General features: G+C 31.7%; 2 protein-coding genes and 2 long non-coding RNA genes across 5 annotated transcripts; 2 read left to right on the forward strand and 2 right to left on the reverse strand.

The window, feature by feature from the left end:
• Positions 1–2465: 2465 nt before the first annotated feature.
• Positions 2466–5464, reverse strand: LOC148206859 (protein YABBY 4-like). 2 transcript variants are annotated; one of them, XM_088104850.1, is made up of 7 exons: positions 5133–5464; positions 4791–4946; positions 4461–4587; positions 3545–3593; positions 3322–3397; positions 2875–2949; positions 2466–2769 (listed from the first exon to the last, which is right to left on the reverse strand). In XM_088104850.1, exons 1-7 carry the CDS (start codon positions 5226–5228, stop codon positions 2701–2703), a joined length of 648 nt encoding a protein of 215 aa, XP_087960976.1. In that variant the 5' UTR covers positions 5229–5464; the 3' UTR covers positions 2466–2700. The 2 variants fall into 2 exon arrangements, with proteins under 2 accessions (XP_087960976.1, XP_087960975.1); XM_088104849.1 differs by lacking the exon at positions 5133–5464 and having other exon boundaries at positions 4791–5126.
• Positions 5465–24265: 18801 nt separating this feature from the next.
• On the forward strand, positions 24266–27146 carry LOC148206860 (uncharacterized). Its single transcript, XR_015786534.1, has 3 exons — positions 24266–24700; positions 24800–24887; positions 26619–27146. It is a non-coding gene; the product is annotated as an uncharacterized LOC148206860 (long non-coding RNA).
• Positions 27147–31040: 3894 nt separating this feature from the next.
• On the forward strand, positions 31041–33743 carry LOC148206861 (uncharacterized). The gene is made up of 3 exons (XR_015786535.1): positions 31041–31481; positions 31581–31668; positions 33400–33743. It is a non-coding gene; the product is annotated as an uncharacterized LOC148206861 (long non-coding RNA).
• Positions 33744–41782: 8039 nt separating this feature from the next.
• Positions 41783–47869, reverse strand: LOC124822214 (NAC domain-containing protein 7-like). The gene is made up of 4 exons (XM_047294195.2): positions 47143–47869; positions 44955–45137; positions 44550–44821; positions 41783–42772 (listed from the first exon to the last, which is right to left on the reverse strand). Exons 2-4 carry the CDS (start codon positions 45112–45114, stop codon positions 42128–42130), a joined length of 1077 nt encoding a protein of 358 aa, XP_047150151.1. The 5' UTR covers positions 45115–45137; positions 47143–47869; the 3' UTR covers positions 41783–42127.
• Between the last annotated feature and the right edge of the window lie 9684 nt (positions 47870–57553).

Consider the following 57553-nt stretch of genomic DNA (forward strand, 5'->3'; position numbering starts at 1 on the left):
ATTGCTCACTCGTTCTCTAATTTCAATATATGAGTTCTTTTTATCGTCTTAATGAATAATATTTATATTTTTAATATTCATTTCAAAATTAAAGCTCAATATATTCCAATACCAAAAAACTAATTGCTAATATTTATTAAAAAATAATATATATTTACAATATTAACTTACAAATTTAATTTATATAACACAATATTTTTTTATTAAATATTGTTTCACCATTAAACAGCTTAGTATTATTTATCTAAAATCACAAATTTTCATTACAGCATATTAAAAAAAATATACCATACAAAAATAATTGTAACACACATTTTATTATCAATCACATTACAGCATAATTTAATATATTATTATCTATATTAAATAAATAATTTAACTAATTTATTTAACTCATTACAATATCTTTTATTTTATAAAGGTTTTCATTGTAACGTCCTATACAACTACAATCATACTAATAGTAATCATAATAAAATTATATATATATATATATATATATATATATATATATATATATATATATATGTAATATAATTAATAATAAAGGGAATTTCTCTTTATTATCATTTTATAACCTTATTTTAATTTAGAAAATATCTTATAATTATCACAAAAATTATGCACAATAGACAACGATGAACTTCTTGAAAATAAGAAATAACTTCATATAATTATGATCAACAATATAATAATCATAAACAATTTTTAGTTTCTTTCAAAATGAAACTGAAATACGTTTTCACTTAAGTCTAAAATATTTTATAAGAATTTTCAAAATAAAATAAATAAAATGTAAATTTAATTTTTAATTTTAAAAAATATAAGCTTTTATAACTTTTTTTAATGATTTTTCTTGTAATAGTACTTGTCAACACCTTTTTACAGCTATCATTCTCGTTAGTACAATGTCTTAAATTATTATTATATTTAATATTATTATGACTTTACTATCTTTAGAATGATTTTAGAATAAGAAATTTATAAACTAATATATTTTACAAATAAAAATTAAAAATATTTTCAAAGAGTAAAAAATATATGAAATTAAAAGTCATTTTGAAAATTTATATTTAAAAACCATTCTGAATGGAACCTTGGCCAGCTGGGCATGAGGCTACATTGGCCACTGACTCACAGGAACATATTATGAGCAGATTGGACCAAAATATGCTCTGATCAATCAACATCAAACAATTTTAATTATCTAGCCGTGAACCTGTAAAAGTCCAAAAAAACAATTATCTTACAAGGTATGTGCTATGCTGGAATGATTTAAATAATATTATTTTTCTAATATAAATGGTAATTAATCGAATGAAATTTCATTGGGACCAATAAATGTTCCAGGAGATGGTCTTTTTGTAAACATAATGCATTATGCATTCTTGAAATATCTTTTTAGTACTTCGCGTACTCTTTTAATAGATAATTTCGCTTTTGCTGATTAAAATAAATCCGATGATATTACAAAAATTGTTCTTCATTATCTTTTTCACGCATGTTGTTTGTTTTAAAAATTTGGTTGTGAATTTAATCTTACGAACACAACAAACCTACTATCAAATTTTAGAAGACTAATTTTGTTGTTTTATTAAACATATGTCTTATGTTGGATTTAACTACGTTAGAATTAATTTTTTAAACGATGCTAAACTTTTTTGCTTATCTCAGTAATAGCAAAGCAGTGGTCCTTTGGAAAAGAAATATTACAGGAAATACCCCAAAACAGGTTGTGTCATAGACCTTTTGGTCGTTAAAATCCTGAGATGAAGACTATTTCAATAGAAAGAATTTTCGAGAGGGAAACATACAATGACAACAAAAACATAACCCAAATGTACGTTACGTTTGACCGCGTGCAACTTGTGTCTTCAATTAACTTTTCTTCCACGTGCTGCTTCTGTGTCTCCGTAATAATCTACTTACAGGTTAATCTAATCGTTATTTTCAAGTTAACGATCCAAGTGACACACTTCATCCGAAATGTTCTATATACGATCAACATAAAAAGACAAACGGCATAGCTTATATCTTCCATCCAAATTTTAACTAGATTTAGAACATATCTAAGAATCTAAAGATAACACGACGTACTATACTCGTACATACATACATACACTCAATTAACTCAGTTTCATCTCTTTCTCTCTCTATAAAATCTTTTCCTTTATTTTTAGGAATAATAGTAGGATTACAGAGTTACACTCATTTGACCTGCTTGCTTTTGTAATAGGAAAGTGAAAAATAGTATGTCAAATAAGTATAAAAATGTATCAAAGTATTTTTTTTTTCCTTTTTTGAGTGACTTTAGAATTTATGAATTAACAAGTTGACTTACAGGAAAAAAAATACGAAAGTGTACCCGTGAGAAAAGAAACAAGGGAGTATAGTTTGTCGGTAGAAAGCTTGGCTAATTAATTATTGATTAGAGATAAGCAATCAAATGCAGTAGTACTGGGAAATTGAAGAACATGAAAGTTAATAATTAAGGTCTAATGATAAGAGAACTACATGCATGGATAATCCCAAGAGCTAGTCAAAGTGTAATAGTAGTTCTTAGTTATATCAACATAATCACTCTTGAGCCAGAAATAGATGCATATTTAAGTTAAGGAATCAGAGTTCCTGAGTTGAAAGGTTGGTGAACTCGGAAAACTTTTGTTCTTGCATTTCTTGAAAAGAAAACAGACTGCTGAATTAGTAGGGTGAGACACCAACATTAGCTGAAGCATAAAACCCATCTTTCATGAGAACCTCTTCTCCTTCCTGGACAAAAGAGAAAAACACACCCACACACTCAGAAATCAAAGTCAGGGTTATGTATTATTTTGTCTGCAACATTTTGCTAGAAGAGGGTGCATGATAATTTACCTGCTGGCACACATTTGTCTTCTTCACAGTCTGATCAGGCATGAGACCAAAGTGGATGTGTGGGAAGTGGGCCCACTGACACACAAAGCACGTCATACATCAGAAGAAGTTCAAAGTGAGCCAGAAAACCTTTTCATTAATTTATTTCATTGTAGAACTAGGAGGAGGAAATACTAGCCAGTACTTGAAAAAAGTATTTGAAAACATGTGTTCTGGTGTAAGGAAATGTATTCTTTTCTTGTGAAAAATGTTAACAAATCTATGAATAATTAATGGTATATATTAGATATTTAGATAAATAATAAAACTTTGCTTATAAAAAACTATGCAACATTTGGAAAGAAAACATATATGCGACTAACTGTTTAATTTATGGAAACCCTAGTACGTAACCCCATTGTTGTATTTGTTTATTTATTTATTCAAGAGGAGGAAAAAGGATGATACATTCTTGGCAGCTGCACTGAAGGCTTCCCTGTGAGTTATATCGGGATTGACAGACTTGATGCGTTGGATCTCGTCCCTGCAGAAATATACATGGACCATTCAAATTTGCTTCAACTTTAAAAGCCTTTCATAAGAACAAAGTACAATTTTAATCAATAAATATGAAGTTGTTAAAAATTTAAATAAAATAATAAAATATGAATGCTTTAAAATGAATACTCACTTGATAAAGCGGTTGTACGCGGAGGGGACTCTCTGTCTCTTCTCAGGAGCTGGACAATGGCACACAGTCATATATCAAAATCATTTCCTTTGACTTTGCAGATGCAACATTTATTTTATCTAGCTATTTAAATTCCCTATTTTCCGTGGCAAGGGGCATCACTGCCTCTGTCTGTATACACATCCATGCTTCCGATTCTGATGATACTCAGTGTTAAGGGTTTTAAGCAACTATAATTCCGGGGGAGAACAAGCTGCCCCTACATGTTTTTCTCTTTCTACCAACTATTTTCCTTCCTGCCACATATGAACGCCAAAGTAACCTATGTTTTTCTTCATCTCTGTCGGTGCTTATAACAAAAAACTAATCGAAGGCAAACTAAAATATTATTGATAAAAGTGAAAGTGAAACAACACCGCCTCACAGACTGTGCCCTAGAATCAGAAATACTAGTAGGTAATACTTGCAGTTCTTTTACATTAATTACTCTTCCCAGATATTAAAAGTCTCTTCTAGGCTTAATTAGGGTCATGATGTCTATATAGACCTTGTCATTATTTAGTTATTAGGATCTTTGATAAGTTTTTAGGGAATGTGCGGTTGGAAACAAGGAAGGGTTTTAGGTACTGTCGCGATGAAACCTTTAAAAGACCTTTTTTTTTCTACCAAAGGAACTGGTCCTGTCAATATTGACCATAAAAGCAACGACATGATTTATTTTCCTTTGAAAAACAACAGTGTATTTTACTACGCGAATGCTGCTTTCATCTAAAAGATAACTTCATTATTGGGGTGAATACAAGATCATGGGTGAACACGAAAGGGAACCTTAATTTTGAACGAGAGAAATCCGAGTTATTTTTCAGTCATATAAATGTAAAAAAATAAATAAATAGAAGAGTATATTTTATCTCACGTCTGTTTATGATCGGTGGCCGTGGAAGCTCATCAGCTGCAGTCCTGGCAGGCAGAGAGAACTCATTTGAAGCACTTAAATTTGCTTGGTTCATAAGAAAATTTGGAGATGGGTTTGGTATCTCCTCCTGCAGAAATGGAACATGTCATCCACCAAGCAATAAATAAATTATACTGAGAATGAACCCAACACCTCTTTAACTCCTAGTTCATATAAATAAGAAGAGGGTAACAGTGTACTAGCACCGATAGAGTAATTTATTAAAAAGACGAGGAGTAAATTGAGAATAAAAGAGAAGTATGGTGATGTATAGAAACACATAATTAGTACCAGAAGGTTATGGGATGGGGAGAAGAAAGAGTGACCCAAATGAAATTGAGTAGGAGATGGCACAAGCAGGCCGCGCATGTTCACTGGCAGGAGGTTAGTGCAATGGCCGCATCGGACAGTAACTGTCTTGAACAAGCTTGTGCAGGGAACACTTACCTGAAACATGGAAGGGGAGAAACATGAATGGAAAAAGTGATAGATAATTTGGTGAGAGAGAAAGAAAAAAATTAAAGAGGAGTAGCGTGTTGGGGATGAGGTAGGCATTAGGTGAAGAAAAACCCTAGTGTCGGAAAAGTGGGGGAAAGAGGTTTGGGGGTAAGAAAATGTAAAATGTGTTCATACAGCGAGGACGGTGTCACAAATATTGCAGTGAACATAACAAAGCTGTTCGGAAGGAGGGAGGTGGTCCAGTGATATTGTGGTGGAAGAGGATGACATTTTGGGTAGCCCCCTTTTTTCGTTCTCTTATATTCGGTTGATGATTGGTCTCTTGATTGATTGATTGATAGATGGACAGCTTAACCACCACACCTTGGATATGCTTTTTTTGATTATGAGTTGTGAAAGAAAGGTGCAGAGAGACAGAGAAAGAGTGAGAGGGAAAGAGGCTGATCTATTTGGTCTGGTCTGGTTGATAGATATATACTACGAGAGGGAAAGACACAGAATTCACCCCTTCTCTTTCTCTGTTTATTGCTCTTGTTTATAGAGCACACAAGAGCTTCCCATGGATGCTATCCATGCATGCATGCATGTATCATGTATGCATTCATGAGGTATTCACACATTCATCATCATCATCATGATGATCTGTGTACAGGGAAGAGGGCTTAGTTTGTTTGTACATGAACATGGTGAAGTTATTATATAATTAACATGGGAACATATGTGGTTGGCATTTCGATGTGTATGTGTGTGAGAGAGAGAGAGAGAGAGAGAGAGAGAGAGAGAGAAGCGGCAGATGTGGGGGAGAGGAGCCAGAAAGGGACGTGTGCATGGAGTGATATAGCTTTCACACACTCACCTGTTGTTTTCAATAGTTAAAGAGGGTCTTGTCTTGTGGTGCGTTCTCAAAAAAACACTTTCATTTTAAAATCAATTTTCCTAAATTTCCGAACAAAGGAGAATGAAACCCCACTACTCCACCACCCAGTGAACCCTAACACTTATTTCTCACTTTCTCTTCCTCTTCCGCTTCCTTAGGGCTCCTCACTCAAAGCGTGATTCAAGCTACAGCCAGTGAAACTAGAGAAACTCCATAATAATAATAATAATAATAATAATAATAACATCATTATTGTTATTACTATTATTTATGAAAAAGAGATAAACAAGTTTACTTTTGGTGATTTGACAACTCCCTCTCGCTGGCCTTACACAGACTGATACGCATTTAAGTCAGTAAAAAAAACATCTCAGCGAGCAGACTTTCCTCTTGCTACTTACCACCTTTGTCCTTTCCTATATTTCTATTTCTTTTGACTTATGTTAGCTAATTGAGTTAGAATCTTGTCATGTAAGTGATTTCAATTTCACATCAAAGCCCCCAAACCAACTCTGCCTTGCATCTTTATAAAAAATAAAACAAAACAATAAAGTAAAATGTGAGTGAAATAGATAGTGTAATGGAATGAAATATATAGGGAAAAAAATTGTGTAAATTGTATATGTATGCATAATTTTGGTGCTATATATATATAAGATCTAGCTATTTGAAAATTTGGTGAAATTGATGGTTGTTAACTCCTAACTTGATCCATTGATCTGAGAAAGATCCGATCAGAAGCGTCGCCATCCATGCTCATGTAAGCCCTGTGGGATTCCCTCATCCCAAAAAAGACAACCGTGTCATCATCCATTGTATATGGCAAGGGTCAAGTGCTTTCTATGTGCAAGATTATTAAATGTGTTCCTAACAGGGAAGTTGAGAACTTTATTCGCCCCTTACAATCAGATATCATTAAGATGATTCCATATATTCAAATCCACCAGAACAGTTAGTCTTTTTTATAAAAAATAAAATAAAAAACAATATTCTACCCAGTTTTGTTCATTACAGAATGTAATTTATTCCAAACTTTTATCTCTTTTATATTTCTTTCATGATTATCTTAAAAGTAGAAGATATCTTTGTAAACAACTTTTCAAACAGGAAGCAATATCAAACATATCGAGAGGGAAACAACAATTCTTTTTTCAAAAATCAAAGGAGGATATATGAAAGTTGTCTCGCTTTAATAGCAGAAGAAGTATTTTCTTAATATAAAACAACGTTAAAGCCATACATGCACACTGGTTTAACTTTTTGGTTACTTATTGAATCATAAAACTGCGTCTTTTCCTTATCTCCTCCGACTGGAAACTGCAGAAGAACCAAATGAAAACGGAAGACACGTCGATATCAACAGTGTGTGCAGCAAAAAATGAGTAAAATCTTGGAAGGAGGTATTGTTTGGAAGAAAAAAAGATGATAATTGAAATGGCAGTGGGCTTAATGTTGAAGAAGTGTGTTATTGGTATATAGCTCCACTTGTTTATTCCTTTTACTATTATTTGGAATCTGACTGTTAGTACTCGCGGTGATAACTGATAACTGGTGGCAATAGGTAGTCAAGTTGAAATTGTACTTGCATGTTTTGTCAACATTTGGGCTGTTCCCAACTTTCCATTGAGTTAGAAGTCATTCTTGTTGCCTCTTCATCATACGACATTACTAAAGCAGCCAAGGGATGGGAGAGCAAAACCTCGAAACATTTTTCTATAAAAATGCAATAACTATAGTAAAAACCCACCCTTTCTTTGGAAATTTTTCCCACATTACTAAATATATCTCAATTCTTACTTTTCACTTCAGTTTCTGTTTTTCAAATAACATTAATATCAATAATGGTTAACGTAACTTTATTTATTAAATTATATTTAAATTAAACTTTAATTGATAATATTAATTATTAATACGAATAATGGTTAAATCTTTGAAAACAAAAAAAAATTATTAACATTGAAATTATCTATTAACTATTTAATTACTGTTTCCTTATTTATTTCAAAAGTTTATTTAAAAAAGTTTTGAAAATAATTTTAATTTTATTTCAATTTCTACTTTTAAAAAAGAAGGAAAATCAAGTTAGAATTATAAACCAAATTTTCGTCACATGTAAATTGGACATAATAAAGGTCATAATTCAAAGATATGACTAGAGGTCATATCTTTGACTATTCAAAGACTGAATCCGAACCATACATGTTTCTTTTAAATAAAAAGGATCATATATATATATATATATATATATATATATATATTTTATAAACAGTACTATCCGGGAAAAATCCCATCCTTTGAATAATTGAGGTACATTGTAATTTCAATTCATATAAATATTAAGGTATACTATATATGTTTAGGTAATCATTGTGTTTGTGAAAAAGAACCTAAAAAAAGTGAAATGAAGGACCAATATATATATATATATATATATATATATAAATATATATTCATAAGTTGTGTTATACGGACAACAAAAAAAATTGAAACAATTGTTTTCTTTACATTCAGAAAATGTATGTTGCATTAATGGTTGAAAGAAATGTCAACAACCGAGCTTTTTTAATATTAAAGGAAATTTACGAGTGATATAGAAATAATAAAATAAGGAATGTGAAATTGTTGAGGTAGAAGGGTGGAATGAGAAGAGGAGAAGGAAGTGAGTTGAATAGGAAGTGGAAATGCAGAAGAAGAAAAGAGATTGAGGATTTAATTGAATGTTAGAGAGGGGGAGAGAAAGATGAAGGGAGGGTAGGAGGTAGGTGGCGAAAAGTTGGTATAAAGTTGGAATTATTTGTACCAAATGCAGAATTAAGTAGAGGGAGAAAAGTGTAGTGAGGAGGCTAGTGGAGTAGAGTAAGATTAGGGGCTTGTGAGCAATATTAAACCTGAATAGAAAGAGTACAGAGTTCAGAAGTTTAGAGGCAGTGGGCACATTTGGCAGTAAAAATGAGCAGAAAGCTACTTAATTAATCTCTTGCAAGGTCTAGTCTCTTCACCTTTCACTCCTAACTAAGCATGCATGACACATGACACATGACACATGACACCAACTGTACTTAAAACAAACCTTTATACTCTTTTGTTTATCCATCTTTTTTAAACTCAATGAAACGTCACCACCATCACCCTTTTATATTTTCATCTTCATTTTTCACTCTTCCAGATCAATCAATCAATATAAATCTCATCTTATTCCAGTTTTTTTTAGTTTCGGAAAGCACAACCCTACTGCTATCTCACCATCTAAATTATCTATGCTCTTAATTCATCTCTTCTAAACTGCTCTGAATGTACCGTACGCGCATGTACCGGAGAAAATCTTCTATGCTCCTCAACAAAATTTACCTCTTTCAACATCCTTCATTCAACCTCCACAAAAATTAAATCAAAAGTAATCAAGACAAGGGTATAAAGAGTCAATGAAGAAGATCAGAAAAAAAAATATATAAATAAAAGAGATTAATGTAGCTGAAGGAAACAATTCATACAAATTTATATAAAAAATGGGAGAAAAAAATTGAATATTACAGATTTATCATATTTAAATACGTATTTTAGATTAAAATTAATCTATTATTTTTATTTGTTATCATAAAAACACACAAAATCAAAAACATGTAATACAGTGTTAAATAAGCTTCAGTATAATTTTTACTAACTTAAATAAATAGTGAAGTAAAAAACAATGTCAATTTTGTTAATAATAACTTAAATAAATATACATATTATAAATAAATAAAATTTGGATCCATTAAAATTATATTAATATTATTTTTTAGTTAATATCGACTTAATATGTGTTAGTCTCACATTAACATAAATTTTTCACTTATTAAAAATAAATTAGTTAGGTATGACTTAAAGTTTGCTAAGCTAATTTTATTAACATTTAATATTAAGGAGATTTATTAGAATCCACTAAGCCCATTTTAATATGACATTCACTTGACATTAATACAAACGTATTTAATAAAAAAAAAAACTAAATTATCCGTAGCTAAATCATTTAAAAATTATTTCACATCTTTTATTTTATTTTAAAAAATAATAATATTTTGCAACACGTTAAAATTAATTAACTCCACCCTAATATTTGAAAGCTAATTTATTTTTCTGTGGATTCTTTTCCTTTATAAAAGATAAATAAAATTTGTCATTTAAATAAACACGCAATTTTTTTTATTAAAATAGAGAAAGTTGTTCTGTAATTTATATTTGGTTATTTTTATTATTTTCTCTTAAATTAAAGAGTTAAAAGCACATTTTCCAATTTATTATTATTGTTTTTTTTTTCACATATACATGTGTACCCTATACCAAGAAAGGCTTAAATACCAAATCCTAAGTTTAGATAAAAAGCATAAATAATGAAAGGTGTGGATACGAGAAGAAGTGGAACTAAAAGAGGTAAGAAAAGATTAAAATGAAAGCAAAAGGAAAACAGAAGTGAAAACAAATTAAGTTTATTTTGTTAAAAAGAAAACTAGGTACAAATAAATGCATAAATGATAGTGTTTAGTTCAAGGGATGTATAATCACACGTACCTAACTATCTTTAAATAATAAAAAAAAAGGTTAAATTACCTATTATTTAAAGTAATATACCATTATGATTCTGTCTAAAAGTTCATTTCACAAATTCATCAACATTAAATAGTTAGTTTAGTTATAACATTAATTCACTTTTCATTTATATATACGTATATATATATATATATATATATATATATATATGTATGTATGTATGTATCGATTAATTAAATTACTCCAAGAGAGACACAACTTTTTTCCAATATAATTGTTGCTCTTTGAAAAAGTAAAATTACATGTCCAAAATTTTGTATCTATTTCAGTTACCATTTATTAAATTAAGAAAAATAACTTATAATTATTGGTGAAATAAGAGAGACAAGATAATAATAATATAGAGGACATAGCATAGATTGAACAAATATAATTAAAAAAAAAAAAGATGTTTGAGAATGTGCATGGATGGATGTGATGGATGTGTTGATGAGTGTAAAGAAGGAGGAAGGAAGAAAAGGCAGTGTCTGAAAAAGCCTGGTAAGAGGTGTTTGTTGGTGTGTTTTGTGGGGATTTGAGGATCTTTCAAATCTCTTGTTCTCAATCTATTGTGTAGAAACCGATAAAGTAGAAAATTCAATGTGCATGCCATGCTATTCCTATTATTTTATTTTATTTTATTTCATTTCCCCTTTTATTTCTCGCAATTACTAGTGCCCTCTGCCTCCATCCTTCCCTCAGACACAAGTACATTACAGTTTAAACAGAGGACGCTGCTCACAGTACCTTCTTTTTTTTCTATAAAAGTAATAAATACTCGTTTTCGTTTCTCAATATTAAAAGCTATTTCTTTTTAAATATGCCTATTTTCTTTTCAATCATTTTCCAGAGTCCAAGTTTCTGAGTCTGTTTGACTTGTCAAATATTAATTCACTTAAAAAATTTAAACTGGGTACCAATCAAATTACTAAAAATACGACTTATCCGTTGGTAAAAAATTAACACTTTAACTCAAAAAAAAAAATGGCTCAACACAATTAAAAGAAAAATGGAGTTGGAAAAATATATACCACTGGGTTGATTTTATTATCTTTTTCGAATCTCGTTAAATTAATAATTTGATGGTAGATAATAATTGTTTTGTGATGAATGATGGAGGTTAGCAATCTAACCTTAATTTTAAAGGAAGTTATTTAAGTGTGAAAATTATCTTATAGTCTAAATTATTTCTTAATTGCTTGTTAAAATTGTTCAAAAAGTCTAAAGTCAACTCTTTTAAGTATTAATAGTGTAACCCATTCAAATAATCTATTTTCTTATCTTAACACCGTGTTTATAAATTTTGGAGTGAATTTTTGTTAACATCGACTTAAATACAATCTAATTGTGAGTAATTACATTTTATCTTCAAGTTAATCAAGATTAATGTTAATTGTTTTTATTCATGATCCACTTGTTCACTTTTTTTTACAGTCTTATCCTAATGATGGATCATTCACAAATCCAAATGAACATTGGCTATATGATATGTAATTGATGGAACCGTCACACATTACAAAAATTTTATTTTTTGGTTTTAAATTGTGTTTTGAGTTTAAGATGATTTTTAATTGTGTTTTCTTATTAGTGTTTAAGTTTTAAGATGAATATTTAGTATTTAACACTTTAACTCAAATAAAAAAGATGGCTCGACACAATTAAAACAAAAATGGAGTTGGGAAAATATGTCCAATTTGGTGATTTTGTTCTCCTTTTTGAGTCTTGTTAAATCAATAATGTAATTTAATAGGGATAATAATTATTTTGAGAAATGGGATTTAGGTCAACAATTTATAAACATTAAGTGAGTTATTTAAGATTTGAAAGTCAATTGAATATTGAATACATGTAGTTCAAGTATTAATGGTGTAATCAATTCAAATCACTTACTTTCTTATTTCATATTTATAAATTTTTGAGTTGATTTTTAATAAATATGAGCTTAAATACAATTTGATTGTGGGTAATTATATTTTATCTCTAACTTTGTTAGTATTAAAGTTAATTGTTCTTATTCATGACTGAGTGGTTTACTTTTTTTTGACTGTCCAATCCTGACGATGACTCACTCACAAATCTAAATGAAAGTTGATTGTCTGATATATGGCTGACGGAACGGTCGTACCATACAATAATTTTTATTTTATGATTTTAAATTGTGTTTTGAGTTTAAAATAGTTTTTAGATGTGTTTTTTATTTGGTGTTTAAGTTTTAAGATGAATATTTTGGATTAACTTAAAAATTATTTAGATTTTATTTCAATGTTAGATAAAATTATCATTTCGTATTTATACAGTATGTATATTAATATAATGTTTAGAGCTGTCATTTACATGTATTATTTTATAAATATTAAAATAATTTATGGTCATTATATCTATTAATATGATAATTTGTTTTTGTTATGGCTACTTCATTAATTTAAAATTTGGTTCCACCTTTTAATTTTACACAACAATTAAATAAAATTATTGGTTTTATTTATTTTTATGTAGTAAACGACATGTAATTTAAGCTTACTGTATATAGATTAAAAAAAATTACAAAGTTAAGATATGGATATATTTAATTGGAAGTACCTTATTTGATATAAATTATTACAATATAGTTTATTGTTAAAAGGGTAGCATTCATCTCGAAAAGAATAAATCTACTTATTTTAAATAGAGTGATATGAAAAAATTAACTACATTAAAATTTGTAAAACATATTGATTTTATAATTTAAAAATGGCCAACCATATCAATAAATTTAGAACTAACGAAGTACACACAACTTAGCATAGAGTTGAATAAAGGTAATTTTAGTAAAATTAATTTTAAATAACTAAGTATAGTAATATTTGAAATTATTTTAAATATGTAGTTTTATGAAACAGTAAAAGAAATTAACTTAAAAGTAGTAGAACCTAAGTAAGAAGAGACCCATTTTTTATGTGTTAGAGGATACCTAACAAATCGTCATAGTCAATATATGATTATATTATATCAAATATTGACATATTAATGTTAAGAGGTGGATTTTAAACTTAATTCAATTCTACAAAATGGACTTATAAGGTGAGATTTGCATTCATCTATATATTATAAATTAGGTTTATTTCTAGTCAATACACCCCCTCACACCGAGGTATAGATATCATCTCGAGCGTGAGACTAGACACTAATGGATGGTTCGATAACAATCCGATAACGGGTGAAACAAGATACCCAACAAATAACAAATATTGATAAGATAGACTCTAACCATAGTTCTGATACCATGTTAAGAAGTGAACTTTAAGCCTAACTCAATCTTACAAAATCGTCTTATAAGATGAAGTTTGAACCCACTTATATATTATAAATTAACCTTATCTTTAGTCGAAGTGGGACTTCCAACAATTAACGTTGATTATAATCTATTTAATTAGTTTATAATCATCTATTCAGTTATTTGTCAAAATATTATTTATTTAGTTTAAATATTATTATTATTTTATTACTAACGAAAAAGAGAGACACTATTTATTTTAAGGAAACCAAATATTAATAATAGTGGTTAAAAAAATAGTGAGTGATTATACTATAGTTATTTTTAATATATGATACATTTTTTAAAAATATAATTAAGAATAAATTAAAAATATTAAATGTGTATCTCCTTTAATTATTATCACATTTTTTTTTATTTTTGAAGTTTAAAATATAATTAAAGATAAAATAAAATATAGAACATATATATATATATATATTATTGTTATGATTACAACATAATTGTGAATTGCCTAGATAAAGAAAAAACAAGTTTTCATATAATCATTTTTCTATATATTTTGCCCACTTCATACAAACATGGAGTTGAAAGAAAAAGAAAAAGAAAATAAAATTCGAAGACACCAACATTAGCCGCAAATATTTGGGTGTAATACAAGAACTTTCAAACCTACTTATACTACACGTCCACAAATTGAGACTTAAGTGGATAGTAAGTAGCACAGGTATCTTCAAGTATGTGACTATTATTCTATTTCTTTCTCTTTGTTCTTCTTCTTGTACCTTTGTTCATTCCTCCTCCATCTCAGCTATTGTTCTTCTTTTTTCAGCTTCTTCTATATTATTCCTCTTTCTTTACATTTTAAACTTTCACTTTTTTGGCTTTTGATCTTCCATTTTGTTTGGTTCTTACTCTCTTATTTTTAAACTCACATTATCACACATCCACCTTTTTAATATAATTTCACATTATTTTTAATAGATGTGAGATTTTTTAGTAAACATGAAATTTGTATATTGAAATCCAAAATCATAATTATATAAAGGCCTTTCTTCTCTCACTCCCAAGTTTTCTTATTGTACTCCCACCTTTTTCAGGTTTCCCATATCATCCTTTTTACTGTTTAACTGAATCTTTGATTTTTACAAGGGTAAAAACCCTAATTCCTTGTTTTTTTCCCTCTCTTTTAGATGCACCTCTCACTTTCTCCTCCAGCTTTTGCGTCGCACACCACAACTTCATCTCTTCTTTGTTCTTTTTCTTCTTGCATTCATCTCTTGACTTCTGTCGTTTTCTTCGTTTTAAACAAAGTTTAATCTTTAAGTTCATTGATTGTACGAGGTAATATTTTGATTTTTGCGTTTTAAACATTATTATTTTTGGATGATTGGGGTGTAGTGGGTTATTCTTCAACTGGATTTGAAATGATGAAACGAAATTCGGAGAAGACAGACTATGAAATCCAGAATGTCTAGAATATGAAATTCACGAGGCCTAAATATATGAAAGCTATATTTTGAAATCTGTCAAAACTGAATTCTATAATACGTGGGAGATGGATTCTGAAATTCTATAATATGTGTTTTAGATTTTGAAATCCGATTTTATCATATTCTGAAATTTGATTTTACAAATTCTGAAATTCAAAAAGTGTCAAATTCTCAAATTATTGAAATTATGAATTGCTTTCTAATGTTTGTGTTGTTTCTAAGTTATAATTTATTTGGAGATGGAAGATTAGTTTTTAGACTTCATCCATTCACATTCAGACGAAGTAAATTAAAGCTTAAACATGAAAGATTCGTCCATCTTTTTTTCTTGAATTGAAGTTGCTGATGTTGATTATACTATGAATTTTATAACTTAAAAGGTATTGTTTTTCACTTTGAGTTTATTGTCGTTATTATGAGATTTGATACAACTACTAGTTAATCTGGAAGGAAAACATGTGTATTACAAGAATGAGAAAAGGATGAAAAATATAGAAATTATAAATTTGACATTCAACCTAGTATAACTCAGACAATGATTTGTTTAAGATTTTAGTTGGTCACCTTTATACTAGTAGATTAAAATCAAATGAACAATGATTGTCTGTTGACATGACTAAGAGTGAAGTTAAGTCTGCAAACATTTTGCTTACCTTAAAACAAAATAATGAAGATAATGTCACAACAATAAAATAATTTTATATGCCAAATGTACTTATAAACGATCTTTAAGAGGATGCAAAACTGAATTAACAATTAATGACGTTGTTAGAACGTGATAAATACATTAATTTGAGTAGATGTGTTGAGGATTCTGATAAGGTAAGTGACCTATTTTGGATACATCCTTATGCAATTAAATTGTTGAATGCATTTAATATTGTTTTGTTGATGGATAACACCTACAAAACCAATAGATTTAGGTTGCCTCTACTTGAGTGTCACATAAACAAAGTTGACTTTCTTTGTCAACTTTGTGTTCTTATCTAGTGAACGATAAAATAACTTCGTTTGGGATGTTGAAAGGCTAAAAAGGTTTTTTATGACATTTGATGGTCTCCCTAACGTAATTGGTAGTGATAGAGACATTACTTTGATGAATGCAATAAGCATAGTGTTCCCTAAATCTTATAATCATCTTTGTTGTTTCCACATTCAAAAATATATTAGAGCCAAGTGGAAAATGTTGATTAATTCTATGGAGGCATGAGAGGTTGTCTTGGATGCATGGGAAAAAGTTATGGATTGTGGAGACCATTCTCCTTTTGCTTGTTATGCTAGGCGGCTTCACAATGTTTATTTTGTTAGGCGTTTATTCTTTGAATATGTTAATGACTCATGGTTAATTCCTTATAAAGAAAAGTTTGTAAAGGTGTGGACAAACAAAGTCATTAATTTTGGACAGATAATGACAAATAGGTATGGTTAACCAATTTTAATTTATTTGTTACTTTTACATTCAATATGTTATTATTGATTTCATGTATTGTAGGGTTGAGTTAGACCATTGGAGTTTGAAAAAAGTCTTGGAAAACAGTATGAGAGACTTGTATTTGTGTTGGGAAGCAATACACAATGTTATTATGTTGCAATACAATGAAATTAAGGAAGAAAGACTAGTGGGTTTTGTGTCAAGATTTACTTTGCTACGCATTGCTGATGAGTTTGATCGAGTTAAAAACATTACGTTTGATAGGGAATGATGTGGTTGTGTGTTAAGGCAAACATATGGTTTACCATGTGTATTTGAATTAGCCAAATATGACCCTAGGATGATACCACTTTGTGAAATACATATCATGTGGAGTAGATTGAGGTTTTATGATCTTTCATCAACTGAATCAGAAGGAGAATTAAGCATTCAACAAGAAATAGATCTCTTGATTAATCGATGTAAAAAAATTTGGCATTATAGGGAAAGTCATAATCAAACAAGAGTTACGAGAAATTATTTGTCTTGATTTAACATCAATGGTTGCTCTATTGCACAAAGTTAAACAAAGTGAGCACAAAAGACTTGAGCTGTTAGTTTTGAAAGAGATGCTAAGCGTGACCCTTCGTATTTTGAGCTCGTCAACGCCTTTTATTCTAAACATGAATGTTGTTAGGGAAAGAAAGATATTGAATGTAATGCAAAAGCAAAGACAAATGGTACATAGGGATCAACGCAAAAAAGAAAAAGAAAAGAAGGAATGCTTATAATAGATCAATTTCATGTTATTTGTCACCCTTCATTTTTTATGTGGTTGATGTTATCGTTGACGGACATTCTGGATATGCATTGTTGCTTTATTGGGTATGGGTGAAGAGTTTTGGTCCCTTATTTGGTATAATTTATTTAAATATTTGAGTTAATGTTGTGATGATTATGGGAGATTATTTGGAAGTCTTTGCTAGTAGATTCACACCATAAGTATTTTCTATTACGTCTTAAACCTTAGTTACCATTACTTTGACATTTTATTTTATAACGATTTCCTGCATTATACATATGGAGAAATGGATGAGTATACTTGACATGAAATATGTAATTGTCAATCGATACAATGTCATATTAGTGTGTTTGTCATTGGTTCAAATTATGATAATCTTTCCACTACATTTAGCATCATCTTTTAATATAAGGCAACATCAACTTATGAGTATATGATATGTTCACAGTTCACATTTTCTACAAGTATGGTTAATAACTTTTCAAAATGGTTATTACAATTGCATCTTGAAATCCGGTAAAAACAAATCAAATTTCAAAATCTGATGTTATTGTATCGTGAGAACTGTTGAAATCCGATGCTACCGCATTCTGAAATCCGGTGCAACCACATTCTGAAATCCAATGAAGACTAAACTAAATTTCGAAATAAGGTGTTATCGGGTCTTAAAATCCATTGAAGCCTAAACTAGACTTCAAAATTCGGTGTTACCACAATCTGAAATCGGGTAAAGTCTAAACTGAATTTTGAAGTCCGATGTTACTGCATCATGAAATTCAGGGGTGCCTTATTGGATTTGGAAATTTGGTGACTCCAAAAACGTGAAATCCGGTCAATCCTCAACTTTTCCATCTCTCCCTATAAACCCAAAACCCTTTACGAATAAGTCCAAAACACAATGAATCAAAATAAACTAATTAAAACGAACTTAGCTTATAAAGAAGGTTAAATAAAGTGTGACAGTGGAGATATGTGACCAAAAAACGAACGATAAACCATAAGGGTGAAGGATGTGGTAGAAGTTCATGATGGAGAATAAGATAAAGTGATTAAATGAGGATGATTAGGACATGAGGACAAGAATGCAAGAAAGTTGGGGGAGGGAGGAGTGGGGTAAGTGATAACTTTTTGACAAGTATACCAAATCGTTCCAAGTAATATAGAGTAAGTTCAGAGTATCGTTCTCCCAAAGGACTTGTGCAACACATGACAATTCTTCCTTTTATAACTCAATTAGACATCAAAATGCACAAAACAACACAAGAAACTCTTTTTGGTATTTTATCAAACAGTTGGTGTGCAAGGAATTATATTTAAAAGAAACTTTGTTGGAATTGGGTTTCATGAATCATATGAAGATAAAACTCTGTACAATATATCATTATTTCATTCAAACACTCACATCAAGGCATACTAGTCCTAATCCCTTAACAATTAGTTCTAAATTTATATATCAAAATGTTAATCCCTTAGTCAATTTAACATACAATTTGCATTAAGTTCGATGCTAAAAATGACCAAGTTATTGAGTCTATCCCTAGATCCCAAATCACTTAGGTGCTCTATCTATGTTCATGTTCAAAGTTACTTTCCAGTAATCAAAGACATTCAAATAACATTATATTATCATACAATGTTAGTAAATTCAAGAAAGAGCATATGAACGAACAACGATATATTGAATAGGAAAATTACATCAGAGTGAGTTCATTACATCCAATTCTAACGAAAGAAAAATTTAACTACTCCTAGACATCTATAACGTACACATTTGAAGCAATCCCTTGCAACAATGGTGTCTTGATGCGTTAAAGTAGTCTCTGGAAGTTCCTGAGATGTTTTTGTTTCTTTCCTTTGTCCGGAACTTCTCTCCCTTTCTCTTTCTGTCTCTCTCCCACCTTAAAAGCCAATTGGAAAAATAACTAATTCGCTAAGCGCACAACTCTTTATGCGTTAAGCGAATATTCAACTGCAGCATATCTTTATTTGTCCTTTATTCGTTCAACGAGTTGTGCTGGTGCGCTGAGCGAATAAAACTCTGTTTAGCGGAGCGATTTAATGCTGGCTTAGTGAGAAACATCTGATAACACTCCACTTTTATGTATAAATTCCTGTACAATTTACTAAACACTTTCCTACTTCTAATTACAACTTTTCAATGAGGAAAACACATTATTTCATGAATAAATACAAATTTTGAGTTAATTAATAAGTCTGAAAACATGTATTTTTCATACTTATCAGTAAGGAGTAAGTAAGGAAGAGAATGAAAGAAAGTGTCGAGAAAAAAAGGTGTGCGACAGCTTGAAGAGAGAAAAAGGGTGAGAGATCAAATAAGGTTTTGTCTTAGTCAAAGATTGAGTCAAACAATCAAACCCTAACCTTTTGTTCACTTAAATGGATTTGAGGGAGAGTAATTAAGTGGATTTGAGAGGATTTGAAGATTAATTTTTTTGTTTTTTATTTGAGTGAATTTGGAGGTAAGTGAGAGTGAATTTGAAAGCAACGTTTGTGAGAATTAGTGTAGGATTTGATTGATGTGACAAATTAAAAAAATTTACTTACAAATTCACTCTCACCTACCTCCAAATCCACTCAAATAAACAACAACAAGTTTATTTTCAAATGCTCTCAAATCCATTCAATCACTCTCTCCAAATTTGAAAAAAGTTGAGGGTGGAGAAAAAAAAATGAGTTGAAGAAAACCCCTACTTTGAATTAGCACGTAGGACTAAACACATTGACAAGAAGTATCAAGTAAAAAAAAATCAGGTTTTATAATTGTTTTCCAATACTTTCATAAATTTCTTTTTTTGCACCCTATAATTTTTCATATTTTAGATTTGTACATTTTATATTCCAAAATATATAATTATTTTGTATTCCAAATATATAGTTCAGAATATTTTTTTTATTTTATATCTTATAATTGTATATTTTATATTCTAAAATATATATTTTTTATTATATGTTTTAGAATCTACAATATAAAATATATTTTTATTTGATATTTTGATATATGCAATTCAAAATATATTTGTATTCTTATTATAAATTAAGAATAATTTTTTATTTTGTATTTTAGAATGCACGATTCGAAATAAAAAAAATTATATTTTAGATTGTTCATTATGGAATACAAAACTTTATAGGGCTGCAAATTGAAATTTTGGTGTCTAATCATTTTGTAGCTAATAAATTTTATTGATTTTTTGAAATAAATTATAAGTATTCATAATTTTATGATTCAACTTACAAGTTATACACTTTCTAAAATAAAATATAACACTCTAACTACTTATTGAATATTTCACACATCTTTACTTCTATATATAAGTATTTTACATTATTTATAATCATAATTATACATTAATACATAACCACTTGCATCTATACAATAATAATATATTTCTCTAGTAAGGTGGTAGCTTTATTAATATTTCATATCAAATCCAGCCACATGATATACAATGAGTTCATATGGGTAGGCGTGGCAGAGATGGTGAAAGTGAATGTGATGGGTTCGTTATGGATAATTTTAAATACTTAAACTACAAATTTTAAATATTATCGTTGCATTTGTTAGATGATATTAAGGAATAATATATAATAATTTAATAAGATGAAGTTATATACATTCCACAAAATAAAATAATATGAAATAAATAAGTAAAATGATATAAAAACAGTAAACATATTCTCCCTTTACCTTATTATTATTCTTTTTGTTTTCAAAATGTTGGCCGATGGAAGCCAAAGACTTTATAAGTGACTTAAGAGAGTGATCCAAGTTCTAATATTTTTCCAATGTTTATAGATCTTGTCCTTCTCACTCTTCCCCCTTTTGTCTATCCTTTCATTCCAATTTATAAGAAGAATCTAATGATGATTTTTTTGTTATCTATGTAAATAAATAATCAAAGTTGTTTACTCCAATCCTTCATAAGCTACAGATGTAATTTATTAACAAATATCCCTTATGTTTTTTCAACATTTTAATTTCACTAAATTGAGGGACTCTCAATTAGATTGAGTCGTGTCCTCTGTCAATTCAAATTCAATTTTAGATTCTATTTTATAACTCTTTTATACATTTTTTTTAAGGTATAACAACTAACAAATTTATAGTTTAAACTACTAGTTCAATAAATCATTTATAATTAGTAGAATGAATAAATAAAAGTGCATTATTTAAAGCTGTCTTATGATAAAAAAAATTATATTGTAGACATGAAACTAAAGAATTATTTCATAATTACTGATTAAGTCACACCTATCATATTATACATAGAACAATTTAATATTAATAGTCTTCTTTCTTTTTGTATATAAAATAGTTTAATATTATAATACTATTGTTCTTATACAAAAATTAAAAAAGCAGTTTCATTTAAATTTGAAAAAAAAACAATTATACTTAAAATTGCCATAATTTAATTGTGTTGATTATATAATATTAAAAAAACGTAATGAAAGTGAAATAATATAACAATTAGTATAATATGTATATATTTTATAAAAAAGGTTAAAAAACATAAAAAGAGAAAAAAGGTGCTAAAGAAACATAGTAAGAAACAAAATAAATTGTAGAAAAATACTTGTTTATAGTAAAACACAATATAAATAATGGAAATATAATTGTTTAACAAACATTAGTAAAATTAATAATACAACATAATATTTGTATTTGAAAAATAATGTAACTATCCAAATGATGGAGGTGTGGGAAGAAATGAGTATAACACCAAGATTCTGGTGTATTGGATTTAGAATTGTTAAAATGAGTAAACCGACTCAATCCAGCCCGATCCACCACATGTTAGTTACTTAGTAAGTTAACCTAACCAAGTTCACTTATTAGCGAGCTGAAAAAATTCGAACTTGACCCGACCCACCACGGGTTGGTGGATTAAACGGGTTGCCTCACTATCTCATATTATTATAAGTTTTTTAAAATTAAAAAATTATATATTTTTTTAATTCAAATCTAAATAAATTTCACTCTAAAATGATGTTAAACTTCAAAAATAATTCAAAATAAAAACAAAATATCATACAATCCAAGCGTAATCCAAAAACAAGCACAAAAATCGAACAAATAAGTTTTTAATATTGATAATTTTTGTATCACTTGTCAACTTATAATATTAGAATATTGAATAGATAAATCTATAATATTTTTCTCTCTTAAAACATCTTTTTTTATCTCCATCTACAATATAATAAAAAATGCTAACTAATAATATTGAAACACAAAATAATAAATAATTAAATTAAATTAGGTGGGTTGGTGAGCCAACCCGACTCACCATGGGTTCAATCCGGGTGAGTCGGATTCTAAGTGAGCCAAGTTAAAAACTAACCTACATAAAAAAATTACATTTTTTTTAAACCCAACCCAGCTCAAACCTGTGGTGAGCCAAGTTGGTTCATGGGTTAATGTGTTAAACGAGTTGGTTCACTGGCTTACTTAATTATAAGTTTTTTTTAAAATAAAAAAAATTATAACTTTTTTTTAATTCATGATATGCTTTTGTAAAGGCCTTGATTAATTATTCTTATACCCTCTTGTTTCTTTTTCATCTCCATATAGTATGAAGCAAATATATAAATGGATGATGTAGTACATTTCTAAATTATATAATAAAAAAAGTGTTTATAGTAAGACGAAAGAAATATTAATTTTCTTACATATATATAAGTTAAATTGATGCTGAGATTATAATAGCAATGTAAAGACTCAGACATGTTATATGTCGATGAAGAATTATTACTCTATATTATGATAACATCTTGTTTATCTAGTCTGATATGATATCGACCTGAATACACCCGTCTTAGTCTTGAAGAGACATAAATTTATAATATATTATTTTGAAGGTGTTGTTCATGAAAATATTTATAAAATATTTTTGGTTTTTGTAAGAAAAAATATAGTATAATATAAAAATATATACTATATTAATTCAGAATTTTTAATTATATTTATGAATTTATAATTTAAAAATATTTATAAGTCATGTAATTTGAAATATATTTTTATAAAAATATATTTTGAACTATCAAATTTATAATTCATAATTATTTTTTTAAACTAGCTTCTTTGGAATTAACTTATGCATTTATAATTCTCAATTGTGCATTCTAAATTTTTATAACGAAATATCTTTTTGAATTTTACAATCTAAAAATCAATCCATTATAACTACGGATTCAACGATTCTAAATGTTGCAACTTTCTTATAGATTGAATGATTTTACAACTTTGATGAATATGAAATCATTATTTCATATTATTCTATCCGAACTTCTTTTGTTGTGCAATCTAAAAATAAGTAAAAAAAAATCAATAACACCTCTCGACATATGGTTAAATCCTTTAAAACAAAATAAAAAACTATCACAAAAAATTTAATTAAGGTAACATTTTCAACAATACTCTTAGCCAATTTAATTTCCAGAACAAGAAACCAATGGAAGTTGAATTAATACTAAAACAGAAAGGACAGAATAGACATTTTCAAAAAATGGGGGTGTTAAGGAAAACATAGGAATGGAAGAAGAAATTGCCTTATAGTAACGGAGAGATTAGCCCGTAAGATCCAATAAAAACACTGAAAATTTGGGCTTCTCTCTTTACAAACCTTGTACTGGGTGAGAGCTTTCTTTAACTCTGTTAGTGTTATTAGCCTATTTGTTTTAAAATTAAAGAATAGGAATTTTTACATTATGTAGATTGATATTAGATTTTGTTATATTCAGTTCTTAGAAGATATTTTACTTGTTGGTGACTAGAACTTTTTATTTAATTATTTTTAATTAGTTCATTTGAAAAATATTTGATGAGAATTGTGAAACCCTTAATAATTAGCTTAAATAAATCCTGACACCTCACCCTTAATGCGTGCCACCTCATTCCAGCCATTAAAAACCCACTCCCCAAACTGATCCCATTCCCCTCTGATGTGCACGAAGAACCACGCCCATCATTTCTCTGAAACATTAAAACGCACTAAACTCTGCATGCACACACGCCACTTGTCACGTTGGAATCTTCCAAATCAGAGTTTGGTGTGCATGTGGCAACCTGTGACACGTTCTTCCAATTGAACGTTGGTTTAACAAAACCAGACTTTTCGAAAACCCTCTCTCACTTGCACGAACTCATCTTCAACCTCTGAACTCACCCTTTCACCTTCTCCCACTTCTCTCTTGAACCAGTGAACTTCCTTTTACTGTAAAAACTCATACTTCTTCTCCAATCACGTTTGCAGCACCGTAGGAGTATTCGTACTGCAGTGATCTTCATTTTGGACCGAATAGAATTTGAATCCAACCTGGTAAGTCTCCCTGCTGTAGTTCATCCTTAGGTTTCTGGAAAAATAGGGTTTTAGTTGCATGCAAACTCTTATCTTGAGTGTTCTGTAATCCGTGGTTAGATTTTGTTCTGGAGGAGTCAAGAGTATAAGGAAAAGCTTGTTGAACAAAGCCATTTCACATCTAGGACAAACTTGAATTCCAATCCGGGTAAGGGAAGCTTATATGTTTAATTTATACTATTTGATTTATGATCTGAGATTCATATAAGAAAAACATGATGTTTGAGTATTTAGAACGTTTACTGATATCTGATATGTATTCTGGTTTGGATGGATCTGTCATGAACTGATACGGCTTATATGAATTTTATTTGATGATGAATTTGATTTAAATGCATGATTGAGTTGATTATGGATAAATGGAGAATGGTTATTGTGTGGTTGGAATGATTTAAATGTTGAAATTTGCATGATGATGGTGTCTGAAGGGAATTAAATCTGGAAATGAAAGTATAAAGTTGAAAAATGGAAATCTGGAAAAATTTCTACTAAGTGTGAAAACTCTGAATTTCTGATCATTCTCTGTTGCTAAATGACGCTCGTCACTGTACGGTCTTAGACCGTTCGGTTTTTGGTTAACATGACTTAGATTGGAATTCATTCATTTGGAATGAATTCTGCTCGAGAACGAGCGTCCCCCAATTGAGTGAATGAGCGTTCGTTTCTGCTCAGTATAGATAAATATTTAAAACTTTATAAATAAGTGACGTTCGGCCTTAAGTCGAGCGTACGTTCTCATTGACGTTCGGCCTCATGTTGAGCGTTCGTCCTTATTGTCGTTCGTCCTTATTGTCGTTCGACCTTATATTGAACGTTCGTTCTACAGAGTGTTCGGTCTTATACTGAAGTGCTCGTTCTAAGTTGAGCTCGGTTTATACCAAGCGTTCGTTCTGATTGTGCTCGGTCATTGACCCAGCGTTCGTTCAAGGAGGGTTCGGTTACTTTTTATATAACTGAACGCTCGTCCTTACCATTGAATTCTGAGAGAACGTAATTGGCGTTCGTCCAAATTGTTAATGAACGTTCGTTCTTTGACTGGCAGTGTTGTTTTTTTTGAAATCAATTATATTGATTGTTTATCTAAACATTTTCTTACGGGTTTTATCCTTTGGATTCTACCTGGATTCTTTACCTTCAAAATATTTCTAAGTATCATCCATATCTTTTAAAGATCAGTATTTTCAAATTATGAAGTGTTGAAACGTGTTAAGTGAATAAATGGTTCGTTTCTTTTGTTCAGAAACGAGGATGTAGGAGTACTGTAACATGTTAAGTCCTGTTGATTAAGTGATGAACGTTCGTGGAATTAAGAGAGTGGAACACGGAATGAAAATGTGAATCAGTGAACTGTTTAATATGGTGAATGATATGTTGAACGAATTATTGGAACTGGATTTTATTAGCGTTCCAAGGAGGAACGTTTTTGATATGATTGATTATTGAGTTTTGTAAAGTATGACTGTGGGCATGCTAATGCTGGCTTGGTCCATCCTGATATTCCGTGATACTCATCTTCACGTAGAAGGGAGTAGTCATGCGTGGGAATGGCAGGAGGCTCTATTCCTTAGGGGTACTTTGGATAGAGTTAACCTCGAGTGGCAGCTGTCGAGTGTAATACAGTTACCACACCACTCGGGTGCACGGACGCCTGTAGCTACACGGTTCATACAGTCCGGACGGTCTGTCGTTTATACGTATCTATATGATTGTTAATTGATGAGCTTACATGTTGAATGTGTGGATTGATATGTAACTGTATGTGTTGATTTTATAAATTAAATATTATAAGCTTACCCTTGCATTTCCTTTGTGTTGTCTAATGTCCATGTATAATCCGTCTTGTCGAAATGCAATGATCATCCGTTGTGGATGTGAGCAGATGGTGGTGCATCCCTTGAGCAAGTACTGGAAGAAGAAAATTTGGAGGATGCCAACCTTGTGGACGTTGAAGTAAAATTGGAGCAGTAGGGATTAGTTCCGTAGTAGCAGCAGTAGTTAATTTTGGGTGTGCTGTATTCTGGCAGCCTGTATATAATTCTGCAGATTTTTGTTCTTGCAGATCTGTTTTTGTATTTTTGCTAAAATTCTGAACACTGTAAACTCTACTGTAAGTTACTGTACAGTACTGTTTATTTATATAAGTGCTGTTTTCTTTTGGAGCAGCTGTTAATTACGCAAAGACTGTTTACTGTTACTGTTAATTGTGATAAATTCTGAATTATAGTGATTACTGTATTTTGGGATGTTACATTAGTGGTATCAGAGCAGTTTTGTTCTTTTAAGGACAAGTAGGGTTATGAGTGCACTATGTTTTCGTTGTGTGCTTGTTATATGTTTAATGAGTTATTGAAGTATTTAACTCTTGAACAATTCTAACGTTCGTTTTCTGATGGACCAGAGAACGAATGGCTCCTAGACTTCCTCCCCCACCTCAGCCTAACGAGCCTGACGCCCCCAACAATACTAGGATGCTGGAGGCAGTCATTGAGAGACTGCAACAGCAGAACACCACCTTAATGGAGCAGAACGCAGCTGCTTTGCAAAGCTTAGAAGCCGCACGCGTAAATTCTGAGGCCACACAACGCCAATTAATGGAGATTATTGCAGCTACAAGAGGCACACCAGGAGCCTCTTCTTCTAACGCTGCCCCGCCTACTGCAGAATGGAGCTTGGAGAGCTTTCTTCAACATCATCCCTCCAAATTTAATGGAAAATGCCTTCCTGATGAGGCAGATCATTGGCTGCGGGACATTGAGAAGATTTATAATGCAAAGAGGTGCCCTGACGACAACAGATTGGCGTTCACTGAGTACTTGTTGACTGGTGAGGCCAGCCACTGGTGGACGAGTGTGAGGGCTATCCTGGCCGACACTCATGCTCCTATCACCTGGGAGGTTTTTAGAAACAAATTTTATGAAGAGTATTTCCCAGACAGCGTCCGCTATGCTAAGGAAGTAGAGTTTCTTCAGTTGGTGCAAGGGGGAAAATCTGTATCCGAGTACACAAATTCTTTCAAACAGTTGTTGAGGTTTAATACGATGGCCACTAGTGAAGAGTGGCAGTGTAGGAAATTTGAGAATGGATTAAGAAGCGATCTGAAGGTGTTGATATCAAGTTTATGCATTCGGTCATTTCCTGCAATGGTGGAAAGAGCCAAAGTATTGGAGAAGAATATGGCAGAAGTGGAACGACAAAAGAAGCAAACACAGGTGATTAGAGGGCCGATTGTATCCAGGGGTACTGCCAACACGAGAAGTACTCCTTACGCTCGTCCAGGTCAGTCAAATGCAAGTGGATCACGAGCATTAATCACTGCCGGACAGCCAGGAAACGTCACTTGTTTCCAGTGTGGAGGGCCACACTATCGTTCATCTTGCCCTCAACTCACGGGAGGAAAATTCTGCACGAAATGTAGAAGAAGTGGGCACTTGGAGAATGAGTGCAACATGGGTGGACGAGCTGTGTTGAGGCCACCGAATGCTGGCAGAAATCAGGCTAGAGGAGGACGAGCCCAAGCAGCTGGACGCGTGTATGCGATTACTGGTGCAGAGGCAGCCAATTCAGGTACACTCATCATCAGCACCTGCCTTGTGTTTGGTACCTCTTGTTGTGTGCTGTTTGATTCGGGGGCAACACACTCCTTCATATCGAAGGCGTGCGTTGATAAGTTGGGAATAGCTGTGAGCGAGATGAATTTTGATTTGGTGGTGTCAACACCGGCTGCGGGTGAAGTTAGGACGTCTACCATGTGTGTTAGATGCCCTATTGAGGTAGAAGGACGTAGGTACAAGGTGAATCTTATCTGTTTGCCTCTCAAAGATTTAGAAATAATTTTGGGAATGGATTGGCTCAATACCAATCGCATTCTCATAGATTGTGGCAAGAAGGAGTTAGTATTTTCTGAAGAAGATGAGGAATGCTTGGGAGTGACACTCGGTCAGTTAAAGGAAGACATTATGGAAGGCGCGGCTTGTTTTCTCATCATGACACATGAGGACCAAGAGCTGGGAAATTTGAAACAAAAACGAACGTCTGTTGTGGAGGAGTTTCTGGACGTTTTTCCAGATGAGATACCAGGGTTGCCTCCTGTTAGAGAAGTTGAATTCACCATAGACTTGGTGACCACGGCAGCCCCTATATCAGTCCAGTTTCATAGAGGGGTTTGCCAAGATAGTGGCTCCTCTTACTAGATTGACTAGAAAGGACCAACCATTCGCTTGGACTGATCTATGTGAGGAACGTTTCCAGGAGCTGAAGGTGAAACTAACGAGCGCGCCAGTTTTGATTATTCCAGACACGTCCAAGCCATATGAAGTGTACTGTGACGCTTCTCACCAGGGTCTGGGCTGTGTGCTCATGCAGGAGAGACGTCCAGTAGCGTACGCGTCTCGCCAATTAAAGATTCATGAGCAAAATTACCCCACACACGACCTAGAGTTGGCAGCAGTCGTGTTTGCATTGAAGATTTGGAGGCACCACCTATACGGATCAACGTTTCAAGTCTTCAGTGATCACAAGAGCCTCAAATATTTATTTGATCAGAAGGAGTTGAACATGAGGCAGAGGCGTTGGCTAGAATTTCTAAAAGACTACGAGTTTGAATTGCTTTATCACCCTGGGAAGGCCAACGTAGTTGCGGATGCTTTGAGCAGGAAGGCAGTACATGTCTCGGCTATGATGGTGAAGGAGCTGGATTTGGTGGAGAGCTTCAGAGATCTAAGGTTGCAGTTCGAATTAGAACCGAACAGCATCAAGTGCTACAACCTTAGAATATCAAGCAATGTGTTTGATCGTATATGGATGAAGCAACGTGAGGATGAGGAGCTGGGGAAGATCTTTGGCGCACTCGGTACAGAAAAAGCCAAAGAGTTTAATGCTGGAACGGATGGTATGTTACGTTACATGGGCAGAACGTGCATTCCTAATGATGGTGAACTGAAACGGATTATATTGGAGGAAGCACACCATAGTCGTCTTAGCATACACCCCGGTATGACTAAGATGTATCAAGATCTTAGGAAATCGTTTTGGTGGCCTGGAATGAAAAGTGATATAGCACGTTTTGTAGCTTCCTGCCTGACATGTCAACGTGCTAAGGCCGAACACCAACGACCAGGTGGTTTGCTTCAGCCACTGGAAATTCCTGAATGGAAGTGGGATAGCATTTCCATGGACTTCGTGACTCATCTACCACGAACGGTTAGGAATCATGACTCAATATGGGTGATCGTGGATAGATTGACGAAGAGCGCACACTTCTTGGCCGTGAATCTGAAGATGTCAATGTCTAATTTGGCCAAATTGTATATAAATGAGATCGTTCGTCTGCATGGAGTGCCCTCAAGCATCATTTCTGACCGAGACACGAGATTCACATCTCGGTTTTGGCAATCCCTGCAAGGCGAGTTGGGGAGCAAATTGCAGATGAGTTCAGCATATCATCCGCAAACGGACGGCCAGTCCGAACGCACCATCCAGACGCTAGAAGATTTATTGAGGACGTGTGTCCTAGACCATTTGGGCGCATGGGATGAGATTTTGCCTCTGGTGGAGTTCACGTACAACAATAGTTTCCAGTCTAGCATTGGAATGGCACCGTTTGAAGCTCTCTATGGGAGGAAGTGCAGAACGCCACTTTGCTGGTTTCAAGAGGGAGAGAACGTGCTAACTGGACCTGAGCTCATCCAGCAAACAACCGAGAAAGTCAAGTTGATCCAAGACAGATTGAGGACGTCCCTGAGCAGACAGAAGTCTTATGCGGATAGAAGAAGGAGGCCATTGGAGTTTGCTGCAGGTGACCACGTATTTCTGAGACTAAATCCAATCACTGGAGTAGGAAGAGTTGTGCGTCCAAAGAAGCTGTCTCCCAAGTTCATAGGGCCGTATCAAATATTGAAGAAGATTGGACCAGTAGCCTATGAACTCGCATTGCCTCCTCAGCTGTCAAATTTGCATCCAGTCTTCCATGTGTCTCAGCTCAGGAAATACATAGCCAATCCCTCTCATGTCTTGGAGCTGGAAGACATTCAACTGCGTCCAGACCGAACGTTGGAGCTACAACCAGTCCGCATTGAAGATGAACGTACCAAGCTGCATAAAGGAAAAGATATTCGTTTGGTGAAGGTAGTGTGGGATGCTAAGACTGGAGATTCAACGTGGGAAGTGGAGAGTGCAATGAGAGACTTGTATCCACACTTGTTCACGGGTAGGTTCTAAATTTTCGAGGACGAAAATTTTTGTAGTTAGGGAGAATGTGAAACCCTTAATAATTAGCTTAAATAAATCCTGACACCTCACCCTTAATGCGTGCCACCTCATTCCAGCCATTAAAAACCCACTCCCCAAACTGATCCCATTCCCCTCTGATGTGCACGAAGAACCACGCCCATCATTTCTCTGAAACATTAAAACGCACTAAACTCTGCATGCACACACGCCACTTGTCACGTTGGAATCTTCCAAATCAGAGTTTGGTGTGCATGTGGCAACCTGTGACACGTTCTTCCAATTGAACGTTGGTTTAACAAAACCAGACTTTTCGAAAACCCTCTCTCACTTGCACGAACTCATCTTCAACCTCTGAACTCACCCTTTCACCTTCTCCCACTTCTCTCTTGAACCAGTGAACTTCCTTTTACTGTAAAAACTCATACTTCTTCTCCAATCACGTTTGCAGCACCGTAGGAGTATTCGTACTGCAGTGATCTTCATTTTGGACCGAATAGAATTTGAATCCAACCTGGTAAGTCTCCCTGCTGTAGTTCATCCTTAGGTTTCTGGAAAAATAGGGTTTTAGTTGCATGCAAACTCTTATCTTGAGTGTTCTGTAATCCGTGGTTAGATTTTGTTCTGGAGGAGTCAAGAGTATAAGGAAAAGCTTGTTGAACAAAGCCATTTCACATCTAGGACAAACTTGAATTCCAATCCGGGTAAGGGAAGCTTATATGTTTAATTTATACTATTTGATTTATGATCTGAGATTCATATAAGAAAAACATGATGTTTGAGTATTTAGAACGTTTACTGATATCTGATATGTATTCTGGTTTGGATGGATCTGTCATGAACTGATACGGCTTATATGAATTTTATTTGATGATGAATTTGATTTAAATGCATGATTGAGTTGATTATGGATAAATGGAGAATGGTTATTGTGTGGTTGGAATGATTTAAATGTTGAAATTTGCATGATGATGGTGTCTGAAGGGAATTAAATCTGGAAATGAAAGTATAAAGTTGAAAAATGGAAATCTGGAAAAATTTCTACTAAGTGTGAAAACTCTGAATTTCTGATCATTCTCTGTTGCTAAATGACGCTCGTCACTGTACGGTCTTAGACCGTTCGGTTTTTGGTTAACATGACTTAGATTGGAATTCATTCATTTGGAATGAATTCTGCTCGAGAACGAGCGTCCCCCAATTGAGTGAATGAGCGTTCGTTTCTGCTCAGTATAGATAAATATTTAAAACTTTATAAATAAGTGACGTTCGGCCTTAAGTCGAGCGTACGTTCTCATTGACGTTCGGCCTCATGTTGAGCGTTCGTCCTTATTGTCGTTCGTCCTTATTGTCGTTCGACCTTATATTGAACGTTCGTTCTACAGAGTGTTCGGTCTTATACTGAAGTGCTCGTTCTAAGTTGAGCTCGGTTTATACCAAGCGTTCGTTCTGATTGTGCTCGGTCATTGACCCAGCGTTCGTTCAAGGAGGGTTCGGTTACTTTTTATATAACTGAACGCTCGTCCTTACCATTGAATTCTGAGAGAACGTAATTGGCGTTCGTCCAAATTGTTAATGAACGTTCGTTCTTTGACTGGCAGTGTTGTTTTTTTTGAAATCAATTATATTGATTGTTTATCTAAACATTTTCTTACGGGTTTTATCCTTTGGATTCTACCTGGATTCTTTACCTTCAAAATATTTCTAAGTATCATCCATATCTTTTAAAGATCAGTATTTTCAAATTATGAAGTGTTGAAACGTGTTAAGTGAATAAATGGTTCGTTTCTTTTGTTCAGAAACGAGGATGTAGGAGTACTGTAACATGTTAAGTCCTGTTGATTAAGTGATGAACGTTCGTGGAATTAAGAGAGTGGAACACGGAATGAAAATGTGAATCAGTGAACTGTTTAATATGGTGAATGATATGTTGAACGAATTATTGGAACTGGATTTTATTAGCGTTCCAAGGAGGAACGTTTTTGATATGATTGATTATTGAGTTTTGTAAAGTATGACTGTGGGCATGCTAATGCTGGCTTGGTCCATCCTGATATTCCGTGATACTCATCTTCACGTAGAAGGGAGTAGTCATGCGTGGGAATGGCAGGAGGCTCTATTCCTTAGGGGTACTTTGGATAGAGTTAACCTCGAGTGGCAGCTGTCGAGTGTAATACAGTTACCACACCACTCGGGTGCACGGACGCCTGTAGCTACACGGTTCATACAGTCCGGACGGTCTGTCGTTTATACGTATCTATATGATTGTTAATTGATGAGCTTACATGTTGAATGTGTGGATTGATATGTAACTGTATGTGTTGATTTTATAAATTAAATATTATAAGCTTACCCTTGCATTTCCTTTGTGTTGTCTAATGTCCATGTATAATCCGTCTTGTCGAAATGCAATGATCATCCGTTGTGGATGTGAGCAGATGGTGGTGCATCCCTTGAGCAAGTACTGGAAGAAGAAAATTTGGAGGATGCCAACCTTGTGGACGTTGAAGTAAAATTGGAGCAGTAGGGATTAGTTCCGTAGTAGCAGCAGTAGTTAATTTTGGGTGTGCTGTATTCTGGCAGCCTGTATATAATTCTGCAGATTTTTGTTCTTGCAGATCTGTTTTTGTATTTTTGCTAAAATTCTGAACACTGTAAACTCTACTGTAAGTTACTGTACAGTACTGTTTATTTATATAAGTGCTGTTTTCTTTTGGAGCAGCTGTTAATTACGCAAAGACTGTTTACTGTTACTGTTAATTGTGATAAATTCTGAATTATAGTGATTACTGTATTTTGGGATGTTACAAGAATTAAAACCAAATGAATTTCATATTATATGGAATATAACAAAAGCTAAATAAATGTATTGACAGGAATGAATGAAAAGAATAAAGAAAAACTAAAAAGAAGAATTTCATAAAATCTAAATTCAAGTAGAAGTTTGTTTGGAACTAAAAGAAAAATGCTACTATATTTTAAAGGAAAAACTCGTTTAAGTCTTTTTTTTATCTATAATTGGTAAGGTTAAAAAGAATGGAATAGAATTTGAAGTATTGTTTGTCTGAACTAAAAAAAAATAGTTATAGTAAATGAAAATGAACTACCTTTTCGTTTAATATTTGATAAATATTATTCATGAACCAATTTCAGTTTTAATCTTTGGAAGTTTTATTTTCTACTTTTCATTAATTTAAATGAGAAGAAGGGCTTGTACGCTTTTCTTTACCAAGTAATTAATTTTATCTTGTACTTTACTCTTGTATTCTTATTAAATATAATATTTTGTTTTGCATAAACTGATAGGTGGTGAAATGCAGGAACAGCAAGAGCAGCTTGCACGGAAAGTAGCTTTGAGTAAGTTGAATCATTGAACGAAAGCCCACAATGACAGAGTCAAGAAAACCCTCAGTCTCAGTCTCAGTCTCAGTCTCATGTCAAAACCCAAGATCTCAACAATCATGTTGCTTCGTCTTTACAACACCCTTTCTTTTCTTTCTGTCTTTTCACATTATCTTTTCTGAGTTCTTTCTTGCCTTTCAAGTGGATTTATAAACTACCAATAACACAAACAGTGAATTAGTTGTCTCCTTTTGTGTGATTTTTCCCAACATGTCACACAGCTAATGTGCCCTCTTTGCATTACAGTTTCATGCTCATGGTTTTGGGATTACATTCTTTTTTTACTCCTTCCAAAGTAAAGGGACCACCACCCAGCTAGGCCTGAAGTTTCTCACCAAGTCTTGTTGTAGCTTTCGTCACCTCAAGCCTCAAAGTCTTCTCTATTTTATCATTTAGCATGCATAGCATGATCCACCAATAATATCGTTTGTCTTTCTGCTTCCGAGTATTTTGTACGTAGTACTGTCTATGTACTACATATTTTTATGTAATCTACGTATATTAATTACTTCTTTTTACCCTTTTCTTCCTCAATCATTGCAAAATGAGTTTCTTTTCTCTTCGGTGGCTCAGAAAAGTAATGGTTAGGAAATATATAAATATGCGCCCCAAATCAACGAAAACCAGACAACCCTTTATACCTGGATATTTTTTCAGAACACATGAATATGATTTGGTGTGAAGGATGACACCAAGTTTGAACTTGTTATATGTATCTATTCCCTTAGCATGGCAGTCAGTTCATCTTACTAAGAAAAATTTGGAGTTGGTGGCTGACAATGCTCTATTTGGTGACAAAATTCATGAAAACAAAAAGAATAAAAGAAGAGAAAGGAGGAAGGAGAAAGAAGATGAACAATGTTTATAAGCACATTTTACCCATAAATTTTTTTGTCAATAATTATCAATGGATAATACCAATAGATTTTTTTGTTAGTAGTTATTGATAAATTTTGTCTACGAATTTTTTGTCAATTTATCTACGAATTTTAAACATTACTGATAAATTTTGAACATCGATAATATAAATTTTTCTTGTAATGTGACAAATAAAATCAAATTTCTCATTATCAAAGAGGAATATCCATTGTAAAATATTTTTTGATGCTTAAATTAATAAGAGAATGTATACTATGTGTAATTATAAGGCTTGTAGACCTTATGAATTATGTTGTAAAAACAAAAAATATCCAAAGAATAATAATATCGAAAAATATAAGAACTTATTGATTATATATCAAATTAAAAAATTAATAACAATAATGCAATATTTTACATAACTAATCATATATTATGTTGATATATGACATTAAAAGATATTATAACGTAATCAAACTATTAAGATTTAGTTATATATTCTGTTAATATATTATAGTTGTAACAATAAATATATTTTAGAATATTATTTAACCACTTTTAGGTTAATAATATTGAATGGATCTTGTTGGGCTATGTTACTTAGTATATTTGTTGGGCTGGGTACATAATAAGTCTCCCACGCTCGAAAGTTTTATTAACATAAAGGGAATGCCTGTTGCCATTATAACTGGCCCTTTAGCTGAGTTGTAGCCGACTTTATGTTTGCAGGTGGATAAACCATTTGGCCAGGTTATATGTGGTCGTCTTTGACTTTGCAAGTTGATTGGTTGTTCAGTCGAGCTTTAAAGGTCGTCTTTGACCATGGATGTTATCTTGAGCACTTTGAATTATTGACTTAGGAAGGATTTGATGCGGCTTATTTGAGCAAACTTTGTGTTGTCAACTTTATGTTACCAATGAGGAGCATTGGTGTCTTGAAGATATTATGGTTTTGATGATCCTACAAGATGAAGAACTTGAAGACTTTTGTTGTACTTATTTTAAAAGCATTTTGTAGAATTAATTGTATAGGAATTACTTTGTTGATGTAAGAACACTTAGAAGTTTTCCTGTTTAGAGAGTCTTTGCGTAGATAATCGATTATTGGATATGATAATCGATTATCATGAGCCTCTTTGGAAAAGAGTTGCACACGCAAATAATCGATTATTGCTCAGGATAATCGATTATTCTAGTCTGAGTCAGTATTGCCCAAGTCGCGCAAATAATCGATTATTCCCCAAGATAATCGATTATCACTTTTTTGAAAACCCTATAACAGACACAAATAATCGATTATCACTTATGATAATCGATTATCACTGGCAGTTTCTGACCCTGCACGAACCTGGGCTTATAAATAGAGGTCTTCACATCTCTTAGAATTTAACTTTTCATTTTGAGAGTATTAGAGTTGTGTGCCTAAGGGAAACTCTTAGTAAGTGCAAAAGGAATCTATGCCATTTTGAGAATACAGTTTGTCTGAGGAAGTTCTCAAAGTGATAGTGTGCTCTTGCCAAGTCTTGTGAAAAGGAGAAGCTCGCGCTTTGTGTGTCAAAGGTCGGAGTGGTTCTCTTCAAGTTGGCTGAGTTGTCTCTTCCGGTTCGTTTGTTAAAGGAAGGTTCTTCCGTTCGTTTGTCGAACGAAAGGTGCTCTCGTTTCTTAATCTTTACTTCATATATTTTTATAATTGACCGAACAAGTTCTTTGCTTTTAACAATCTGTATCGTACTCCTATTTTATATTTTCGCTACGCAAAATTGGTACCGGTTGTTCCAATACTTTAGATGCCCTCTGAGCGCGTTTAATTTGATGTTACAATATAGGTAGCCTAAGGTATCACCTGAGTGGGCTTAACTTATGCTATCGTCTAGGTAGACTCAAGTGTCACGTTTGTGGTTGTCACTTAGATAACTTGGATGTCACGTTTGCGAGCATATGTTATTGTGTAGATAACTAGGGTGTTGTGTTGGCGAGCGTTAAATGATGTTACCATCTAGGTAACATGGGTGTTGCCTTTGCGGACTTATGTTATCGTCTAGATAACTTGGGTGTCGCATTGCAGGCTCTAATTAATGTTAAAGTCTAGGTAATTTAGATATCACATTTGCGAGCTTTAATTGATGTTACTGTCTAGGTAACTTGGGTGTCACGTTTGTGAGTTTTTGTTACGGTCTAAGTAACTTGGATGTCGTGTTTACGAGCTTTAATTCACGTTATCGTCTTTGTAACTCGGGTTTTGTGTTTGCGAGTTTTTGTTACTGTCTAAGTAACTTAGGTGCCACGTTTGCATATTTTAACTGATGTTACCATCTAGGTAACTCTGGTGTCGCGTTTGAGCGATTTCAATTACCATCTAAGTAACTAGATGTCTCGTTTAGGTTACTGTCTAAGTAACTTGGTGTCTTGTTTGTAGGCTTTAGGTTACCATCTAGGTAACTTGGGTGCCACGTTGTTGTTTTTGACTTATGTTATAGTCTAGGTAACTTGGCGTCTAATTTGACATATAAAATTGATATGGTAATTTCTATTTTGCATACAAGTTTAGATATTCTCTTTGCACTTATATTTTATATTTTGTAATTTTTCCTTTTGCAAATAAAATAAATGAATAGTGTCATTATTTTTTCCTTTTTTTATAATTATTATTATGTGTTTACTTTTGTTAAAATAATTTTTATAAGAAAAATTTATCGAAATGCAAGTATTAATTTACTTAGCAAGGGACTGAGGCATTTTAAAACTTTGTGTGGAACTAAACAAAACGATGTAAGTTTTGTTACCCTCATATGAGCTGAATAACATGGTCCAATACAGTATAAATGTTTTTATAATAATCCTACTTATTCAGGCACACACGGCATCGATGAATGCGCATGACTTGGTTGTTTTGGCTTTAAGTTGAGGGCGAGCCCTAGTCTATAATTTCTCTCCACTCTATTGTCCCCAGGAAAACATGTGAAGCAATGAAAAGATAAACCCTAATGAGGTAAGAACCAGTAAGAAAGTAACACTTGATAAAGTTCTGTTTGGGTGCTCCCTCCTCATCCACACTGGTATGATATGAGAATCCTTGTGGCAAGCATGCTAAGCTCTTTCACACTCCTCTCTTTCTGTGCAAGTGATGAGTCTCTGACTATGAGTTCAAACATGCATCATGATTAGGTTTATGGGAGCACGCCTAATCATTGTGTCGTTCCATTACTTGAAAGGAATTTCGTTTGCTTCTTTAATTCACTCCGACACAAGAATTTTAACCTGTCGTCAATATTCAATGACAGCCACACAAACAACCACTCGTTGTCCTTGAATATCATTCGCATATATGATTGGTTGTTTAAGATTTGTTTCGACATCGGTATATAAAGCAACAACTTTTGAAAATTCCCGTCACTCCGGTGGAACTTTTGAATAAGTTAACTCCTCTTCTTTCCGACCAGTTATGTTGAAACATTTTGAGACTTGTCTGACAGCTTGCAGTTACTCAAAGTGGCACGTTATGCAAAGAAAAAACTTGTTAGATGGAGGAGTGTTTTGACAGAGAAGCTGAGGAGCCATCTTTGAGCTATTCATGCCCTGAGAATGGAACGAAATATGTCTCTTAGTGAAGGTAATATTTGTTTGATATAAAACGGCATTTTTGGATTCAGGAGTTCCTGTAATTGGTACATGTCCCAGACCTTGTTATGATCATATCTTCGTTTTACTTTGCATTGAACTAAAACTTGTGATTTTTTCTCAAAATCAGTTTGGAATAGCTTCCAGACTGTGTTCTTAATTGACTACTTGGATCATATTGGATCTCCGCTAACTTTTACAGTTCAGTTGATTTATAGCTATGGTTTTCATATTTTGACATTGATACGACAGAAACGTTTGATTGACACCATTTCTTTCATTTTATCATAGTTTTTTAGGACATTCTATGTACTCACTGTGACAGTGAGCGTGTATTACTAGTGTGAAAGTATGCATCGAACATCTTCTTTAGTTTAGTTTTTCTAAGTTATTAGTGTGAATTTTTTTAATGTAAACTATTAAAACATTACTATAACATGATTGAGAACCAACTTAACATATCTTCTACGTTTTCTGAGTGGACGACACTGCGAGTGTATTTATTATTTTCAGTTAGTTGGCAATAATAATCTCAAACATTGCTTATTTTTTAAAATACAAAAAAGGTAATAATCTATACATTGAATTCTGAAATTTGTTTCTGCCTTAAAAACTTTTATTCTATGACAGTTAAATTGTCACAAAAATTTTACCCAGTTTAAAATTATTTGAATTTTATTCAAACAAAAGTTGAGTCGAGTAAATCCCACTTATAACATAATTTTTTTAGTAATTTTAAAAAATAAACTATCCCAGTAAAAAAGAGTTTACCCAACTTAGTGTATGTTTGGATATACATTTTTCGCCGTTTGCGATCAGTCTAACACTTCTTACTATAATTTCTACGTTCTACCTTTTTTTCTGAACTAGAAAATATTGTTTTAGGGAAGTCATATTTTGAAACCTTCTAAATTAAAAGAAAACCCTCTCGGCAACAATATAATAAACTTATATTTCCATTATAACATTATTATTTGAAGTTATTAAATCAATTTTATTTTTCTTGTCAAAATATCATCACCTATTTATTATACTCATCACGAACTAATTCATAATTGAGAAATGATATTTTACACACATAAATTTTTATATTTATTTATCTTTTTATTTTTTATTTTTTTTTAAATACAAAAATTCATTTTTTTTATGTTATTTTATTTTTATAGTATATGTGAAATAAATATAAATGTACTTATGCTTTTAAAGATTTTATCCCACACAATGTTTTTTAGGCGTTGAGCTACCAGATTTATCGTATCCTCATAAAGATATGTATAAGTTTGACTTCTGATAGAATGACTGCATTAACAAATAATCTTACTTTTCTTGGAGAGTAATAATCCTGAGTTTAGCTAAAAACGTGTTATCTCAATAGGTACAGTACTGCTAAGATCAACTCAAAATTTATTTTTTAAACTTGGGTAAACTTTGACCCGACTCCAACATAAATACTTTCTTTCCTTTTCTTAATTGTAGTTTTTTTTTAATAAAAATATGTTTATCTTTATTTATCATTTTCTAAATTTTCAGTAAATGTATACTTTTAATTTAATTGATTTGAAAAGAGAGAAGTTTGTTAGAATAACAGTAAATATATATGTTTTCAGTATATAATGATAATTGCAGTTATATTTAACCAATTGCAATTATGATTATCTTAAAATATATTTAAGATGTAATTTGATAACATAATTTTTATAGTTCTTTTTATTATGTGTTAGAAAACTTGTGTAGGATGCTTTAAAATATACTTATAGCTAATACTAACAAGAATTAAATTCAATAATTCAAATTAAATAGAGTAATGAATTAATATTTTTTTCACCTTTCTTATTTTTATTTAATATAAAACTTAGAGTCGTATTTGAATATAAAAATCATACTGTATTTATCTAAAATGGAGCATGAATGGTCATATTACTAATAAATTTTTCAAAAGATAAATTTAACAAATAGACGTGCATATGAGCCAAATTCAGGAGATAATGTAAAGTTTGTTATATTGATTTAGAGGGACTCATTATAATTAAATCTCCTGTACGAATCCCCTCAATAGATCTATCAAACTATAAATGATTCCGAATTGTTATATTATGTTTGTCATTTTCTTCCTTTTTTTTTTCTTATTATTTATCAAAATATAACAAAAATATTGAAATGAATCCCTCAAAAACATATATAGGGTCAAACGCAGGCACAAGAGGAAAAGGAAAGTTATTAGATCGTATATAGAAGTGTATAATAATAATGGTATACCTTTTACAGCCTAACGCAATCCAATACGAGTTCGCAGGCTATTTAACTCGTTTCCGAGTTATTTTACGAAGCATTTCCTATAAAGTGCAGATATGACAGAATATATGTTAACTCTAAGAAAACAAAAAAAAAAAATGCATCTTTAGAAACAAGAAAAATATACAAAAAAATAACCAATAAAATTCATTTGTTTACTTTTCTTGGATTGATTGAGTCGTTTAGCATTTCCCAACATGTTCGACACAGGTATAGTTCTTCACACTTCATAAGATATTGTCGTGGACCAAAAGCTTAATACCACTTCAAAAGTCTTTCACCAATAAGATATTTATGTATATATAAACACGTATCTGTGTCTTTTTTTAATGGATGTAAGACTTTATTTGTATCCCAACAACGCGAATATAGATTATGGTTTTCAGTGAATGTCAGTGATTAATCTCTTTAACTTGGTGTTTAAAGTTTCACATCTATTATGCCATACAGAAATTGTACGCTTGCAGAAAAGAGATATAACAGTAAATTCTAAACTAGCACAGTGGAGAACGTGTGTGTATATGTAAGAAGCACATATATGGTTTATATTCTCAAATCTTCATACCTTCATTCTCACACTTCTGGATTCTGATAGATCCAAGTAATTGCCTATTTCAAGTACAAACTGAATACATATCAGTAAATGCAAAATTAAGCTGCAGTAAACAAATAACTTTTATCATTAATGCGCAGAAATCTTCCCACCATGGATCACTTTCTGCCGTAGAGAGTAGAGTTGACCTTGAAGCACTATATATAGGAGAGATGAATTGCATCTAATAAATGGATGCATTTCAGCCCATACTCTAGCTTCCAGAGGTTCAACAACTAATGGTATATATATATATAAAACATCTGGGTTTATTATGTACAACAACCGGGAGAAACACTGTTGTCTTTTTTTTTTTTCAACATTTACTTGTACGCACTTCCTATAATTAGTATTATGCATCATATATCTTTCAGTTACTATATATAATATATATTTATAAACTTTCACTTCCACAGGTCAATCTGGCAACTGGAGGTAGATGTTGAAGCATATTCCTGAGAAATTTGCTCCTTTTTGGATCCATTGGTTACCACAGAAATTTGTTCAGCCACTTGGAAAATAGGTGCATTGGAATAACTGGTCTCCTTGGAAACATCTTGGTTGTGACTAAGCTGAGAAGCAACAAATTTGTCAAGCACTCGCCAATCTGTGACTTGGTCAACCGCATTATCATAGAGGGAATTTTGACTTTGTTGGTGGCAGTATTGTATCTGTTCTTCCTGAGAGAGTGATGAGAACTGCAAGGTGCTTCCGTTGTTTTTGTTGTTGCTGGTTTCATAAGCAAAAGGGACAACTGAGCTGCAACTCAAACTGGGTGCTGAGTGAGTTAGTTTGGGGCTTTCAAGTTGCGGAAGTTGGAGGAATGCATCGTGGGGTATGTTGTTGTATTGCAATTCCATGAGCTCAGGTTTGCATGGGTGGTGCTGATGGTATGATGCATAAGGCTGGGAAATGCGCCTTGGGGATTCAAAATCTTGCATGAAGGAAACTTGCTCATCGTACCAACAGGGTGACTGATCATATTCTCCCACTTTCTGCATTGTAGTCATTCGCTTCTTGAACACTCTACACACAACCCATCCTTCTTCCTGAACAGTTTAAAACTATTAAACCCTAACCAATTTAAAATATACTTACTTAGGTAACTACAGAATGTCTAAAAGATGAACAACATATTGGTTTAACTAAATTGGAGCTCTCAGTTGTTGGTAATAATATACTATTATTTTGTAGCAACTTAAGATGAATATTATGTGTGAAGTTGAAAATGCGTGCAAATTTAAGCAGAATATATGATTTTGTCTGAGGCAATTTCACAGAAGAGGATGTTATATGCATGTAACTTTCAGCAGAATATTGTTTACCTCACCAAGAACTAGAAACATTACGTTAGTGTTGTAAGAGATTATTTCCTTGAGTGTGAAACTGTTGTTTTAACACTATTCATATATTATAGAACATTGATATTGGGTATGAAACACCCAACAAAGCAATTACTGGCCTTTTCCATCAATGAGTGGTAAGGAAACATTTTAACTTTAGCATTACTCTATGTCAGCTGAATCTTTTCGGTAGAATTTTTATTCTGTTTGGATTTATGTTTTTTATTTTATTTTAAATAGAGACAACGTAGTTTTGAATAATCCAAAATCTTATGTGAACTATTCAAAATCCCACTGTTAAGCTGAATTTAATGAGCATTCTATATGTATTTAGGCTAACGCTAGATAATGGGGGAAGGAAGCAAATAGGCTTGCTGGAACGGTTTTATGATTCAACCAAAGGTGAGGTTTGGTTCTAGTTTTCATCTAAGAAGGAACTGCATTTATTCTCAAATTAGTGTACATTGAAATTCTTAATACTCTATATTATTATATTTATTTGTTTATAAACAAAAGGTTCACATAATCCAGTTGAAGTCAATTTAACGCAATTTTCCAGTTAACAAAAATCCACATGTACCTAATTAATTTTTAAAATTTGTGAGATTTAAAGTGTTTTATTAACGTAATTAATAGGCTTCATAATTGTATATAAGAGGAGGACATACATTTAAAGTGTTTTTAAATCATACAAAAATGTTAAGGGGTGAAAAACACTTTCGATTTTTATAAAATATATATAAATTTGATTTTGAATCTGTTTTGTTAAGTCCAACTATTATACTAGACCTTCTAGCAATAAAGCTTATCATGACTGATCACGTATGCATTTAGAACTTATATTGTTTAACATTACATCCTACTACTTAAAGTAATCTTTAACATATTTGCATGCATAAAAATAATAAACAGTATAGCTATAAGAGTAGTTTTTAAATCTTTGAAATTTATGACAATTTAAATCATTAAAAAAATTAATTAATTAAAAATATTTTTTTAAAATTTATAAGAATTAAAAATAGTTTTTCTTTTTTTATATTTATAAGAATTAAAAATATATTTAACATGGTTCTATATATAACGGGTTTTGCATGATTTCAGCCATGCAGAATAATTTTGTCTTACTTATTAGACAATTTATAGAATACTTGAAATCACTATGAAAAAATATCTATTCCGAACAGTAATTGGTGAAACAACATGGACTTGACAGCATGTAGTGAATAAGTAGAAAAACAACAAAAAAGGAAAAAAAAATCCTGATATTTTATTCCAGCAATACTTATATATTTGAATTTTGGAGGGATAGTTTATTATTTAAATAAAAACTGTGATATATTATTAGATGAAAATTATAAGAAGCAATAAGCTAATGAATAAAAGTTATTGAGTAAAACACGAATGAGTAAAGATTATAAATCAGTAGAAAGCAAACCTGAAAAATGTAAACAAAAAAATGTGTTTGAATTTGAATGGAAATTACCGGAGGAGTTCCATTTTCATTAGTTTCTAGCCTGTACTCATGCATGATCCAATCAGACTTCTGTCCATTTGGGGCTCTTCCTTTGTAAAACACAAGAGTCTTTCTCATGCCAATCAGGCAATGCTTAGAGTATATTGCCTTGTCTCTTCCCGTCGCTTTCCAAAATCCTGCTTTTGTAGCTCTATTCGTGCGAGTTCCAGTTGGGTATTTCTTATCTTTATGACTGAAGAAATACCAGTCACTTTGTTCATCTGTTCCTATTTTGCATAACTCTGTTTACATCACACAACCAAATATCATTATCTTCCACACTATATAACGTATTGCATCTTCTTCTATCCATGCATCTACGTATTATTTCCACGCAATGCCTTGCTTAATTATAACTTTGTAAGAATTACGTACCTTGGAGATCCCATGGTTCAATCTTATAGAGATCTACATCTTTGATCACATCTAGATCAATCCTTTTAGACGCTACCTTCTTCCTAAGGTAGTAACCTACCAGTTCTTCATCGGTCGGATGAAACCGAAAGCCTGGAGGTACATGCGAAAATGTGTTCATTTCGGCTCTCAAAAAATTATAACCTGTATTTGAGAAAAATTAAAAAAACAAAATTAATAACACTTTCGTTAATAAACATGAGGTTTAACATATTTTCTCGTCATACAATGAATACTATTGCTACTACTTATAATTTCACGTTCAAGTTGACCACTTCAGAAATGATAATAAGCATCAATGCTATGCAGGTAGCAATATATATATATATATATAACACACACACACGATACATTGATCGTTTGGTAGAGAGACATGGTCAAGAATAAGAACATAAAATGATCCAAACTCTTATCCTCCCGACAAAACATCAGACATGCTTTGTAATAATCGAAGTAAAAAAAAGGTTCAAGATAGTTTAATGAGTCTAAATAATAATAATGATAATAATAAAGGATTAACGATGTTAAAGAGTACAAACAAAAGTGGAAAAGCAAAGCAAATGCCTTAGACACTACGTAAAACAGTTGCTTTGTTTCTATATCTATCTAATGAACGTTTTATATAAAGCAACAAGATTGAGTTACCGATAAGTCAGTATATTAACAAGCAAGATAGAAAAACTGGCTAGTTATAAAACACGTCCTTTGAAGCTCTCAAAGAAAGAGGAAAAGAAAACGAGTAATACAAAGTCAGTATGAATTAGCTGTGAAATTGTACTGGAAAAGCACATGTTAATTCTTCTTCCACTGAATTTCTGTGCAATGTGTAATATATCTTTATTTGACAAAATCATAGACTTCATGCTATAAAAAAGGCGATAGACTAATACATGTATTGAATCAACAAAATTCCTAATGGCAGCGCCAAGTCGTACATACTGTAAAACTTGGAATTTTTGCAGTAAATCATGTATGATTATCCAGCATTAGGGATTGAAAAAAGCATCGGATTAACATTCTTCATTCATACATGGACAATAAGAAACCACTTCTAAGCATCCCAGTCTTCGTCAAACAAATCTGCTCCAAAACTAAACAACTTTACGCCATAAATTTTTTTGAACTATACATAAAATTTCTCACCTTTTCCATGTTCATATTTTCAACGCCGAATAATATGCTTTTGATTAATTAGATCCAAGGAATGGACTCGGAAAGCAGAAGAAATAAAAGAAGAATGAAATGAAAAAGAAAAAAAATACTAAATATGAAGAGGATATTCCTACACCCCCGCACACATCAAATTGAAGTTATAAAAATGAATAAAAGAGATGATAACAAAAGTGAAAAGAAAAAAAAAAACTATTGATGGCCTGAGTAATCGCTTCAAGAAGAAGCCATAGGAGATATTCAAGAACTTTACCTTGTGAAACGTTGACTCATTTTCCCTAAAGAAGAGAAACTAAATTAAGAAGGTGCACACGGCAGAGAGGACACACTTTTTACAAAGCAATTATGGGGTGGTATGAAGTAGTGAATGATGTTGTATGCTGTAGCACCAAACTTTCAGCTTTTCAGCCTACGGAGAGGTTGATAGAGCACTCAAAGGTAGTCACATTTTCATAATGGCGTCATAGCACGACTTAGAAGTTTCTCGTTCAAGCGATTAGAGTTAAAGAAAAAAGAAAACATCATCAATTACCAGAAACAGTGCTTTGTTCAGGTTACACTTGGATATATATGCAAATAGACTTGTATGGTTAGGTGTAAAGCCAAAAAGAAGACCGGCGTGAGGGGTTGAAACCGTGATGTGGAGGTTGGTGTCGATGAGATACAATCACCAACCGAACACAGATCGCAGTCTCGTCAAAGATTTTATGACTTTTATTACCATTTGACTCGGCCTTCTCCTTTGTCTGTCTTTTCTTGTCTCACTTGTTTGTTAAAGGTTAAAAAAATAGAATATATCAATTGATCCACCATTTCAACGCTGCTAATTATTTAGAAACATTCGCATGATAAATGTATAGTAAAGAGCGTGAACTAGAAAGCAAGAAGCCAAACATCATATGATATAACAGATCGATGTGTAGAATGTATAAAGCACTACATAAAGAGGGTATTAGAAAAATTAAGGACAAAGAATAACCTTTATATATTGCTCCCTCTGAGGATATGACTATGTATAGACTCCAAGTACAGTTCTGGAACGGATCTGACGAAACGAAAAACTGGTTCGTAGCACTAAATCTTGAGGTATCTAGGGTTGATGAGAAAGTTGTTCAAGTTCTCTTTCATCAACAACCTTTTTGTCGTAACTTGGTCAAAGGAAATCCAACAGAACCAGACAAAAAAAAACAGCACTGAAAGAAAGGCAGGGAGACACAAGCGGACAAAACAAACAGGAAAAGCAAAGTAGAAAGTTAATTGTTTTCCTCGGGAATTGAACTCAATCTTCTTCTTCTTTGTTCTCAACACTGCTTTGCTTTCACCGGCTGCATCTAGTTTCTACCCGGAAGATGAGAAAGAGATCAGATCCCGAGGATTATTGAGAATGAGAAGAGAGAAAAGAGAAGGAAAGAGGTTTCAGGAGCAGTAGTGGATGAAAGGAAGCAAATATGAGAACCCTAATAAAGCATTCATGAATCCCTCTCTCTCTCTCTCTTCTTATTCGTTTTGGAGGTAGATTGCTGTAAGCTGAGAGATAAAAGGGTGGCGCTAAAACGGCTTGAGAATGAGAGAGAAAGAGAAAGAGAAAGAGATGTCAACCTCTAAGTCGAAGTCCACCCACCAGCAACTGATAGAGACGTAAAAAGAATGATGTGGTGTTAACGTTTGAGGTGGCCGGGACCGCAGAAGAGAAAACACAACAAAGATCAAATCTTGAGGACGAATGGAATGGGGTTCTTTAAGATGCATAAATGTTCAAATATATAATGAATAGAAATTATGATAATGATGGACAATCGATTATAAGGTTTTTATTTTGCTTTGCTTTGCTTAAGTGGTGACCCTTAATGGTTGCAACTATAACATCCTCCCTCCCTCCAAAAGTTACACAATCCCTTTGTCCCCATTTTTTTTACAAAATTACAAGACATTTCAGTAACATGATGACATTTCCCATACAACACAACTTGAAGAATTAGAATACAGAATCAAACTACAAACAGATTTACTTTAAAACTGTTGTAATTACTTAACTAATTTCTAACTGTTAAATTTAAAAGAGCCGACAAAAGACGACCTAGCGAGATGATCCAAATCGCAAACAATTGTAGTTACTTCACTACACTTTGAACATTAACAACTTCTTTCTAAGATTGTCTGAGACAAATGAAAAGTGGCATTAAGAGTATTCAAATTCACTCTAGAGACATCAGAAAATTTATTCTAGATCTTTAACCATTCTTTTGTTAATCTTTGCTGTTGAGGATGTTTCAAATAATCCAACCCACTGCATGGTGCACAATCAGATTTAGAAAAATGTTTAGAGTATTTAGTAATAAGTAATACAGTATCGTTGATTTCTTGCCTCTTGAACTTGTGTTACGATGCTTTCTCCCAAAAGAATTGACTCGTTGCATTTATATACTCGTTTATTAGAAACAACAACTCGATCATGAATAGTAAGAGCTAAGGATTGATGGATTGATTTCAAAAGGTGAACTAAACTTCCAGTTCGCTCATTGGGATAAATTAAAGTTAATATGTCCGAAATATATAAGTTGAAAAAAAAAAACTTAATAGTCTTTCTATGGTTGGTGTGTTCAACTTTAATTCAACAAATTATATAACACATGTATTGGCAATTTCGCAGAGAGGTTGTTTAATGAGGTCTTACAATTTTCAAAATTCATCCCGAAAGTATCGTTCTTATATAAAATGTGTTTACATCCATTGATTTTGTTAATTATATCTGCTGATTAAAATATGTGTAGGGTTTTAAGAAATCTAAGTGTTGCGTAAAGTTAGTTGGTCCACATCTTGCTAGCCCCTGCTGCTGCTGTGTGAAAATGAGGTGAACGAAGCAGTGGTGCAGTTGCTGCTGGTGGTATTGAAAAAGTGCAAATAAATTAGTAACAGAGAAGTGGTGCATCATTTTAAGGTTTGGAAAATAATAATAATTCTTTTTCAGTTGCATAAACAGCACGCGAGCCCTGGTTGGTTGGTCCGCAATATTTGTTTGTTTTAAAATTGTGACGCAGTGTGTATATGTTTTTCCCTTTCTACATTATATTATTAAAGAAATAAAATCTGTTGTTAAAGCTTCCTCGAGAGAGAGAGGGGCCCACCAACCGACCGTAGGCAATACGACAGCGACACCTCTCCAAATACAGCTTGTGGTATAAAGATAACATAAAAAATCACATTCTTATTTATGAATTCAATGGTGGGGTCTGCTAAGCTAAGCCGAACTCGGCTCCACCAATGGCTTCGTTGGCTTCCAGATCATTGCTAGTGGCTACCAATCCGTTATATGGGTAGGCGCATTTGGAATGTTCTTAATTATTTCGGTTAAGTGGAACTTGTGTAAACTTTTTTCTATGTACTTAATCTCAATAGATCAAATATAAAACAGTATGTATTGGATTTTAACTCTTTTGTTTCAAGTATGTGAAAATACTAAAGTACAGAATGATTTCATAAAAGAAAAGTGTTTTTTGCATTTCATTTTACCTATAGATGATAATATGTTTGCAAATTTTTTAATTAGAAAAACGTGTTTTTCTTTTAACGAAGATATTACTTTTGATTCGGATATGCTTAAAATCAAATAATTGTGTTATTAAAATAAAACATAATTAGATATTATATATTGTTAAATTATATATATATATATATATATATATATATATATATATATATATATATATATATATATATATATATATTAAGATTCATCTTATTTGTGTTTTGTTTTGTAGAGGTGGTGTTCATTGTAAGTTTTGTATGTTGAAAAGAAGATCTAGTATTTATAAGTTTCAGTTTTTCATTTTTGTTTTTATTAATATTGTATATGGTTAAAGATATTCTTAAAATCTCATTCTTTTATTTATATATTAGTTATTGCTGGTAATATATATATATATATATATATATATATATATATATATATATATATATATATATATATATATATATTATAAAATATTAGATGCAACATGTGGAAAATAAATATAAGATTAAAGAGATTGAGGAAAGAGAAGTATTATTTAGGAGGAGTTCATGTCACATCCTAAGGCTGTGTTTGTTTTCTTAAGATGGATTTGGAATAAAGGTAAAAATTAGGTTATTTAGATTAAGAGAAAGATGGTGTGAAATAAAGGAATTTAGATCAAAAATTTATAAAGGTTATTAGTGACGTAATAGATTTGATAGAATAAAATATAATTTTAATGGATAAAATTACACTATTACTATTTTACCCTCATAAAAGTAATTTGTTAAAATAAATTTTAATTAATGTAAATTATGTTAAGATTATTATTATTATCATCATCATCATCATTGATATTATTATTATTATTATAATAAATTCTTTTCTTTTATTTGTTTTACATAGCAATGTTTTTTTGGGAGTTATATCGAGTAATTGGGTGGGTTCTAAAAAGGAATATAGGTAGGAGGGAACTTTGGTCAGACTTGTAAAAGACAACCATGTAGTGAGATTTTGGGAAGACATATTGGTGAGAGAATAATCACTTAAAGCTAAACATAATATATTGTATAATAATAACTACATTAATGTTTTTCGGTTAGAGACATGAGAGACTAAGGGTATGATAGTGGATTTTTCAATCAACAAGAGATTATTTTTGTGTGGGAGAAAAAATTAGTTAACCAATTCATGTAGGAAATATTAATTATCATTCAAAAGGAAAGAGTTACAAAACAAGAAATAATGTGATGTTTACTCATTATTTATCAATATCAACAAGGTTTAAACAAAGATGTTCTTCAGCATGCTTTGGAGTATTAAGATACCATTAAATGTATTTTTTTTTCTTGCTTGGGGGTGATTCGTATTAGGTTTCCAACCAAAGACAATTTGAAGAAGATAAATATTGCACTAGATCTTATAGAGTTAACATTTACGTAAAACACATGAGGAGAGTGTTGATCATTGCATGTTCTCTTGTGAGTTCTCATGTTTTTTTGGAAACTATACTATTTTGGTGGGGTATTAAAGGACTTATATATACAATGACAATAAAATTTATTTGTTTGGTTGTTGTGACTTGATCAATCTAGTAAGATAGAAGTAATATTATTTTTGGAGAAGAATCATATTTAGTCAATCCTACATCATATTTAATCTAACTAATAAAGTGAAATTAATTTAAATTTAATCCAATTTTAAATTAAATTGAAAAAATTCTAATTAATTTAATGTAATTAAAATAAATTTAAATTTGATTTATTTTACCTAAACTAGATTTCGAAAAATTCCATGCATAATCCCATAAATAGAAATGAACTTATTTTTCTTGGAATTAGTCGTTAAGTTAGTAATATGATTATAACATTTAGGGGTGTGGAAATAGAGCATAGGGTTGCAAAGTGTTTGATAGTTGTGCATGCCGGTACGTTAAGCCATAGCAGACCTCCGGCTAAAGTGGGAGGGGAAAAGGAAAGAAAAGAAATAAAAGGGTATGATAAAAGCTAAAGTAAGAGAGTTTACAGTGCACAATGGTTTGTCTGTAAGTTGAAACTAGCAAAGAAGTGAAGCAAAAGTCTCAAACGTTATCCAAGTGTCATCCTGTCCCCACCATGCCACCATGCCACCATGGCTACGCGCTTTCTGCAACTCAACCTCCATTAATATATGTTAAGTTTTTTTGTGTCAAGACATGAAATTAATGAATCATATCATGAAACTATTAATTTGTTTCGAGAATATTAGCCCGAAAGTAATGGGAGAAACAAGTGGAAGGCACAGCAGAGGTAAAGAGTGGGGGGGTCATAGATAATGATTGTTGATATAGACACATTATTGTTTCGGTTCCCCACGTTCATCTGGGGATGGGCAACTCCTCAAAAAGCGTTCTATAAAAATTGGAAAAAGCTCTCAATCCCTTTCTATATGACCATCTCCACCTCCCATCTTACTCCAACATTCTCTGCCTTATCCCATACACTCTTCCTTATCAATAAACTTTTCCTCACCATCATTCTTCTCACACCCTTTTTATCTTTATTTATATTTCAACCCATTCATTTCTTTCTAAAATTTTATCATTTCTATAAACTTTTACTTTCTCAGAAAAATGTACAAAAAAAATTACTTCTTTTTTTAATAATTAAACTAAACTAAACCATACACATATCATTATGTGTACTGTTACCGAATGCCTTTTTCCATTTACATTTTAACCTATTTATATGCGGGTAAATTAATTTAGTATAACTATTTGACATGGAGTTCTACATTCCGGAGAGAACTAGGAGTTGTTATTTAATTTTATATTCCGCTGGCTAAGATTCCACGTTTGTAAAGCCTGGTCGAACATCATGCCACCAAAAATTTCCAAATTTAGGTTTATAATATTCTGTACTGCAGATGTGTTTTCAATGCAGTGAAGAAAATAAATGAAATTAGAAGAGAATCAGCGCGAAATATGAATAAAAATATTGAGAAGTTTAACTTTAATTTATTCATGGACCTATCCTAATTTGGATATAATTTATTGATATAAGAAAAGGATTACGACGTGTTAACAATTTTTTTAAACAATTTTTTGACAATAAATTATGTGTCATTATTCGTATATTTAAAATGGATTAATCACGAGTTATGACATAAGCGATTATAAAAAAGTTGTTAAAAAAAATTGTTAAAAAGATATTTTTCATAAGAAAAATAGAAATGTGTTAGATAGATTTCTGTTTGAAAATGGGTAGAGAAATAGCCAAGTTATCATTAATGGAGCTTGAGGAGAACAATGCGTTGAAGAAACCTTTTAGGGCTCTCAATAGTTGGTTTTATAGAAGAAGGATTTTACGTGGTTTTAGAAGACTAAAGGACGATATCTTCTAGAAATGTGTTGGTTTGAGTTAATTCCTTGATGCATTAGTCACGATTTTCTTAGAAATAAATTTAATTTGTGTGAATAGGTATTAGTTTGGTCTCCTATATGTGTTCGTATACATATTTTCTAAAGAACTTTGAGATTTCGGGTGTTATGCTTTTCAGAGTGACACCTTTTATGTATATAAGAAAAAATTCAAATAAAATAAAGTGAATATGTTAAAAAGAACTTTTAAAAATAAATATGAAGTTTGTATCGTATTCAAGTTTGGTTGTATTCTTTAAAATTTAAATATAAAGTTTGTATCATTTTCATGTACAAAATATATAAGTGAGGAATCGAATCGGAAAAAATATTTGATATCTATAACAATGAATTAGAGTTCTTGAACCTATGTTTACATCTATTTATGTTATGTCATTTATGTTTCTTACGTTATGTGGCATAGTTTTGTTTTTAAAACTTAAACTCATGTTATTATATGCCCACATAATAAAGAATTGTAATCTATATCTTGAATTGTAATTGAAAAATGTTTTTTTAACAATTTTTTTGATAATCTTTTTAAATTGTCTATGTAATAGTTTGTGATTGGCTGTTTCAAATATACAGATCAATAAAATAGTGACACATAGTCTATTGTTAAACAGTTGTTAAAAAATTTTGTTAACATATTAGTAGTCCTTGTAATTGTATTCTCTATACAAAGCCTTTTTAATAAAACAAATTTGAGCGTGTTTTCTCTTAAATATGACATTCTTTTCTTTCTATTTTATAAACCAAAGATAAATTTGGTGCTCATCTTGAAGTGCTTGAAGTGCTGGACTTTTGGAAGGCAATACAAAATTATTATAAAAATATTAAATAACAATCAATTTTAGATTTAAAAAATAATTAGTTATTATAGTTACAATATTGCAAATATTTTAGAAAAGAATTATTCGCATAGTAGAAATGATGTTTTCTATGTTTCACAAAGAGATATGCATTTGAACATTTAAAAATATTAAGGTGAGAGAAGACGAAGATGAAGAGAGAAAAAAAACATTATTAACTGAACAATTGAAAAAAAAAACATTTTTTAAACTACATATAAATAACTCAATTCACCTAAATATTTTTCTATTTTCTAAATAATTGATAAATATTCATTTTAGTCTAATGAAAGTTTTTAATATATGTTTTAATTAGAGTAACAAATGTTGATAAAAAGTATATATCATTAAGGTTTACAATAAAAAGTACTTAAAATCTATTTTAGATATAATTTAAGTTGTTGTAGAAAGTTGTTTTTAACTATTGAAATTTAAAATATAATTAGAGATAAATAATTGTTACTTATTTTTAATAAGTGAATATACATAAAGAAAATTAATCGCTGACAAGAAAATTAAAAGTGAAAAACCTTTCTATATAAAAATATATTTATTAAAATAATACAATAAAAAAATTACTTTTTAGTGAAACACATATCCAAATAAATTCATAATTACTCTAAGTTAGAGTTTTTATAATAAGTCTACAAAATGTGCTATCTATCCAACACTAGGAGGGACAATGTTGGTTGCCTAGCTCCCTTTCCCTGTTTGTTTGTCAAAAACATGTCGGAGCAGGTGTGCTGATATATAGCATCTGAAAGCTAATAAGTTTGATTTACCGGATAGCGTTTTGAGATGGATACATGTTTAATATCTCCAATCCACTACAATATGATCTTAACATTAAAAGTTTGTATCTAAATGCTTAACTTATAATGTAAAATACATTTAGGATAAATATAGACACAACTCTAGTTGACGTGAAACCTCCAATTCAATTATATCGAGGTATAAACTTTATCTCGAATACCACGTTAAATAGTGGATTTTAAGCTTAACTCAATCTCATAAAGTCGATTTTTAAGATAAATTTTGCACCCACTTATATATTATAAATTGGCCTTATCTCTAATTGATGTGAGACTTCCAACAAAAGATAAACAGACTAATTTACCGTATATATATGAATGCAAACCTTACCTTACAAACCGATTTTATAGAATTGAGTTATACTTAAAATCCATTTCTTATCATAGTATCAAAATCAGATTAAAATTTATTAACAAACATGAACTATTCTTAAATATCACCTAACAAGAAAAATTAAAAATTAATATGAAACGGATGAACCCACATTTTAATTCTAATAGAATACAAATTATGCAAAAATAGAATACAACTTAGTTCTCTATATTTTTTATTTCATACCAAACTAGAAAACCTCCAACGTAATCAATCTATCTCACATTATCATCCCCTCCAACGAGATTGATGTGAGGATAATGCCTAAAATCATAACCTAAAGGTCAAACAGTATTCGTTTCTAATTACATCACGGGTCAAACAACTTTTATTTGTGATCTTTAAATGGAAATTGAATCAATCATCTTGTTTAAACTAAACAACGAAATTCATTTAAACTAAAATCGGGTTGAATGGGTTCATAGATCAACTTAAACTCATTTACACTCTTCATACTATAAATTACAATATTATATCACATTTACAAAGTATATATAACTTCTACGCATGATTTTCCAACCTATACCTAAAGGACATAGGGTTCTGCAAAAAAAAAAACTACTATTATATATTATTTATTTCCATTATTTCAAATAATCACACCTTTGTGACCATATGCTATCTATACTCATGATTTTAAATTCATCATCGAAGCAAATAGTGACAGAATTAATGATTTGTAGTTATATGTTGTCTATACAATGGTTTCAAATCCATCAACAACACAAATAAAAGAAAGTCAGAAAAAGAAAAGTTTATAAAGGCGCTTTATGCATTATAAATTTGACAAGAGATTTATGATGATTATATTCAGCTGGCACACGTAAGATAGATTCCATTAATTAAATATAATGTGAGGAACTAAAAATGGAATTACTTTTGTTCATTATAACTGCTGTTTATTCCACTAAGGGAGAGAGTTTGGTGTAAAATTTTGTAATGAATGCAGCCAATTTGGGGATCCTACCTTACTGCTCTTGTAACACAAACTTGTATTATTATAGTCATAATTAAATTAAACAAACGCCCCCAATGCATGCCGATAAAGATTTCAATTAAACAACTACCCACCACACTAAATTTATCCCATCACTACTAGTAATTAGCTTTCTGAACAAAACTTCACCATTTAACCTAATCCATATTAACAAATCCAAATAAGTTAACCAATTTCAAAATAAACTAACATAGTTTTAACATACAGTTAATCAGTTTTAAACTTATTTTTATAAAATACATTTTTAGAACTAATTTTAATCTCATTTTCCACAGAAAAATTCCAAAATCAATTAAACCAGTTTTTCATACAAATAAAAGTGTTAGGAATATACTTAAACGAACTTTTCCGTAAGTTCCTTGTAAAAAGAAAAATTATAAAAAAAAATTAAAATTAAAATCATAAGAGCAGACCGATCGGTCATACAAGAGGTGTATCAACCGAACCACTCGTACAAACCGTGTATTACACCGAACGGTCCTATACTAAAAGTAAAAACAAGTACAAGACCGAACGGTCTTACACTTAGCGGAAACCCTCCTCTCCTGCCAGTGTCTGCTCCAGAATATCTTCTTCACACACCCAAAAGGGTGATCATTACAAGGACAAGGACGACCGAACGGACAACATGACAAGACAGGAAAATAAGGGTAAGCTGGTGTAATTTAATTAGCTATGTAAGCATACAATTCATACCAGCATATAAACAATCATACATCTACCGAACTCATATAAGCATCTTATACCCGACCACTTTTCACTCTGACTGTTCGGACTGTATGAATTATGTAGCTACGATGTTCTTGCACGCGTGGAAAGGTAATCTGGAAAACCATCAGAATTACCATAGCTGGAAACCCAAGCCACCACACGAGGTTAGCCCTTCATCCCTCACTGTAGCTGGAAACCCAAGTCTACACATGAGTTTAGTCCGATAGCTGGAACCCTAAGCTATAGGCAACCAGGCCTCCTACTATTCTCACCACATGCGCCATTATTCTCTACTTGAGAGACTCAGTGACCATTAGAATGTCAGGATGAACGACAACTTAGTCTGACCATATTCATACTTTACAATTCCATAACCATTTCTGAGATATTCCTCCTTGGAACACTCGTTCATATCCATATAATACAATCACATCATATTGTAATGTCATCATACTTCTTCATATCAATATTATTCCATTCATATCATATTTTAAATACCATACCTCATTAACAACATATTTTCTCATCTATAACACCTTTAAATAACTTCAAACCGAACAGTAACACAAACATCACCATTGACCACAACTGACTCAGAAATATCAACACTTATTACGAACAAAACCTGACGGTAGAACACCTCCTATCTGCGAACATGACCGTACAGGATATGGTTTCCTTATGGAGAACATGACCGAACGGGATATTGTTTCCCTATGGTGAACATGACCGAACGAGATATTTACTAGACAAAATCCA

The sequence above is a fragment of the Vigna umbellata genome, chromosome 1, assembly GCF_029865625.1.
Source record: "Vigna umbellata cultivar VRB3 chromosome 1, Vumbellata_1.0, whole genome shotgun sequence".
In the NCBI taxonomy this organism is placed as follows: Eukaryota; Viridiplantae; Streptophyta; class Magnoliopsida; order Fabales; family Fabaceae; genus Vigna; species Vigna umbellata.

Coding starts and splice junctions, on each gene's coding strand:
- LOC124822214 (XM_047294195.2), bottom strand. CDS start 45,114: ATGAACACATTTTCGCATGTACCTCCAGGCTTTCGGTTTCATCCGACC. Junction 44,822..44,954: donor TGAACCATGGGATCTCCAAG/GTACGTAATTCT, acceptor TGATGTAAACAG/AGTTATGCAAAATAGGAACA. Junction 42,773..44,549: donor ATGAAAATGGAACTCCTCCG/GTAATTTCCATT, acceptor TAAACTGTTCAG/GAAGAAGGATGGGTTGTGTG.
- LOC148206859 (XM_088104849.1), bottom strand. CDS start 5,054: ATGCCTACCTCATCCCCAACACGCTACTCCTCTTTAATTTTTTTCTTT. Junction 4,588..4,790: donor CCCCATCCCATAACCTTCTG/GTACTAATTATG, acceptor CCATTTCTGCAG/GAGGAGATACCAAACCCATC. Junction 3,398..3,544: donor GCGTACAACCGCTTTATCAA/GTGAGTATTCAT, acceptor ATATTTCTGCAG/GGACGAGATCCAACGCATCA.